The sequence below is a fragment of the Zingiber officinale genome, chromosome 3B, assembly GCF_018446385.1.
Source record: "Zingiber officinale cultivar Zhangliang chromosome 3B, Zo_v1.1, whole genome shotgun sequence".
In the NCBI taxonomy this organism is placed as follows: Eukaryota; Viridiplantae; Streptophyta; class Magnoliopsida; order Zingiberales; family Zingiberaceae; genus Zingiber; species Zingiber officinale.
The window spans coordinates 23589270-23661358 of record NC_055991.1 but is presented as its reverse complement, the minus strand read 5'-3'; the positions used below and the strand labels follow the sequence as shown (position 1 = coordinate 23661358).

General features: G+C 38.8%; 1 protein-coding gene across 1 annotated transcript; it reads right to left on the bottom strand.

Moving 5' to 3' along the window:
- Nucleotides 1-44411: 44411 nt before the first annotated feature.
- LOC122056196 (flavonoid 3'-monooxygenase CYP75B137-like) lies at nucleotides 44412-46394 on the bottom strand. The gene is made up of 2 exons (XM_042618031.1): nucleotides 45430-46394; nucleotides 44412-45271 (listed from the first exon to the last, which is right to left on the bottom strand). The coding sequence occupies exons 1-2, from the start codon at nucleotides 46333-46335 to the stop codon at nucleotides 44618-44620; spliced, it is 1560 nt and encodes a 519-aa protein (XP_042473965.1). The 5' UTR covers nucleotides 46336-46394; the 3' UTR covers nucleotides 44412-44617.
- Between the last annotated feature and the right edge of the window lie 25695 nt (nucleotides 46395-72089).

Genomic DNA, 72089 nt, shown 5'->3' with positions numbered 1-72089 from the left:
AAGGTGGGTATAGGTGGGTATAGTACTCTATAAATAAGAGGCTACGATAGGGACCGAGAGGAGGAATTGGTTTTGGTCTCCCGATAAAATTAAGCATCCCGTGTTCGCCCCGAACACACAACTTAATTTTATCAATAATAATTCATTCCACTAGAGAACTATTATTGAACTACCGCACCAATCCCAAATAACATTTTTGGGCTCCTTCTTATTATGAGTGTGTTAGTCTCCCTATTTTTAAGATATCGAATGTCCACTAATTAAGTGAGTTGCTGACAACTCATTTAATTAATATCTTAATCCAAGAGTATTACCATTCAACCTTATCATCATGTCGGACTAAGTCCACCTGCAGGGTTTAACATGACAATCCTTATGAGCTCCTCTTGAGGACATTATCAACCTAGTATCTCTAGGACACAGTTTCCTTCTATAATCAACAACACACACTATAAGTGATACCATTTCTCAACTTATCGGGTTTATTGATTCATCGAGCTAAATCTCACCCATTGATAAATTAAAGAAATAAATATCAAATATATATGCTTGTTATTATATTAGGATTAAGAGCACACACTTCCATAATAACTGAGGTATTTGTTCCTTTATAAAGTCAGTATAAAAGAAACAACCTCAAATGGTCCTACTCAATACACTCTAAGTGTACTAGTGTAATTATATAGTCAAGATAAACTAATTCCTAGTTACACTACGACCTTCCAATGGTTTGTTCCTTTCCATTTTGGTCATGAGCTACTGTTTATAATTTATAAGGTACTGATAACATCATCTTCTATATGTGACACCACATACTATGTTATCTACAATATAAATTAATTGAACAACTACAATCAAATGTAGATAAATTGACTAAATGTGATTCTTTATTTAACATAAATGTTTACAAAAGCTTAGGCTTTCAGTATATACTCCAATACTAATGACTCGGGGTGCCTCCATTCGAGTTGATCAACTTCGTGAACTTTGGCTTCTATTCACTTGGAGGTGCCTCCATTTGGTTGAGGGTGCCTCCAATGCTGCAACCTATGAAGCCTCCATCACTCGAGGCACCTCCAATGCTGAAGTTTTATCCTCGACACTTATCTACTTGGGGGCACCTCCACTCACCCAATGCGCCTCCAAGCCTTCACTCGAGGCACCTTACATCACTTGAGACACCTTAATTATTGTTCATCTAAAGTTGATTTTTTTTTGCATTTAACTCCTGAAAAAATATGTTAGTCCAAATAACAAAATTTCCTACAAAGTAAAGTTAGCATAGATGTATAAATTAATTTATGAATTAGATCTTATCTTACCAAGTCTAGGATCTAGTCTTGATCTCAACTTAGATTTTCAAAATGGATCTAAGTTGAACCAGTGCCTGCATTCCCATTGGGACTCGTCCTTACTGAATCTCTCTCCTCCAATGACTTACCTTACTTACCATTTATAGAATCACTTGACTTGTTATCTGACTCACCAGGTCTTCCTACCAAATGCTCTATCTGAACTTCAGCTAGTTGTTAGATCCTACATATCCAATTGAATTTTCTACTAGATATCAGACCCTCTCTTGACCTATCTAGACTTTTTGCTAGTTATCAGGTCCTTTTGACCTGATTGAACTTCAGCCTAGTTTGTGGTCCTCTAGACCTATCAAGTATTTCAGTCTTCATACTTGGTAAATACATTATATAACATATAATCTAATTTTAACCTTTTATCATGCATCAAAACCTGAGTTTGATTATTAGTGCTGACTACACCAACATAAAGTATACCTCCATTTTTATTTCTTTCAAAGTATGAATTCCCCTTCGAACTTAATTTGGTGGATAGATGCTTAATCTAACCATTTTTTTATTTACTTTAGTTGGCAGTTAGTCCTTCTAAGATGGTTGGGCTCTGATACCACTTATTAAATTGGGTAGACCTACTAGAGAGGGTGATCAATATCAAAGAGTATGAATTCTTAAGTCTCTGCACACTCAGACATAAAGCATCAAATATACATGATCTAACTTAACTCAGTCGATCAATATCAAAACTAATATGGAGTACTTGCAACTATAATGACCTTTACAATGGTGTCAACATCTTTCATCAAACCTTCCACAAGGAAGATGACATGAGGAGGTAAGGGGAAGAGAAGAAAAGTGATCCCTGCCACCGCTATTGCCATCGTTGATGCTTTTAATTGTTGTGGCAAAAAGATGAATACGCTCACCCCCGCCAACCCGTCCCAGGGCTAACACGGAGGAGGTAAATCACGAGCGACTACTAGCCTTTGGAATAGTAACTAGCACATAAGGGATGCATTTACCTCAGTTTTGCCGAGATTCAAACCCCAGACCTCATTGTGACAACACCTCATGCGCTAGCCACGAGACCCATCGTTGATGCTTTTAATTGTGTAGTAGCAACTAGTGGTAGAGATTTCAGAGAAGGTCTAGATCTCGGGTATCACAGGATTGGTAAAGATCGAGCATGTTGTTGTTAGATCGAGAGGTTTCTAGGAACATGGTTTCATAAGAGGCGACGAGTCGATGGTTGCGCTAAGACTGACAATAACCCCTCCTCTACACTACCTGTGTCGACTGGTAGGCCTAATATTGGCCATCTTGCTGGTGGATTTCAACATATAAGAGTGTTAATGACAACAATAGCTTCCAAATTGAGAGTTTTCAGATGCAAGGAGGTTGATTTGGAAATTGACAATTTCTAATGGCAAGGAGGTGGTGGAGGAGTCCATGGCACTACACTTTTTGTTGGGGATATCCATTAGTGGACTGCTGATGCAGATCTCGAGGCTGAGCTGTGCAAGTATGGGTAGGTAAAAGAAGTAAAAAATTTTAATGAGAGGGCAACTAGAAAATCAAAAGGATATTATCATGTTTCATATTTAGCTCTTGATGAAGCAGAGGGAATGTTGGATATGGGTTATGAGTCACAAATTCAAAAAAACATGAAAGAAGTATCAAATATCGCCAAACACTCATGCTCACTAATAGCTTGTCCAAAGAAGTCTGCAAAATTACTAGTAAATTTTATTGAGTTGATATCAAATGATCTTCCTCTTGGTGACCACATGACACTACTTTAAATTCGAAGACGAATTATTTTCAACTTGGGGTGACTAAAGCAGGAGGATTCAAAGATTTTTATTATTATTATTTTTTAGTAATTTTCATTTTTTTTGTCATTTTTGGGCTTTTTTTTATTTAGAGTATTTTTAATATTTTTTATCCTTTTATATTTTTTTTTAATTTTAAGTCCATTTAGGAATTTTAGAATTCTAAGTCTGTTAAGATTTTTTTTTTCATTTCCGTTAGGATTTCTTTTTTTCTTTATAAGTTCAGAATTGTGATTTATATATTAAAATTTCTTTTCTTTCTTTGTGTCTTAAAATTTAGAGTCTATATAAATACCTATTTAATTATTTGAGGAATTATCTTCTATTATAAAATAAAATTTTTCTTCTTGAAAATTCTTGAGGAGCATGGTTTCGCTTTGTATTTGTCGGTTTCTCTTCTTGCTTATTCCTCAAGAAGAAGGGATTTCCCCCTTCTCGCCAGTCCCAAGAATAATCGCTATTCTGGCTGATGTCAGTGTCAATTGACACAAAGTCATATTCGAAACTTAGAGCCTGAAAACCACCTTTGCACAACAACACTACCTTTCCCACACTTATCTCTATTGGTGCAGTTGGCTTAAATAGTCAAACCTAAGTTTTAATAAATGATAAGTGAATTAAAGTTAAATGTGTTGTGATCTAACCTTTCTACCAAGTATGTAGGACTTGATTGGTCTGACACCATGTTGAAATCCAGTTAGGTCTAAAGAACCTGATAGTTGTCGTAGAAGTCTAGATAGGTCAAGAAATGACCCAATATATGGCAAGAAGTTCGGTTGGGTCCACGGGACCTGATAGTTAGCCGAAATCCAGTTGAGTCTATGGACTTAACAACTGGCGGGAAGATCTGGTGGACCGAAGTAGAGTCAAGTGATTCTTCTTGCTAAGTAAGGTAAGTCATTGGAGGAGAATGATCAAGTGAGGACAAATCCTTTTTAGGGACTTTAGGTGCAAGTCCAATTTGAAAACCTAAATTGAGACTGCGACTAGATCTTGGTCTCGGAAAGACAGAGTCTAATTAATACTGTTATTTTATAAAGTGTGCTAACCTTGTTTTGGTTTGCAGGTTAGATATATTTCTATTAGCCTAACATATTTTGAAGGAGAAAAAATGGATAAAAAGTTTCCAGTGAACAATACTCGAGGTGCCTCTTGTGCTTGTGGAGGCACCTCGGAGGCTTGGTCGAAGGCCCGTGTAGAAGGGTCCGGAGGCACCTTCTATGAGAAGGAAGGCGCCTTGAAGCTAGACACTGAAGGCACCTCGAAGAGCTTTAAAGGCGCCTTTAGTCGGATAACGCAGAAGACCTCAGCGACGGTAGGATGCGGAGTTCTCAGGATTAAACTTTTGAGGTTGAAGGCGCCTCTAGTGGCATTGGAGGCGCCTCCAGTCTTATTTAAAAGTGTTGTACAACCACTTCCTTAAACACAACTCTTCTATAAGCTTCTACTCATTCGTTTGATGCTCCGACTGCTCTGACTTAGTGTTGTTGTTCTGCAATGACGCTACTATGCCCGACTACTGCTGAGGCATCATCTAACACCAAGCTCGATCCGATCATCTGCAAAAGTGTTGGACAACGAAAATTTATTTTTGTACTTAATTACTTCATAAAAGAAAGTGTAGTGTGTTATGTTGGGACCTTGTGATAGATCGGATGCGAGCGATAGAGGGGGGGGGGGGGGGGGGGGAATATCGCTTCTTTTAAAACTTTACTTTTCTTTTTAAAACACAAAGTTAAGCAGCGGAAATTAGAAAGAGACACGTTTGTTTACTTCGTTCGGAGCCTAGCTCGACTCCTACTCGAAGGTCCTCGGTCCTTGACCGCACTGATGGACAAAGCACTATAACTCTTCTTTCCGAAATCCTTCGGAAAGAAGTAGATCGTACAATGGAGCAAGATAGTAACACCCTACTATCTTGCTTAAATGAAATTACAATGCAAGCTTAATTTAAATTATACCAACAAGTAAATTGCAGATGAGGCTTAGGTTGACACTTCCGGATGATGTAGCTTGTTGGGCTGATGAAGACGAGTCGTTTGCAGAACAGGATTTTTTGATCAGAAAAATTGTTTTTTTTGGCCACAGACTTCGAGCTCCATTTTATAGGCCTTGGGCATTCGGTCGACCGATCCCACTGTTCGGTCAATTGATCCCACTGTTCGGTCGACCGAACCCGCTCCTTCCTTCCTTCCTGGCTGGAGTCTGACGCTGGCTAGATTTCTGACATTAACTGACCTTTAATGGTTTGGTCGACCGATCATGCCTTCCGGTCGACCGAACAAGCTTTTTCCTTGTTCGTTGTAATCTGCTGAGATCTTTATTTATTGCACCATTAATGTTGATTGAATCGGTCGACCGATCCTCTGGTTCGGTTGACCGATTAGCCTTTTTCCTTTTTCTGCTGATCGATGCTGATGATCTGTTCTATGCTGAGTCACCATGGTTCGGTCGATGGATCTTACTGTTCGGTCGACCGATCAAGCTTTGATCGGCTCGGACTCTGTTTTGGCTCGATCTGAATACTGAACTTGGCTGGTTTGGTCGACCGATCAGGTTGTTCGGTCGACCGATCGGGCTGCAAAACAATGTTAAGCAAAACACCCTGCAAAATCGAGATTAGCACAGTAATAAAATGCATGAGTAATATGAAAGACAGTAAAACTGTCTTGATCTCAACTTGGAAACCTTTCCGGTTTCTTCAGTTGGATCATCGACCTAAGGTTGTTCCCTTCAGGAACCCGACCTCACAGTCGCTCCTCCAGTTGTATACCTCAACTTGCCTGCCAAACATTTGTCCTCTAGACATGTTTGGACTTTTGCCTACTCAGTGTCTGATCACCTGATCCACTAAGTCTTTTCCTACAATATTATATTAGCAACAACAATAATAATAATACAGAATACAATGGTAAACCTAAACCTAGATTTACCGAGATCCACTGGTCCGATCGACCGCGCGCGGTCGACCGGAAACCATCCGATCAACCTTGCTTGGAGTTCACTCCTCCAAGACTTCTCGTTACCTAAGGTTACCACCCCCTAGGGTTTTCTCAACCTAGCTTCACTCACCAGGACTCAGTATTTGGCAACTCAGGGATTAGGTCCTCCAGACCTATCGACCTGGCTTCCACGATATACCGAGATTTTGTTGGACCCCGTGGTAGTTTTGATGTGATCAACCAAGTTAGTTAGGTCCTGCTTTGTGTTTTATCCCTGTGTCTAAGTGTGAAGGAGCTTAGGAGCGTAGGAAGTCGAGCAGAAGACGCAGCTAGCGAGAAGGACGGCACGGGAAGGGAGCCGACGGGCTCAGTGCGTCCGAAGGACGAGAGAGCTGCGGAAGAGTACTCCGGTGGGCGTGAAGAGCATGCGCGGCATTCGAGGGATGTTAAGCCGGGACGGAAGGCTGCTCGAGGAGTAGGCCGAGAATTGGGTTCGGGTGAGCCCTATTCCGGTTGGCTGGAATCACCCAAAAGAACAGAGCATTGGAAGCCCACGCAAAGAAGCTGGAAAAAGGAGCTGTGCTGGAAAATCCAGCTCAAGGCTTGTTCAAGGCGCCTTCAATAGTCAAAGTTGATCGTTTGCGCAGCGGATAAAATTTTATCCGCTGACCGAGCTGGAGGCGCCTTGAACCCAGTTGGAGGCGCCTTGGACTCTCGGGATAAGATTTCTAGGACCTATATAAAGGCCCCTAGAGCTATGAAAGAAACTACAACTCAAGCAATCAAATGTGTACTCTTTCCTAGCAATAGTTCTAAGCTTCCAAAGTGTAAAAAGCTTCTCCGCCTTCAGCAAAGGAGATTTTTCTACTGAGTTTTTTCTACTGCCCTGGATTAACAACCTCCTTGGTTGTAACCAGGTTAAATCCTGTCTACTACTTAATTTATATATCCTTGCTTGTTTTAATTTTACTATTGCTTTTCTGAGTTGAAATCCGAGGAGGGTATAGTTAATTTTTGTTTGCAGCAATTCACCCCCCCTCTTGCCGGCCTCCGCTGCACCTACAATTGGTATCAGAGCCAGACCCCCTCAGAAGGACAAACAGCCAACTGAAGCACAACGATCAAGACGATGGCCGGAGCGAACATTGATCCCCCGAAGTTTGACGGAGACTTCGAGTTCTGGAAACACAAAATGGAGGTCTTCTTCAAGACAAACTTCGACATCATTTTGAGTATGAAGAGGGGTTTCAAAGTACCTAAAACAACAGACGGAAATGTACTTGAGGAATACCAATGGAACGAACAACAAAGGATCGAATTCATGGCAAATTGTAAGGCTGAATTTCATTTACTTACCATTCTACCTGTGCAGGAACTTGAAAAGATCGGTGACTATACATGCGCGAAAGAACTTTGGGAAAAGTTCTTAGAACATCACGAAACGTCAAGAAAAGAAGAATATGACTCTTCCATGGACGTCGCTTCATCATCAGAGGAATCTGAGATCGAGGAGATCCACCAGATAGCACTAATAGTCGAACACCGACCTAAAGATGACGATGAAAGCTGCTCCGAGATGAGCATCAATGAAGGGGGAGGAACATCAGAAGAGGAAAGCTGCAGTGAAGGGGGAGCGTCACCGAGTCAGGTAAGTAAGGTACGCAATCTAACCCCAACTCAGTCTTTTCGCTTTATTAAAGCACTTTCTAAAGAGTTAGATCAATTAGAAAAAGAAAATAAGCATTTAAAATTAGAAAATGCAAAGTTGAAAAATGAAATTGAAAGTTTGAAACATGATGCATGCTTAAATAAATTTCCAAACTCAAAATTAAGAACTTATGAAAAATTGAACTGCTACATTAGAAACCATCAGGGTCAACTTAGAAAAGTGCCAAAAATTTATGTGCCTCCTAAATATCTGATTAATCCAGTATGAAGGAACCTCTATTGGGTTCCAAAATCTGTGCTAAATTAATTTCTTTTAAGTTAAAAGCTTTAAAGTGAGAAAAGTAAACATTGAAATTCTTTATAGAAGCTTTGTCTAAGGAAGTGGTTGTTGCTCCAATAACCAAGAAGGCCTAGTGCCTCGCCACGACCTGGAAGCTGAAATATTGAAATAAAATGTTTAATTAACTTTTTGAAAAAGCATTAAAATCAAGAATTAAATAATGCTTTGAAAATTTGTCAAACATTTTTTTAAAATAAACAAAAATTTCTTTTACTTAGATATTCTTCTTGAAAATTCTAACTTAAAAATTTCTTTTTCATTTTAGTTAGAATTTTTTTTTTTACTGGAGAAATTCTAAACTTAATTTGACTTAGAAATTTTTTTTTGGAACATTCAAAAATTTAGTTTACTTAGAATTTTGGAAAATTCAGTTTAACTAAGAAAATTTTTTTTTGCTTCGAATATTTTTTCTGAAAATTCAATTTAACTTAGAAATTTTTTCTAAAATTCATTATTGCTCAGAATTTCTTTTACCTTAATAATTGATTTAATATTCTATTATTTGTACCCCATTTTTTCTGTGATCAAAGGAGGAGAAAAAGGTACAAGTTTAGGGGGAGTTAGGAAAATTAGAAAATTAAATTTTTTATTTTTCATAAAATTAAATTTTTCACTAAAGTGTGTTGCAATTTTATTTATTGCAAATTTATGCTTAATTATGTTAGTTTAGTAATTTCCTTTAAAATTACTATTTATGTCTATTTTAACCCTAACTTGAACTTGGGTTGATGCACATCGAAAAGGGGGAGATTGTTGGACCCCGTGGTAGTTTTGATGTGATCAACCAAGTTGGTTAGGTCATGCTTTGTGTTTTATCCCTGTGTCTGAGTGTGCAGGAGCTTAGGAGCGCAGGAAGTCGAGCGGAAGACGCAGCTAGCGAGAAGGACGGCACGGGAAGGGAGCCGACGGGTTCGGTGCGTCCGAAGGACGAGAGAGCTGCGGAAGAGTACTCCGGTGGGCGTGAAGAGCGTGCGCGGCGTTTGAGGGACGTTAAGCTAAGACGGAAGGCTGCTCGAGGAGTAGGCCGGGAATTGGATTCGGGTGATCCCTATTCCGATTGGCCGGAATCACCCAAAAGAACGAAGCATCGGAAGCCCACGCAAAGAAGCTGGAAAAAGGAGTTGTGTTGGAAAATCCAGCTCAAGGCGCCTTCAACAGTCTTGAAGGCTCCTTCAACTTGAAGGCGCCTTCAAGGCTTGTTCAAGGCGCCTTCAACAGTCAAAGTTGACCGTTTGCGCAGCGGATAAAGTTTTATCCGCTGACCGAGCTGGAGGCTCCTTGAACCCAGTTGGAGGCGCCTTGGACTCTCAGGATAAGATTTCCAGGACCTATATAAAGGCCCCTGGAGCTAGGAAAGAAACTACAACTCAAGCAATCAACTGTGTACTCTTTCCTAGCAATAGTTCTAAGCTTCCAAAGTGTAAAAGGCTTCTCCGCCTTCAGCAAAGGAGATTTTTCTACTGAGCTTTTTCTACTGCCCTGGATTAACAACCTCCTTAGTTGTAACCAGGTTAAATCCTGTCTACTATTTAATTTCTATTTCCTTGCTTGTTTTAATTTTACTATTACTTTTCTGAGTTGAAATCCGAGGAGGGTATAGTTAATTTTTGTTTGCAGCAATTCACCCCCCCTCTTGTCGGCCTCCGCTGCACCTACAGATTTCCCTTACCTAGCCTACAACTAGGACTCAGTATGCGGCTACCCAAGGATCAGGTCCTCCAGACCTATCCACCTGGCTTCCACGATATACCGAGATTTCTCTCCTTGCCTAGCCTCCAACTAGGACTTCCCTTGCCTAGCTTACAACTAGGACTTTCCTTGCCTAGCCTACAACTAGGACTTCCCTAGATCAAGCTCCACACTTAAGCATACTTAAACATATTTGTCTGACATTAAAACCTTGGAGGTCAATTGCACCAACACCTTGATGTCCGCTAGGGGGGGGGGGGGGGTGAATAGCGTCTCGTTGTGCTCCTTGCGTTGGTTTGCTTTGTCTTGATAATGTGCAGCGGAATACAGAGACACAAACACTCACAACGCTAACAACAAGGACTTACTTTGTATCCACCTCAAGATGAGGTGACTAATCCAAGGATCCACACGACACACCTATCTCCACTATGAAAACCTCCTTCTCGATCGCAGCCGGAGGCAGAGAAGCCTCGAACAACACTCACACACAACACGACACAGATACAACAAGAAGAAACAAAAATACAACTCAATACACTCTTCTTCTTGCTTACTTGTTGCTTGTCGTGTCCTCTTGAACCTTGGAGATGCACCCCAAGAACCTTTAAGAACTAGCGGAGAAGATTGGAGAAAATCGCTGGTGAATCGCAGAAAACTGTAGGAAGCAAGCTCGCAAAGAACTCGCGAAGAAAACACTCCTCCCAGGCTATATACAGTGCTCCCAATCGATCCAAATCAACCTCAATCGATTGCCACGTCAGCACCTAGCAATCCCAGCCGTCCATTGCCTGCAACCTGCGCAACGATCACTTCCCAATCGATCGACCGATCGATTGGGACTGCCTGAATCGATCGACTAATCGATTCAGAGCCTTTCTGTGCTCTCGCGTCCGCGCGAGAGCTTCTGTTGTCCAATCGATCGACCGATCGATTGGCAACTCCCAATCGATTGCCCAATCAATTGGGAGAGCTTCTGTGCTCGTGATTTCCTGACCCCAATCGATCGGTCGATCGATTAGGCCATCACAAAAATCGCAGCACACTCTAATCGATCGGCTGATCGATTGGAGCCTGTTCAATCGATCACCCGATCGATTGAACACCCTGGACTTGACTCAAACTCAAGTCCAGCTCCCCAAACCCAACTCTCGGTCAACTGTGACCTGTTGGGTTTGCATGCCTAGCATTTGGCTACTCCCGACCAACCTCGAACTAGCCTTCTAGCCTCCTCCATCAGCCTTGTGTCCCTCAGATATCTCCCCATCCTTCATGCCTTGCCTTCTGGAGCTTCCATCGACCTTATCCTAGTTGTCGGGTTCTCCTAGCCAAATCACCCTAGGACTTGCTTTGCCAAGATCACACTTGGACTTTCCAATTGCTTGGCTCCTCACTAGGACTTTCACTTTGCCAAGATCACACTTGGACTTTCCAATTGCTTGATCTCACTTATCAGGACTTTCACCACCAAGTCTAGTTAACACTGACCTACTTGGATTTTCTCTCTTGCCAACCTTTCCATTGGAGCTACCTTTTCCTAATATCCAATTAGGTCTTTCTCAGTCAAACCTCCTGTCAACCTTGACCTACTTGACTTCTCTCTTGCCTAACCTCCAGTTAGGACTTTTCCATTGCCTAAACTCTAGTTAGGACTTTCCCATTGCCTAAACTTCAGTTAGGACTTCTCCATTACCTAACCTTCAGTTAGGACTTCACCACTGTCTAACCTCCAGTTAGGACTTCACCACTGTCTAACCTCCAGTTAGGACTTCTCCACTACCTAACTTCCAGTTAGGACTTACCCAGTTAAGTCTCCTGTCATCCCTGACCTACTTGACTTGTCTTCTTCTCAACCTGGTCAACCCTTTAACCATCTCCATAATTGGACGATTGCTCCAGCAATCTCCATATATTGTCAAACGGATGATTGCCCTAGCAATCTCCATATATTGTCAAATGGACGATTTCCCTAGCAATCTCCATATATTGTCAAACATCAAAACTCAAATCTCGACTCAAGCTTGACTTAACTCAAGCTTAGTCAAACTGGTCAACCTTGACCTAGGGAAATTACCCCAACAATCTCCCTCTTTTTGATGTTTGACAATTCCTCTAAGTTAGGCTAAATCCCATAGCCTTAACTCCTTATTTATCACAAGGCTAAATCCCATAGCCTTAACCTCTTCTTCATACCAAGGCTAAATCCCATAGCCTTAACTCCATGACAAAGCATGAATGAAGGTTTCCTTCATTCTCTCCCTTTCCTAGAGGGCAAACTCCCCTTGCTTGGGATGAAGGCCTAACTTAACCTTCCATTCTCCCCCTTTATCATACATCAAAAACTGAAAACAAACTCTTCTCCATAAGACTTAACTCTTCGTTGTTTACAACCTCATATGTTGTTAACAACCCCACAATGAAGATATCATACTCTTCATTTCCACCAAAGCTCCCCCTTGAGCTCTACTTCACTTTACCATGCTCATCCTAGAGCATGTATCAACTTCCCAATGAAACTCCCATCATTGTATTCAATGCTCCCTCTTGAGCAGTAATCTTCTTCTTAATACTCATCCAAGAGCATGTATCACTTTACCCATGAAGGTCCGATCCCCTTCATTAATCCAATGTTCCCTCTTGAGCAGTAATTTACTCCAAAATGCTCATCCGAGAGCATTTATCATCCTAGCAATGAAGATAACCAATCTTTCATGGCTTCCCAATACTCGACCCTGAGTATTAATTCATCATGAAGGTTTAACCCATCTTCCAAGGTCTTTGAAAAGATTTGTTTTATGTTTTCAAAGAGTAACTCCCCCTAAAAACATGGTCAAACTTCTATCATTGCACCAACAATGACTTGGGATTCCTAAATAATTAGGAAAACCAAAACTCAAAGTTTTGAGGTTCAAAATTCAATAAAGAAGCTAAACCTCAACCTAAACTTCACATAAGTCTACCTTAACCAATCCATACTTGCTTTCAACATGAAAACTCTCCCTAAATGGATACAAGTGTATGCCAAAGGGTTAGGAATGGTTAATAACCCTTTAAAACCAACACATGAAGTTTTAAGATTCTAAAATTCAGAATTGAAACTAAACCTTATCCTAACCTTCACTTTGGTTTCTCTTAACCAATCCATACTTATTTTCATCAAGAAAACTCCCTCTAAATGTCTATAAATGTATTCCAAGGGGTTTGGAAAGGTTATTTGGACTCGAAGTGATTCAAGGTGTTGAAATCAGGCTTTTCAGGCCAAAATCAAACTTCCCAATCGATTGAAGTTGGGACTCAATTGATTGAAATCACTTCAATCGATCCATTGATCGATTCTGCAAGCTACTGCTCGCAGAAATGCCCTCTGAATCAATCCACTGATCGATCCAGATAGGGTCAATCGATCGGCTGATCGATTTAATACCCTTCTATTCATGGGACATGGCTTCCCAATCGATCAGCTGATCAATCGAACCCATCCCAATCGATCGGCTGATCGATTGAGTTTCTGATTTCCTGAAATTTAATTTCAGTGAAGTTCAGAAACTCCCCTAAAATTCTACAAAAATCTAAAATTCATAAAAACTTATGTAGACATTATTTAGGGTATACTTTATCAAGGAAAAATAGTTTTCTATGAAAATACTTCTTATTTTCAAAGATTGACACAAATTCGAAAACTTGTAAAAACTTTAGTGTTTTCTCCAAGTTTGTGTCTAACTATTCAATGATGATCACTATCAAAAATGGTCTTCACCAAGATTTTCCAAAAGCATTTTTAAAATCTTTTTCAAAACTAATATCCAACCATGTTCTTTGAGCACAATGTACATGACTTGTACATTAGCTTTCCCAATGATTGGAAGACACATAACTATGTATTTTGATGAACCTAAAACTCAACAAGATGCACTAAATCAACATCTTGAGTTTTGTTCACCATCCTTACTGTAATACCCGAAAATTCTCAAATTAATTTTAGAAATATTCTATGATTTTTCTGGAATTTTAGGATATTTTTATGAAATTTTTAGAGTAGCAGAAGTAGCAAAAACAAATAGAAACGTAAAATGGTCTAGGCGGGAATTGAACCCGAGACCTATGGGCCCTATGCCTTATAGAGGACTCTAGTAACCAAGTGAACCCAGCAGGGCCGTGCTGAAAAAAGAGGGAATCAATTATATTTATACTTAAGTTGGGCGAATTAACCACTTAATATAAATAGGGAAAATAATTTAGCGAAGAGTTATTTTGGTCGTGACTTTTCCTCTCCTCAACCTAATTCCGCCGAACCCTCTTCTCTCCCTCATCCTCTCGGCGCCCAAGCCAAGGAAGACTAGGGTTCCGTCCCAAGGGTTCCAAGAACACCTTCTGGCAACGACTCCGATACGAGGGCATTCCTCTCAGTGAGAAGAGCACATAGACGCAAGAGGATCGTCGAGGGAATCGTCTCCACCGGAAAACGAGCGACTAGAATCGTAAGAAATCTAGCACAGGAGGTAAGAAACCCCTCACCTGTAGTATAAGTAGTTCTCGTATGATTTCATGCTTTAGTTTAGTAGTATATGGATTCTTGGCACCTAGGGTGAGCAATAGCACACACCAAGTGCTCGATAGTATGTGCAGCCCATTTAAAATGCAACTTAGGCATTTAATAGCTTAGTTAAATGCAAGAGAAGCATTTATTTAGTGCAGTCAGTGTTATTATAGTTTATATGGGACTACAGTCCAATGGGTGTGCTCCCACAGTCGCCTCTAGGTTCAGACAACCTAGCTCTAGGTTCAGATAACCTAGAAATAGCAAGATAAGAAAAATTCAGCTATAACCAGTATTTTATTTTCAACAGTGGCACTGTACTGGACTAGATGTCCATTGGGTTGGGCTCCCATAGTCGTCCCTAGGTTTAGATAACCTAGTAAACCCTACTAGATTTGGAATTTGTAACCCTGGGTTTAGTTAGGGATACGCGCATAGCAAGTACGGTTGTCGGGCCCATCAGCAGCATGATTAGTATTTTGATCTATTATTATAAATAATTTTTCAAAATCTCACAGTCGGTTATGTGAACATGATTTAAATTCAGTATTAGCTTAGTTCAGTTCAGCTCAGTGTTATATCAGTTTAGTTTCTTTCCATTGATACATGTGATAGTTTCATGCTTAGCTCTTGATATTCCATGACTAGTTTGGATGCCATGTTTTTGTATACATGATTAATAACTTTAGTATTTATATTTCAGCATGTCAGCATGTATTTCAAATAGCATATTTTAAAAGCAAGATTCCATCGTATGCATATTTTGTGAGGTAGATGGTTTCTTACTAAACGAAAGCTTACAGATACTTCTTTTCCTTGTACTGCAGATAAGGGTAAAAGAAAGATGGACTAGCGGAGGCTGGAGGGCAATGCAATGAAGATGTGTGTGGAATAAGGAACTTGGAATAAAGATGCTTGGAAACTAGCGAACTTGAAACTTAGCATTTCTAATTTTAGTTACTTCTCTACCTTTTAGACTGTTTGAGTAGTATGAATTGTGTAGTATGCATTCAGTTTGATATTAGATAGCACTCCATGAGTAATGTCATGCCTAGTAGTTTTATCTCATGCTTATAGAGTTGATGTATGTGATTTAGGCACAAATCAGTGCTGAAATCAGAGCCCAGCTGCGAAATCAGAAACCCCCAATCGATCAGCCGATCGATTGGAGGCTTTCCAATCGATCGGTTGATCGATTGGGTAGCTGTTATTCACAAACAGAAGGTCTCAGGATCGATTAGCCGATCGATTGATTCAGTTCAATCGATCAACCGATCGACCGGGCCTGATTCAAGTGAACAGAACCTTGCTGAATCGATCCTCCGATCGATTGGTAAGTCTGGATCGATCAGCCGATCGATCCAGAAATTCCTTCGTGCACAGTAGCATGCTGAATCGATCACTGGATTGATCAATAAGCCTGGATCGATCAATTGATCGATCCAAACAAAGTTTTCATATACAGTAACCATCTGAATTGATCAGTGGATCGATCCGGCCATTCCAATCGATCAGCCGATCGATTGGGAGGCCTGATATCAGCCGCAAACCCCTATTTAGATTCCTTGACCATAGGGGATGTAATAGATGACGTGTATATCTCAGATTACACCCCTTAGCATATGTCTGATAATTAAATTCCGAATTTAGTAGCAGTTAGCAAAGATTTTAATTGGTACAGCTTTCCGCACCTAGGCTTAGTGATGGTCATGGATATAGCTTAGCACAACATAATGTAACCCCGACCTTACAGCCTAGCCAGTAGAAGGCGGGTCATCACAGAGTGGTATCAGAGCAGAAAGTTCCATACTTCCTACACACACATCAGCATTGAACCTGCAGCTTCCAAGTAAGAATCTCTCTCACTTCATTTATGTTGCTTTCATGTTTATAGATAATTAAAGCATGCTTATGTATGATAGCCTCTAGTGTGATTATGGTAGCTAATTAAACATGATGACAATAGTTATGTAATATGATTCTGTTAGTTATGTATGTCCTCTATTCTTTAGAAAATGGCACGAGGACGCCCAGCTAGAAGGGCACCAGCTACTGAGCCCCAACATGAGGCAGGCAGTTCAGTGCCTCCCCCAGACCTTATGGCAGTAGTGGCTCAGTTACAGAAGCAACTAGCCGAACAGCAACAGGAGATAGCCACCCTCAGGGCTAATTAGCATAACACTCCCACTGTCACCCCAGAACCCAATTTAGCGACCCCAGTGGTGATAGAGGTTCCACCAGTCCAACCTGCAGCACCAGTAGCCCCAGCAGTGGGGGCAAGGGGAGAAGCCTATCTGATCCAGTGGCAAGAGTTAAGCCAGAGAACTTCTCAGGCACCAGTGAACCATGGGATGCTCAGGCCTGGTTCAAAACACTGGAGAGTACGATGGAGCTTCTGGACTGGCCGAAACATGAGAAGGTGAAGTGTGCCTCCTTCTGCGCATGTGGTGGGAGAAAATTAAGCGGCGCCCAGGAACCGATGACATGGGCCAACTTGAGAAGGAATTCTTGAGGAGTTCTTTCTGGGTCACAAACCTCCCTCGACGAGTTCATGAATTTCATCAGGCAACCTTTCAGAGGAGGCCGTGAGGAAATTCAACAGGTTGGCTCGCCTGCTAGTCAGCACTGAAAGAGAACGAGTCCGGCTGATGCTCAAGATGTTAAAGCCGAAAATAGCAATGAATGTGGCCAGCGGTGTCCGTAGGCCGCAAACTACAGAAGAACTAGTGAGCAGTGCCCTGACCACTGAGCATTATCAGAACAGTATCAAGCAGCAGAAGCAAGTTCTCTCAGAGTCGAAGGGTCAAGGAGGCTCGGGTACTCAGAAGCACCAGGGCCACAGCTCCCATGACTCTAACTGGAAAGGGAACTCCAGCAACAAATGCAAACCAGGGAGTTACCCAAAAGGAGGACCAGCTATCCCAAGTGTTCCACTTGTGGAAAATTTCACCCAGGAGTTTGTCGCAAGGGTACTCGAGGATGTTTCGAATGTGGCCAGGAAGGGCATATGGATAAACAATGCCCAAACAAGACCAGCTTTCCTCCACCACAGCCGATTCAGTACGAAGTCAAACTAGCACAGTTGCACCAGATGCAGGCTGCTTTGGATGGTCCACACATCAGCAAAGGCAGACTGGAAGCCCCCTCAGTCACGACAAATGCAAGGATCTACTCCCTGACCAGAGAAGACGTAGCGAATGCCTCGACAGTTGTTACAAGTCAGATTAGTATTTTACAGCAAAGTACAACTGTCTTATTCGATACTGGGGCAACCCATTCATATATATCCAGGACGTTTTCCGAAAAGTTAGCGATACCCCCAGAGGTACTCAGTAGTCAGTTTCTGACGACATTGCCTTCGGGAGAAATTATGGCATCCACGCACTGGCTTCGGGCAGTGCCAGTCATTATATCAGACAGAGAACTCTTTTGTGATCTGATAGTGCTAGATATGACTGATTATGATATCATCCTTGGAATGAACTTCCTGATCAGATACGGTGCCTCTATAGAGTGTCGTAAACAGAAAGTCATATTCCAACCTGAAGCAGAAGTACAGTTTGATTACATCGGAGAACCAAAGAGAAAGGCCAAGAAGTTTCTCTCAGCTCTAAAAGCACAGAAATTAATGGATTCAGGATGTACGAGATTCCTAGCACATGTAGTCAATAGGAGTCAGAACAAGGACCAACAGCTAGAAGGGGTCCGAGTTGTATGTGACTACCCAGCAGTCTTCCCTGAAGAGTTACCAGGCCTAGCACCAGACAGGGAGATTGAATTCAAGATAGAACTTATTCCCGGTACAAATCCTATCTCCAAAGCGCCTTACCGCATGGCTCCAGCAGAACTGAAGGAACTTCATGAGCAACTATAGGAGCTGCTTGACAAAGGTTTCATACGCCCTAGTCACTCACCATGGGGACCGCCTGTATTGTCCGTGAAGAAGAAGGACGGGAGCATGCGCCTGTGCATAGACTACCGGGCACTGAACCAAGTCACCATCAAGAACAGGTATCCTCTTCCCAGGATAGATGACCTGTTCGATCAGCTAAAGGGAGCAGCAGTGTTCTGTAAGATAGACCTCAGATCAGGTTATCATCAGGTGAAAGTTAAAGAAGGGGATATACCCAAGACAGCATTCAAGACTAGATACGGACACTACGAGTTCGTAGTCATGCCCTTTGGCGTGACAAATGCTCCAGCTACTTTCATGGACCTCATGAACAGAGTATTCAGGGACTACTTAGATAGATTTGTTATTGTGTTTATCGATGACATTCTTATCTATTCAGGAACTCAGGAAGAACACGTAGAGCACCTGAGAATAGTATTGCAGACCCTTCAGTAGAACCAGCTGTACGCCAAGTTCACGAAATGTGAATTTTGGTTAGATCAAGTGTCCTTCCTGGGTCACATCATCTCAAAGGATGGTATCATGGTAGACCCCAGTAAAATAGAAGCTGTGAGTAACTGGAAAAGACCTAAGAATGTCAGTGAAATTAGAAGCTTCTTGGGACTAGCATGTTATTACAGAAAATTTGTAGAGGACTTCTCCAGAATAGCCTCCCCACTGACAGCTCTTACTAGAAAGAACAGAAAATTTCAGTGGACAGAGGACTGTGAGAATAACTTCAGTGAATTAAAAAGGAGATTGACCAGTGCACCTATTCTGACTCTACCAGAAAATACAGACAGTTTTGACATTTATAGTGATGCCTCTAAATTGGGACTAGGAGCAGTACTGATGCAAGAAGGTAAGGTGATCGCTTATGCCTCCAGACAACTCAAAGACTATGAGAGGAACTATCCTACTCATGATCTTGAGCTTGCAGCAGTCGTATTTGCTCTCAAAATTTGGAGACATTACCTGTATGGAGCTCAGTGTAGAGTGTATACAGATCACCAGAGTCTGAAGTACTTCTTTACTCAGAAGGATCTGAATATGCGACAGCATAGATGGCTCGAACTGGTCAAAGATTATGATGTAGACATCCTCTATCATCCAGGAAAAGCCAATAAGGTGGCAAACGCACTTAGCAGGAAGTCCAGCGCCACCTTACTATCCCTAGCAGCCATGTTACCGCCCCTACAGAAAGATATCACAGATTTTGGTCTCGAACTTATAGTGAGGCAGCTCTCTACTATGACATTAGCATCTACCCTGCTTGGTGACATCCAGACAGCTCAGGAACAGGATCCTGAAATTCAGAAAATCAAGCAAGGGATAGCAGAACTAGAAAGTGGAGAGTTCAGAATAGCTTATAGTGGGGCAGTATATTTCGGTGACAGACTATGTGTTCCAGATCAGAAGGAACTACAAAGGAAGATTTTAGATGAGGCTCACAGGACTCCCTATGCGATGCATCCTGGCTCCACCAAGATGTACCAGGACTTGAAGAGATATTTTTGGTGGCCTGGAATGAAAAGAGACATCGCTAGATATGTCAGCACCTGTCTAACCTGTCAGAGGGTCAAGGCAGAACACCAAAGACCAGGAGGAGCTCTGCAGCCTATCCAGATTCTAGAATGGAAGTGGGAAGATATTTCCATGGACTTCATAGTGGGACTACCCAGAACCACGAATGGTTTTGACGCCATCTGGGTAATAGTCGACAGATTGACTAAATCAGCCCACTTCTTAGCTATCAGGATATCCTACTCCATGGAGCAGCTAACTCAGTTGTATCTCAAGGAGATTGTCAGACTACATGGATTCCCACGGACCATCATTTCAGACAGAGACAGTAGGTTCACCTCACACTTTTGGGAGTGTGTACAGTTAGCATTGGGCACCAAGTTAAAATTTAGCACAGCCTTCCATCCTCAGACAGATGGTCAGACGGAGCGAGTAAATCAAGTACTCGAAGATATGCTCCGAGCATGTGCCCTAGACTTCAAAGGAAGTTGGTACAAATATCTGATTTTAGCAGAATTTGCATACAACAACAGTTATCAGGCCACTATCGGCATGGCACCATACAAGGCTCTCTATGGGCGGAGGTGTAGATCTCCAATCTGTTGGTATGAAAGTGGTGAATAGAAAGAACTAGAACTTCAGACAGATCTAGTAGCAGATACCACAGCAGCTATACAGCAGATTCGCTAGAGGATAGAGACAGCTCAGAGCCGCCAGAAAAGCTATGCTGATACACGGCGCAGACCCCTAGAGTTTTCAGTTGGAGATATAGTATTTCTCAGAGTAGCTCCCATGAAGGGAGTAATGCGTTTTGGGAAAAGGGGCAAGTTAAGTCCCAGATATGTGGGACCGTACCTTATCACTAGAAGAGTTGGCAAGGTAGCATATGAGCTAGAGCTACCTCAGGAGATGTCAGCTATCCACAATGTATTTCATGTCTCTATGCTGAAGAAGCATATCCCAGATGTCACCCAGGTGATTGAGCCCCAGTCGGTACAAGTCCGCGAGGACCTCAGCTATGATAGCCGGCCTATTCAGATAATAGACCGAGCAGTTAAGAAGTTGCGGAACAAGGAAGTACCCTTAGTAAAAGTTATTTGGCAAAGTCACACAGCAGAAGAGGCAACTTGGGAGACAGAAGCCAGTATGAGACAGAAGTACCCAGAGTTATTCTAAGTTCGAGGACAAACTTTTTATAAGGTATGGGGGATTGTAATGCCCGAAAATTCTCAAATTAATTTTATAAATATTGTATGATTTTTCTGGAATTTTAGGATATTTTTATGGAATTTTTAGAGTAGCGGAAGTAGCAAAAATAAATAGAAACGTAAAATGGTCTAGGCGGGAATTGAACCCGAGACCTATGGGCCCTATGCCTTATAGAGGACTCTAGTAACCAAGTGAACCCAGCAGGGCCGTGCTGAAAAAAGAGGGAATCAATTATATTTATACTTAAGTTGGGCGAATTAACCACTTAATATAAATAGGGAAAATAATTTAGCGAAGAGTTATTTTGGTCGTGACTTTTCCTCTCCTCAACCTAATTCCGCCGAACCCTCTTCTCTCCCTCATCCTCTCGGCGCCCAAGCCAAGGAAGACTAGGGTTCCGTCCCAAGGGTTCCAAGAACACCTTCCGGCAACGACTCCGATACGAGGGTGTTCCTCTCCGCGAGAAGAGCACATAGACGCAAGAGGATCGTCGAGGGAATCGTCTCCACCGGAAAACGAGCGACTAGAATCGTAAGAAATCTAGCATAGGAGGTAAGAAACCCCTCACCTGCAGTATAAGTAGTTCTCGTATGATTTCATGCTTTAGTTTAGTAGTATATGGATTCTTGGCACCTAGGGTGAGCAATAGCGCACACCAAGTGCTCGATAGTAGGTGCAGCCCATTTAAAATGCAACTTAGGCATTTAATAGCTTAGTTAAATGCAAGAGAAGCATTTATTTAGTGCAGTCAGTGTTATTACAGCTTATATAGGACTACGGTCCAATGGGTGGGCTCTCACAGTCGCCTCTAGGTACAGACAACCAAGCTCTAGGTTCAGATAACCTAGAAATAGCAAGATAAGAAAAATTCAGCTATAACCAGTATTTTATTTTCAGTAGTGGCACTGTACTGGACTAGATGTCCATTGGGTTGGGCTCCCATAGTCGTCCCTAGGTTTAGATAACCTAGTAAACGCTACTAGATTCGGAATTTACAACCCCGGGTTTAGTTAGGGATGCGCGCATAACAAGTACGATTGTCGGGCCCATCAGCAGCATGATTAGTATTTTGATATATTATTATAAATAGTTTTTCAAAATCTCACAATCAGTTATGTGAACATGATTTAAATTCAGTATTAGCTTAGTTCAGTTAAGCTCAGTGTTATATCAGTTTAGTTTCTTTCCATTGATACATGTGATAGTTTCATGCTTAGCTCTTGATATTCCATGACTAGTTTGGATGCCATGTTTTTGTATACATGATTAATAACTTCAGTATTTATATTTCAGCATGTCAGCATGTATTTCAAATAGCATGTTTTAAAAGCAAGATTCTATCGTATGCATGTTTTGTGAGGTAGATGGTTTCTTACTAAGCGAAAGCTTACAGATACTTCTTTTCCTTGTACTGCAGATAAGGGTAAAGGAAAGATGGACTAGCGGAGGCTGGAGGGCAATGCAATGAAGATGTGTGTGGAATAAGGAACTTGGAATAAAGATTCTTGGAAACTAGCGAACTTGAAACTTAGCATTTCTAATTTTAGTTACTTCTCTACCTTTTAGACTGTTTGAGTAGTATGAATTGTGTAGTATGCATTCAGTTTGATATTAGATAGCACTCCATGAGTAATGTCATGCCTAGTAGTTTTATCTCATGCTTATAGAGTTGATGTATGTGATTTAGGCACGAATCAGTGCTGAAATCAGAGCCCAGCTACGAAATCAGAAACCCCCAATCGATCAGCCGATCGATTGGAGGCTTCCCAATCGATCGGTTGATCGATTAGGTAGCTGTTATTTGTAAACAGAAGGTCTTAGGATCGATTAGCCGATCGATTGATTCAGTTCAATCGATCAGCCGATCGACCGGGCCTGATTCCAGTGAACAGAACCTTGCTGAATCGATCCTCCGATCGATTGGTAAGTCTGGATTGATCAGCCGATCGATCCAGAAATTCCTTCGTGCACAGTAGCGTGCTGAATCGATCACTAGATTGATCAATAAGCCTGGATCGATCAACTGATCGATCCAAACAAAGTTTTCGTATACAGTAACCATCTGAATCGATCAGTGGATCGATCCGGCCATTCCAATCGATCAGTCGATTGATTGGGAGGCCTGATATCAGCCGCAAACCCCTATTTAGATTCCTTGACCATAGGGGATGTAATAGATGACGTGTATATCTCAGATTACACCCCTTAGCATATGTCTGATAACTAAATTCTGAATTTAGTAGCAGTTAGCAAAGATTTTAATTGGTACAGCTTTCCGCACCTAGGCTTAGTGATGGTCATGGATATAGCTTAGCACAACATAATGTAACCCCGGCCTTATAGCTTAGCCAGTAGAAGGCGGGGCGTTACACTAACATCTCACTTGTATCTAATGTGTATTCAAACACATTCAAGTCACCTTATAGTTCTTGTGAGATGTATATTTGGTTTTGCCCTAAACTAAGGGATCATGCATATCTATCTAGGCATTAGGAAACTTGTGATCATCCACCTAGGATGTCACTTGATATAATCCCACTTGTTAGGATATTTCCATTCTTAATAAATTCCTTTTTTCCTTAATTATAAGGAAATTAACATAATGCATTATGCTACATGGCATACATCAAGATAAACATTTTTCAAACGAAAATTTCCTATAGCTACATGATGTATGTATGACATGACATGGTATTTTTGTATTTTTCATAATAATCATGAATACAAAAATAAATATGATGTCATGACATATGATGGACAAACAATCATGACATTTTAGCATAAATAAAATATACTTAGATAATCTATCTAAGTATCCTTAAACCCTAGCTAAAACTTTAGAATTAAATCCTAGATTGCCCAATTTCATCAAGAAAGTGTCAAACTCAATTTTGACATTTCTTATCCCTTTCTAAATTTGTGCCATTTTAAATTAAACAAATTCCTCAAAGTATGACACATTTTACTCTTCCAAAGAATAAATGAAATCAAATTAAGGCTTAGATTCACCTTTAACCTTCTAAGAAAATGCCAAAACCCCAACTTGACATTTCTTATCCTTTTCTAAACGTGTCAATTTAAATTAAGTTCAAATCCTCAAAGTTTAACATATTTTACTCTTCCAAAGAGTAAACATCTTACATTGGGACCTAGATTACCCTAAGAAAATACCAAAACCCCAATTTGGTATTTCTTAAGTTTTCCCAATTGTGCCAAGTTAAATTAAATCCAATTTTCTTAGATTTTGGCACATGTATTACTCTTTCAAAGAGTAATCCTATAATCCTCTTCATTTTCAAAGGTTAACACCAACCTTGAAAATGCTCTCAAGTGCCAACTTTTAATAAGGTTGGGTTAACTACCCTTCCAATTTTAGTTGACACTCTCTAAACCCATCTAGGGTGTAGAGAATATGCTCCTAGGAACCCAAAACCTATTGGTGCTCCTTGGATGCTCTAGGTTCTCACTAGGGATGACTTCCCTAGATACCTTCCTAAGGACCTTTCTAGGCTTCTTAGAAGTCTTGGTCACTTCCAATAGGTCACTTCTAGGAATTGCTTCTCTTGTAACCTTCTTTGTGACTTTATTGAGTCTTTTTGGGGTCTTAGTCACCTTTACTAAGTCAACTTTAGGGATGACCTCCCTTATGACCTTCTTTGTGACATTATTAGACTTCTTAGAAGTTTTAGTCACATTGGTCTTGCCAAAAGTACCTTTAGAGATTCCTTCCCTAGTATCTTTGACTTGACCTCTAATCCTAGGATTGGTTCCATAACTATATGAAACCCTATTAAAGGAAGTCACATCCTTCTTGGCTTTAGGTTTGTATCCCAAACCTCTATAGCCATTGGATGACTCTTGTCTAGTTCTCCCTATAGTTTGCTCATTTTATTTAACAACCCAAATTTCCTCATTACGAGTCCTAATAGTGCTTAAAAATATGTAGAAATGATTTAGAAATATTCTAGGTATTTTTAGGAATTTTTAGAGTATTTTTATGTAATTTTTGGAGTTCGTTTGGTATTTTTACCAAAAGAAAGAAGTTTCAAAAAATAAAGAGGTTCGGCCGAGGTTCGAACCCACGACCTCCGACCCAGTCCAAGACTTAAGCGAACCGCGATAGCCAAGCGTTCAAAAGGTGTTTTGTGAACAAATAAAAGCTAGAAATAATTTAAGCTGTGGTGGTTAACAGAAATACCTAGTTATAAAGAGAGAACTTAGGTATTTGCCGTGACCTAATTTCTTTCCCTTCTCCTCTTCGGCGTGTGACGGCTGTGCTCGGGTGGAAAGCAAGGAAAGTTAGGGCTCTTCTCCAGTGGTCGGCCAAGGGTCCAATCCGAAGGGTTTCTTCACCATCACGATCTCCTCGTCGGAGAGAGTTCGTGGGCAAGAGGAGGAGCCGGAATCTTGAGCTAGCCGAAACCCTAGGAGCCTTCTTCTTCGGTAGTGAGTCCAAGAACGCAAAGTAAGTTGCTTCTCACCTGCGATAGGAGTAGTTTCGGATCCTGTTCTCCTTGAATTCGAAGCATGTAGTAACATTTTTAGTTTTGAAATTTCTGCCGTGAGTTTCAAAGGAAGAACATGAAAAGGATAAGTATGTGGAGTATTTTGCTTCTTTTGGTTTTCTGCCGTGGCACTGAACAGGAGAAATTATTTGTGGTTTTGGTTTGTATGGAAGCTAGGAATTTTTGGTTTTTTTCTTTTGTTGCCGTGGCACATAGCATGAAGAAGAAATGATGTTTTAGTTCTCAGTAGTAAATCTTTGTAGCATTGAGCATGAAGAATTGATACTTTCTCGTTAGTTCCTAGTAGCAAATTCTTCCTCTAGTTGCATTTTGTATAACTGCTGTATACATATGATGATATGCATGTGTACAGGTTTAATGTATTTTTTTTAGCGTGAAGAATTGATATGCATGTGTACAGAATTGAGCATGAGGAATTGATATGCATTTTGGTTCGGTTTGGTTATGCTTCCTTGCTACTTTCTTTCAAGTATACAGATTTGAGTTTCTTTATTCTACCATGAGGTTTAGATATGCTTTCTTGTTACATTCATTCTAGGATACAAATTTGAGTTTCTTTATTCTAGCATGAGGTTTAGATATGCTTCCTTGCTACCATTCAAATAAGCATACAGATTTAAGTTCCTTGTTATCTCAATATGCATGAATGATTTTATTTATAAGCATGCAGCGTTTGATATCTCAGTTGTAGGCTTTAGTTTTATATTTTTATATCTGGAGTCAATTGTTGTAAGAATAGCTTCTTATCTTGCTCCAGATTTTTGTACATATACCTTTATGAATAATTATAAGTAAATGAAGACCAAGGTCTTTATTTTGTTCCCAAATTCCATCATTTGAGGATCAGAAGCACGTCTAGTGCTTGAAGAAATGCCGAGGCATTATATACTAGAAGTACTAAAAGATAAAAGTTATTTTATTTGAAAAGGCTAGTATCCGACTTCCGAGGTTGTCGTTAAACAAATCCAGGTGACCGTTTCCGAGGTCTCGACCCTGGTAAGACCGAGGTCTTTACCCTTATAGGACTGGTGGCTCGCTACCTCAGTCTCTATTAGGGAGCGCGCTTTGGTACTACGCCTGGGCCCAAGAAAGAATTGATTATTATTTTGAAGTATTAAAGTATAAATTTTAAACAAGTGAAATAAGCTTCACATAAGTTTAAAATTTAGCAAGTTTAGTTTTCTTATATGCTGACATGTTGTTTAGATTTGCTTACATGTTTAGTATTTCAGTATGCTATGTTTCTTTTGCGATTAGATGAGCATGAGTAGTATCTTCTTTTGAGCATTCAGTTTCTAGATTTCTTCCAGTCACATGCATATTCGAGTTTTATGAATTAGATAACACTTACTAGGCAATTTTGCTTATAGTTATATTTCCTCTTACTGCAGATAAAGGAAAGGAAAAGCTATAGCAAAGGAAGGCGACAAGGAGGTGCGGATGGATGTGTGATGCCTGGACTATAGAAGCCTTGGGATTTAGTTAAAGATTTTATTAAGATATTTTGTATTTAGACTATTGGGATTGTTTATTCATGTAGATGATTTAATTCATAAGATGACTTTATGTATTTAGAATTTTCTCATTAGAATTGCTATGCATATTAGTCTCACTATTGAGTTGTGTTAATGTTGCATGCATGTTTAGATTAATACATATATTACAGCATGTTCAGATTGATGTATAGTTTTAGTTGTGTATACATGCTGAAGTAGAATGTAGAGATAAGTTATTCATGTTTCCGCTGTCACTAATTGCATGTTTAGAGAGTTTTATGTAATGATATTTATATGTGAACAATCCTAAATAAGTATAGTTAGTAGTCCCGTAGCGCTCCACCCTCACAGGCTAGTAGAGAAGAGGGTGGGGTGTTACATTTTGACCTCTAAGCATATTTTCCATTCTTGCTAGGGTCCTTTCTAAGTTATCAAGTCTTGACCTCAATACTTGATTTTCCATCATTAAATCCATAGATTTAGATTTTTCTTGACCCCTATGAGCATTTCTATTATTAGGCATATATCTAAAGTCCTTGGTGTTATTGCCTAAGTTGTTATTTACCTTCCTAACCTTAGGTGTGATAAATCTAGCATGAGGAGGAATATATTTACCCTTAGTGTAATCATGCTTCCTACTTTCATGATAATTGTCATTAAAATGATAAGAATTATTTCTAGCATGCTTCTTATCATGTGTCAAAGGAATAGGTTCATTAAATGATACCTTAGTTTTTACCTTGGAAGCTCCCCCTAGACTTGTGCTTCCTCCTTTGACCTTGACTGACTTCTTCCCCTTTGGACATTGACTTCAATAGTGTCCATTTTGATTACACAAGAAAGACACAATGTGTTCCTTACTCTTCTTTGTTGTGGGGGCAGTCTCCTTGGATTTCCCCTTGCCCTTGGGTGCTACTTGACCCTTCTTCTTCGCCAATTTGGGACACTTACTCTTGTAGTGCCCATGCTCCCTACACTCAAAACAAATGATATGATTTTTATTATTTACAATGCAAATTTCTATACCTTTGCTTGTAGGGGTATCACTCAATCCTCCATTTGATTTATCTTGTGTTGTGGAGGTGGCATCATCCTCTTCTTTATCTTCTTCTCTTGAGGATATGGATGCTTCCATCTCTTCCTCTCTTGAGGATGTAGAAGATCTCTCATCTTCTTCCTTCTTCTCCTCTTCCTTCTTCTCCTCGAATGTTGACCTTGTGTCAACATCGGATTGGTCCTTCTCTTCTTGGACCAACGAGCCCTTCTCCTTGGGCTCCTCAACTCCTTGAAGTTGTGTAGGATTCTCATGATAGGCAATGATCTTTTTCCAAAGATCACATGCACTTGTGCATTCACCTACACTTAACAGGATATTAGAAGGTAATAAATTTAACAACACTTTTGTTACCTCCTTATCCGCCTCCGCTTGCTCCTTTTGTTCCTCGGTCCAATGTCGAGGTCGGAGGCGCTTCCCTTTCTTATCCATTGGAGCTTCAAATGGGTCCTCCAAGATGACCCATTGGATCCAATCCATTTGGAACCAAGTCTCCAACCGATTTCTCCATGAATTAAAATCTTCCTTGTCGTACGGAGGTGGAATCCGGATGTCCCATCCGAGTGGTCCTTCCAAATCCATCTTCTACTTCCTCTGGCTTTTTGCTCTCTTGGCGGTTAGTCCGTAGAAGAACGACCTCGCTCTGATACCAATTGTTGGGACCTTGATGTCCGCTAGAGGGGGGTGAATAGCGTCTCGTTGCGCTCCTTGAGTTGGTTTGCTTTGTCTTGATAATGTGCAGCGGAATACAGAGACACAAACACTCACAACACTAACAACAAGGACTTACTTGGTATCCACCTCAAGATGAGGTGACTAATCTAAGGATCCACATGACACGCCTATCTCCACTATGAAAACCTCCTTCTCGGTCGCAGCCGGAGGCGGAGAAGTCTCGAACAACACTCACACACAACACAACACAGATACAACAAGAAGAAACAAAAATACAACTCAATACACTCTTCTTCTTGCTTACTTATTGCTTGTCGTGGCCTCTTGAACCTTGGAGATGCACCCCAAGAGCCTTCAAGAACAGGCAGAGAACCTTGGAGAAAATCGCCGGTGAATCACAGAAAACTATAGGAAGCAAGCTCGCGAAGAAAACACTCCACCCAGGCTATATACAGTGCTCTCAATCGATCCAAATCAACCTCAATCGATTGCCACGTCAGCACCACGAAATCCCAGCCGTCCATCGCCTGCAACCTGCGTAACGGTCAATTCCCAATCGATCGACCGATCGATTGGGACTGCCTGAATCGATCGGCTGATCAATTCAGAGCCTTTCTGTGCTCTCGCGTCCGCGCGAGAGCTTCTGCTGTCCAATCGATCGACCGATCGATTGGCAGCTCCCAATCAATCGCCCGATCAATTGGGAGAGCTTCTGTGCTCGCGATTTCCTGACCCCAATCGATCGGCCGATCGATTGGGCCATCACAAAAATTGCAGCACACTCCAATCGATCGGTTGATCGATTGGAGCCTGTTCAATCGATCACCCGATCGATTGAACACCCTGGACTTGACTCAAACTCAAGTCCAGCTCCCCAAACCCAACTCTCGGTCAACCGTGACCTGTTGGGTTTGCACGCCTAGCATTTGGCTACTCCCGACCAACCTCAATCTAGCCTTCTAGCCTCCTCCATTAGCCTTGCACCCCTTGGATATCTCCCCATCCTTCACGCCTTGCCTTCTAGAGCTTCTGTCGACCTCATCCTAGTTGTCTGGTTCTCCTAGCCAAATCACCCTAGGACTTGCTTTGCCAAGATCACACTTGGACTTTCCAATTGTCTGGCTCCTCACCAGGACTTTCACTTTGCCAAGATCACACTTGGACTTTCCAATTGCCTGATCTCACTTATTAGGACTTTCACCACCAAGTCTAGTTAACACTGACCTACTTGGATTTTCACTCTTGCCAACCTTCCCGTTGGACTTACCTTTGCCTAATATCCAATTAGGACTTTCCGAGTCAAATCTCCTATCAACCTTGACCTACTTGACTTCTCTCTTGCCTAACCTCCAGTTAGGACTTTCCCATTGCCTAAACTCTAGTTAGGACTTTCTCATTGCCTAAACTCTAGTTAGGACTTCACCACTGCCTAACCTCCAGTTAGGACTTCTCCACTACCTAACCTCCAGTTAGGACTTACCCAGTCAAGTCTCCTGTCATTCCTGACCTACTTGACTTGTCTTCTTCTCAACCTGGTCAACCCTTTGACCATCTCCACAATCGGACGATTGCTCCAACAATCTCCATATATTGTCAAACGGACGATTGCCCTAGAAATCTCCATATATTGTCAAACGGACGATTGCCCTAGAAATCTCCATATATTGTCAAACGGACGATTGCTCTAGCAATCTCCATATATTGTCAAACATCAAAACTCAAATCCCGACTCAAGCTTGACTTAACTCAAGCTTAGTCAAATTGGTCAACCTTGACCTAGGGAAATTGCCCCAACATATTACACTTATCCTCATTATTTTAATATGTACTCAACTCCCTCTTTCGGCGGTCTTAGAAGAGGATTATAGTGGATTGCCCAATGATATGATATGAGGGATTGTGGGTCTTGGAGTAGGAGTCGCTGAAAGCTCCGAACCAAGTAACTCCTCGAGTTATTATTTTTTGTTTCTATTTTTTTTAATTCCGTTGCACATTTTGCTTTATAAAACTAAAAAATAGAGTTTTTAAAATACACGTGATTCACCCCTCCCTCTCATGTGTGTAACGATCTAACAAGTGGTATCAGAGCAAGGTTTGCTTTGAATTAGTGCAATCACCAATCAAGTCGAGGGGCTTTTTCTTATTCATTTTCGGTTTTGAGATTTTTGATTATATTTGAATTGGTACAATAACCCTTTCAGATAAAATTCTCTTTCCCTCAGTTTTTGCTCGAAGTTAGTGCAACACCACTCAAGCTCTATATTTTTTTTTATTTCTTTTCCAACACTACTAATCCAAGACCAAATCTTGGTACCTCTTTTTTTTGTTTATGCAAGAATCCTTCTCAATGACACAAAGCAAGGGCTACAATACTGTTCGTCCATCGCTATACAATAGAGACGACTTGTCCTACTGGAAGAAAAGGATGGAGGTTTATCTTAAAACTGACATCGACCAGTGGTTCTATATTCTACAAGGGTACAAGAAGCCAATCAATAAAGCAACGAAAATACCTCTCAACCTGGAGGACTGGAACAAATAAATGAAGAAAAAAAATTCAAATTGACAACAAGGTAGTAAACACTCTTCAATGCAGGCTAGCAAGGGAAGAACTCAACTAGGTCGGACCATTCAAGTATGTTAGGAATAGGACAAACTGATCGAGCTGCACAAAGGAATAAGCGATGCAAAGATAACAAATCTTGATTTACTATTAAATAATTTGTTTAATATCAAAATGCAGGATGGAGAGACAACAACTCAGTTGCATGTAAGAATCAGGGACATTCTGAATGGCCTCGACCTAATCGACCACCAACTGGAGAATAAAGATGTAATAAGGTATGCCCTGAATTCTTTTCCCCAAAATGCACTATGGGCATTTGTAGTAGATTCTTATAAAATTTAAGAAATTTAAATAAACTTAAATTAAATGAACTATTTTATGAACTAGAGCTGCATGAATAAGCTAACTCCCAAAAGACCGAAAATGCATGGTATAGCGTTCCTTGCAGGTTCTACAAAACATAGAACTTAAAGAAAAACTTAAATCAAACCCAACAACTAAACTAAGTCAATATGAAAATTCAACTCAAGTTGCTAAACTTGAAGAAGAAAACTCAACCTTAAAATCTGAAGTTGTAAACCTTAAAAGCTTACTTAAAAAATTTACAACAAGATCTAAAAACCTAGATCTTATACTTGGATCATAAAGAGCTGTCTATAATAAATTTGGACTCGGATATAAAAATAGATCAAATAAAACATTTACATCATTCTTCAGTCAAAATAAAAAACAAATCAAAGTTTGAGTTCCAAAAACTTATCTAACCAAGCAAATATGACTCAATCAATACTATGTACCTAAAAATGAAATTCACTACCTAAAAACAAATCATAATAAACCCAATAAATCAACCTTAATCCTAAAAATAAAAATTAAACCTACTAATTTAAATTCAAATCTAAAATGTAAAATGAAATCAAATAAATCAAATTCAAAAACTAAACTTAAATCAAATAACTACAATTCAACTTAAACTCAAGTTATAATCAAGTATATTACAACTATAAAATAAATCGACATAAACCTAAAACTTAAACCCAAGTTCAACATTCAGGGGGAGACACCAAATTAGTTGACACATTCAAAATAATAGTGTGCTTGACTGGATAATTAGGACTAAATAAATTAGGGACTAATTTAACTTGGCAAACGGTACTAGAGAAGTTTAGGATGATAATAGATTAGGAAAACTCTATCTATGCATATCTAGAAAGAATCATATGTGTTCGACCTAGTGGATTTGGCTTAGTGGAACTAACTGAAGCTACTCCTTACCAATCGAAACTGGTTAGACCAAAGTTTTGTATTAAGTTTTTTGGACAAGACTATTTGAAAAATCTCGAAGCACGCGGTTACTCTAATAATGTCCATGTGACTCACCACAACTTAGAAATTTATTCAAATAATGTCTGCTTGATTAATCCAAAGCAAAACTTGAATCTAACATAAATTAAATCAGCTCCTACAAATCTAACTTAATTAATCTCACAAAATGATAAAATAACTTTGTTTGAAAACTTAAACTGGGTAAGATGATTAGATCAATTAAAATTAAACTTAAAATTAAAATTAAAATTACAATTAAACTTAAAAATTAAAATTAAAGCTTAAAACTTAAACTTAAAAATTAAAATTAAACTTAAAAATTAAAATTAAAATTAAAATTAAAATTAAAATTAAAATTAAAATTAAACTTAAATTTAAAATTAAAATTAAACTTAAAATTAAACTTAAACTAAAAATTAAAATTCACCTTAAAATAAAACTTTAATTAGTCATTCTAAAAACTTTAATCAAACTTTAAATTAATTAAACATAAATAACTTAATCAAGATTAAAATTTAAACATAATTAAAATTTAAATTTAAACTTAAAATTAAAATTAAATACTTAATTAAAATAGACTAAATTTAAGCAAAGATTTAGTTAAACATTAATTAAAACTTTAACAAATCGAACCTAACCTTAATTAACAACTTAACTAAAACTTAATTAAAGTTAAATATAAGCCTAAAACTTTAAATTAAAATTAATTCACCAAAAATTCAAAATATAAATCTAACTAATACCCAAAAAAAGGGAAGAAGACGCTTCTAACAGAGTTGGAGGCGCCCTACAATACGACGGGAAAACTCTCGCCCAACCAATTGAAGGCGCTTTCATAAACCTTGAAGGCACCCTCTATAATACATAGAAGGTGCCTTCCGTTAGCCTGAAGGCATCTCCAACCCAAGTTTTAACAACGAATAGAAACTTTCTATGTTTGTGAAATTTGATTTGGGATGGCGCCCTCCAACCATTTTTACACCTCTTTCTCCTCTATTCACCTCCCAAACTACAAACATGCCTCCTAGGTGCCCTCTAACTCGATCTATATAGTTATTTCCTTATATTTGTGTGTTTTTCTTGAATATTTGCATGTAAATATTACTTTAGGAAATGACAAAATATTAATCCATCCCAAGCTAGTTCTAGTAGTAACCCCTCTATCGATGCCAGATTCCCTACTGAGCGTCTTAGGCTAGATTTTTTGAATCATACATATGTTGTATTAAAATCTAGATACCTAAATAGGATTTTTTTTTTTTCCGATTATTATACCCCTATTATAGAAGTTATAGACTATTATAAGTTAGATAGATTAGTTTACTGTAGTCATTCAGTCAACTTAAACTTATGTGCCCATTTTATAACAACTTAGTTAAGAGAGATAACTTTACATACTCCACCAGAGTAGGTGGTAAGGACTTTAGGTTCTCGCCCACTCTACTGTATGATAGTTTCGGATTTAAGCAGTTTGTATGCTTTTTTTTTTTTGTTACCCTAATAGGGACTTGTCATTTGGTGAACCCTACTCCCATATTACATTGGATATTATCTATATGTATTTTTTAGGGAGGAGAGAGTACCTAGTGTGACTAACTTCAGATCTCTCTCTCTTAGGCTTCAACATTATGTCTTGTATAGAGTCCTTACCACATGCATTTTGCCAATCACACCTTGAGATGTTGCGATAATGTGACCCTCACAATCTTTCTTCCTTTATGCACTATGCTAGCAACTAGATATCAACATTGTATTATATATATTTCAGAATGTCGTTCATACATCCAGTCTCATCACTAGGGGATATGCCCATATGCTCTACTGCCATATTTTTGTTGGTTCCTTGGTGGCTGGCAAGAGGGGAGGGGTGAATTATCTTGCACAAATAAACTCAACCCTTTCTCGACTTATAACTTAATTAAGAACACTTGTAATAATAGTTAAGAGACTAATTAAACAGACAAAGACACAAAGAGAATTACTTGGTTTATAATCAGAAGATTGCTAATCCAAGAAAAATGAAACACACTTTATGAAGATCTCCTTCGGGCGGAGTAGCCTCTTACAACGTTGACAGCTCACAATTAATAGTAGAACAGAAAGAAAGGAATTATATGTTGTTATATGAACTACTGAAATCAGGGCTATATTTATAACTTTGTTCCGGGCGCTTGGAAGGGTTTCGGGCACCTAGATTGGGATAGAATTCTATCCCCGACGCGTTGGTCAACGTACACGTCGATCTTGATAAAAGTTGAGTTCCGGGCGCCCGGACCACCAAAGTCAACATGGTTGACTTTTTTTGGTCCGGGCCCTCTATTCTGGTTCTGCTCGCCTCGGTCCAGGTCTTCCCCTCCAGCTCCGCTCGCTTGGGTGATTTCGGCCACCGGAATAGGGCTCACCCGAACCCAATTTTCGGCTTTCTCCTCGAGCAGGTTTCCGCTCTGACTTCTCATCCCTCGAATGTCACGTACATTCTTCTCATCCACCGTTGTACTCTTCCATGGTACCTCGTCCCTCGGATGCACCGAACCCATCGGCTCTCTCCCGTGTCGTCCTTCTTGCTAGTCGCGTCTTTCGCTCGACTTCCTGTGCTCCTAAGCTCCTGCACACTTAGACACAGGTATCAAACCAAAACAGAACCTAACCTAACTTGGTTGATCACTCTAAAAATAACCTTTGGGGTTCCAACAATCTCCCCCTTTTTTTATGTGAGCAACCCAAGTTAAGTTAGGGTAAAACAATCATAAAATAAAGATAATAAAATTGCGATACCAAGTAAGTAAAGTTGCAATTAAGCAATAAAAAAATTTCAAAATTTAAATTTGAGCTACCTCCCCTAGACTTAATCTTCCCTTCCCTTCTCCCCCTTTGATCACATAAAAAAAAATTGGGGTACTCAATAAAATCAAAGGGTAAACAAAATAAGTTTTAAATGAAACTTGCAAAAAAAAAATTTCTAAGTGAAATTTGCAAGTCAAGTAAATATATTTTGATAAATATTAAACCATTGACAAAAATTGAAAGCATTTAAATATTTCATGCTTATCAGTTCATCAATTAAATATTCAATTCAGAAATTGACTTCCAGGCTGTGGCGAGGCACTAGGCCTTCTTGGTTATTGGATTATCAACTACTTCTAGACAAAACCTTTTAATGAATTCAAATATTTAATCTTTTATTTGAAAGCCCTAAGTCTAATTTCACTTTTAATTTATACAAGTTTTTGGAATTCAATATAGGTTCCTTCCTACAGGGTTATTCAGGTATTTTCTAGAGATATAAGATTTTACTACTTTTCTGATTTGACCTTGTGAAATCTATAATACCAGTTTAATCCTTTATAGTTTCTAATATTTAAAGAAGAAATATTTGAATATGCAAAATTTTTTAAGTTTTCTATTTGTTCCTTTAATTTAGCATTTTCAAGTCTTACTTTTTCAAAATCTTCTATTAGACATAATTTTGCCAAAATTCTTTTTATTTCTAAGTTTTCATTTTTTTCATTTATCATTTTTCCTTTTTAACTTGCACATTGATTTTGCCATAGATTTAATACCAAAATAGAGTTGATCGGGAGGTAAGAGACATACCTCACTTACCATATCAGACTTAAAGCCTAATTATCCCCCTGTTTAGCTGCATTCATATGAAGTCGCTCCCCCTTCATCGATGTTGACTTCTGAGGTGCTTTCCTCTTCATGGCTTGCTATCAGTGCTAGTCCGACATATTCTTTTATTTCTGACTTAGATGATGAGCTGTCGTCCCAAGTAGCCTTTAAAGTCTTGTACTTGTTTTGCTTGGGCATCTTGTCTTTTTCCTTTTTGAGTTCTGGGAAGTCCTCTTTTATATGTCCTTCCTTTTGACACTGGTAGCATCAAACCCTTCTTCTATTTCTTAGATTTTTCCTGTTCTGTATTTCTTTAAATTTGTTAGATCTAAAATTTTTTCTGAATTTTCTTACCATATAAGCTTCTTGATCTTCTTCTAAGTCTGACTTGGGTTCATCTTTCTTGGTTGCATTTAGTGCCAGAATCTGGCTTGACTACCTGCACATTTGGGTTCATGTAATTCTAAAGTAGAAAAGAGTTCCTCTAGGGTAATTACCTCCAGGTCCTTTGAGATGTAGTAGGTGCCGATTATCGAGGTCCATTATGGAGTCCTAGGAAAGACATTGAGTGTGTAGCATATCGAGTCCCGGTTGGTTACCGTTTCACTGAGGTTTTCGAGTCCGATGATTAGTTCTTTGACCTTCGCGTGTATATCGACTACCTTCTCACCTCTTTTCAAATGGATATTCATCAGTTTGTTTTGAAGTATGTCTCGTCTTGTGAGCTTGGCTTCGGATGTGCCTTCGAGGAGTTCCAGGAATTTTTCCCAGAGTTCTTTGGTCGACGAGTAGCTCCCGATACGATTGACTTCTTGAGGCGGCAGTACACTTAGTAAGTGATATTCTGCTCTATTATTTGCTATGAAATTATTTTGTTCTTTCTTCGTCCAAAGACTCTCCTCCTTCTCCTCTCCATTTTGATTCATAGGAACTACAAAACCATACTTGATTATTAAACAAATCTCAAAGTCAGTTTTTAGAAATACCTCCATTCGATGTTTCCCGTGTGTGAATTCTCCCTCGAAATTTGGTGGAACGATGCTTGATCCGGCCATTGGTTTCTTTGCTTCGGTCGACGGTTAGTCCTTCTGAAGCGTCCTCACTCTGATGTATACCACTTGTTGGTCCCTTGATGGCCGACAAGAGGGGAGGGGTGAATTGTCCTACGCAAACAAACTCAACCATTTCTTAAGTATAACTTAATTAAGAATACTTGTAATAAAAGTTAAGAGACTAATTAAACAGACAAAGACACAAAGAGAATTACTTGGGTTGCAATCAACAGATTGCTAATCCAAGGAAAATGAAGTGCACTTTATGAAGATCTCCTTCGGGAGAAGTAACCTCTTACAACATTAACAACTCACAATTAATAGTAGAACAGAAAGAAAGGAATTATAAGTTGTTATATGAACTACTGAAATTAGGGTTATATTCATAGCTCTGTTCTGGGCGCTTGGAAGAGTTTCGGGCGCCTGGAGTGGGATAGAATTCTATTCCTGATGCGTTGGTCAACGTACACATCGATCTTGATAAAAGTTGAGTTCTAGGCGCTCGGACCACCAAAATCAACATAGTTGACTTTTTTCGATCCGGACCCTCTGCTTTGATTCTGCTCGCCTCGGTCGGGGTTTTCCGCTCCGGCTCCGCTCACTTGGGTGATTTTGGCCACCGAAATAGGGCTCACCCGAACTCAATTTTCGGCTTTCTCCTTGAGCAGGCTTACGCTTCAGCTTCTCGCCCCTCGAATGTCGCGTACGTTCTTCTCATCCACCGGTGTACTCTTCCGCGGCACCTCGTTCCTCGGACGCACCGAGCCCATCGGCTCTCTCCCGTGCCGTCCTTCTCGCTAGCTGCGTCTTCTGCTCGACTTCCTGTGCTTCTAAGCTCCTGCATACTTAGACACAAAGATCAAACCAAAACAACACCTAACCTAACTTGGTTGATCACACCAAAAATAACCTTGGGGGTTCCAACAATTTTAACTTTCATATTTTCGACCATTGGGGTAGACATGACCCAAGGTACACTTACTTTCCTTAGCGTGTATGATGAGATTGGTTAGCGTCAGCTTGCATTAGTGTATATAGAGGTTACCGCTCAGGGGGGATTGACTTAGAGAGTGGGTCCTTAGCCAGTCGTTCCGAATGAGGCTAATGAGGGTATCCCTCGAGTCATTCCAGCCGAGGTTCACGAGGCAACCACAACTGCGGAGGAAGAGATGCTAGAGTTTACATTTGATGAGTACTTTGCACCTCCTCCGACTACGACCCAGCCTTCTACCTCACTTTCCACTGACAAGCGCCTTGCTAGACTTGAGGAGTCTTCTTCACAGATTCGATAGTCAGTCTCAGAGGGATTCACCTTTCATCGTGGTGACATGAACACTGGGTTTAGGCGGCTAAACCTACAAATGTAGGTCATACTTTAGGCTTTGCACGTCACTAATCACCCATCACCTCCACCTGCTGATGATGATTAGACCTTATTTAGTGCCCCTGTATATATTGTTCACTTAACTTGGCTTGTCTACTTGACTTATTCACTTTATATATCGGGTAGTTACGTATTATTTATCTTAGTTTGATAACCTAGTACATTCATTTTGAAAATCCAATTAAAGGATAGGATGTCTTTTTCCTTAAATAATTTTCAAATTCTAAGAAATTTTAGTTTTTTTTTTTATCAAAATCCCAATTTTTCTAGTCTTTCAAAATTGTTTTGGCTGTAATCTAGGATGAACCCCTAGAAAATATGATCCTATAGATCTAGGCAATGAACATCTCACAAACACACTAGATTTACCTTGATTGTGTATTCAAAAACTTAGAATGACGTTAGATGCGTAGGCCTTTTGCCTAATCTTCATATGCTTATATTAGTGTATCAACATAAGTCTAGGCGAAAAATATAAAAATACAATGATCAAGTTAAGTGATCATTCTTAGAAGATAACTAGTTAGATATAATTACTTAACTTGACTAACCAAGTGAACGCTGCTATTTTCTGGTAGCTGGTTAGTAACTAAAGGTTAGACATTTAAGGACACGTTATAGATGAATATTATATTTTAAAAATAATATTAGGTTAAACGGGAGAATATATAAAAATTACTTTTAAAGAATTTTTTTTGCAAGTTGTTTTAAACTTTTGATTTGCAAATTCTTTTGAAACTTTATTGAAACTTATTTTGCAAATGTTTCTAAAATTATTTTGAAATTTCTTTGAAGATGTTTTGAAACATGTTTTGAAAATTACTTTATTTTTTAAAAAATACTTTAATAATAACTTGCAAAAAAGTCCTTAAACATATTTGTAAAGCTTCTTAAAAAACTTGCTTTAAATTTTCTTTGAAAAACCCTTGAAAGATGTTTTTTTTCATAATTTATAACTTCGTCAAATTTCATTTTGAAAAATATTTTGAAAATATTTCCAAACCTAATTTGCTTAATTTCGTTGAAAATTATTTTGCAAAATATTAGTCTTCAAACTTAAAAATGTTTTGCAAAATTATTTTTGAAAAAAATTAACAATGCATTTTGCAAATTACTTTGAAAACTTGAAAAATCTCTTAATTACCTTCAAAATTATTTTGAAAAAATACTATCAGAATTGTCATGAAGTCTTTTCGCCCTTCCCTGAAATAGACCTATAAAACTTTATTATTTTATAAATTTACTTATTTTTTTCCTTTTGGTATACTTATATACATATTTATTTTGATGAATGTCAAAGGAGAGAGTAAGAGTTTAAGTAAGAAAAAGTAAGAAAATTCAAAAATTCAAAAGCAAAACTTAATCCTGAACAGTGATTAAGAGATTAAACACAACCAAAATCATTTTGGTTTCTCTTAAATAATTTTTTTATTATTTCTTGTTGCATTATTTTTTCTAACTTTATCCCAAGTTATCATTACATCAAAAAATGAGAGATTGTTGGTGCAAATAGTACAAATGGTCAAACCTAAATTTCGATGAATGACAAGTGGATTAAAGTTAGATATATATATTATGATCTAACCTTTTTACCAAGTGTGTAGGAGTTAACTGGTTCAATACCAAGCTGAAATTCAGTTAGGTCTGGAGGACTTGATAGTTGGTATAGAAGTCTAGATAGGTCAAGAAATGACCTGATATCTGGTAGGAAGTCTGGCTGGGTCCGTGGGACTTGATAGCTGGCAAAAGTCTAGTTGGGTCTACGGACCTAGCAACTGGTGGGATGACCTAGTGAACTAAAGTAGAGTCAAGCAATTCTACATGGTAAGGTAAGTCACTGGAGGAGAGTGATCCAGTGAGTACAAGTCCTTTTTAGAGGCTTTCAAATTTAGATCCATTTTGAAAACCTAAATTGAGACCGTGTCTATATCTTGGTCTCGGGAAGATAGGGTCTAATTAATACTTTTATTTTATAAAGTGTTCTAACTTTGTTTTGGTTTGCAGGTTAGATATTTTTCTATTAGCCTAACATATTTTCCAATAGCAAAAATGGAGAAAAAGTTTCGGGTGAACAGTACTCGATGAGCCTCCTGTGCTTGTGGAGGTGCCTCGGAGGCTTGGTCAAAGGCCCGCGTAGAAGGGCGTAGAGGCACTTTCATGCGAAGGAAGGTACCTTGAAACTGGGCGTTGAAGGCGCCTTGGAGAGCTTTGAAGGTGCCTTCGGTCGGATAACATAGAAAACATCGGCGATGATAAGAAGCAGAGTTCTCGGGATAAAACTTTGAGGTTGAAGGCGTCTCTAGTGGCATTGGAGGGGTCTCCAGTCTTCTTTAAAAGGGATGTTCGATCTCTTCTTCAAACACAACTCTTCTATAAGCTTTTACGCAATCGTTCGACGCTTCGACTTCGTGCTACTGTTATGCTACGAGACTACTATGCCCGACTACTGCTGAGGAGTCGTCCAACACCAAGATCGATCCAATCATATTCAAAAGTGTTGGGTAATAAAAATTTATTTTTGTACTTAATTACTGCATAAAGGAAAGTGTAACGTGTTACACTTATCCTTGTTTTTTTATCCGTACTCGATTCCCTCTTCCGACTATTCTAGAAGAGGATTATAGTGGATTGTTCATTAATATGTTCCCAGAGATCATGAGTCTTGGAGTAGGAGTCGCTGAAGGCTCTGAACTAAATAACTCCTCGAGTTATTATTTTTGGCTTCTATTTTTTTTAAAAAATTTTGTTGCACTCTTTGCTTTATAAAATTGAAAAATAGAGTTTTTAAAATACACGTGATTCACGCCCTCTCACGTGCATAATGATCCAATAATCTCTTCTTCTTCATGACTTTGTTTTAGAATTTATATACTTCTAGGTGCCCCCACGAGCGTAGCCAAGTTGGTACTGTTGGATCGAAAGCGCTAGAGGGGGGTGGTGATCGTGGTTTTCACTTTCATTTCGGAAAACTATTGAGTAAATGTAGCAGAAATTAAAAGAAGGCAACGTAAGAAAGACACACCAAGTATGTAGGTTGGTTTTACTTGGTTCGGAGCCTAGGGCGACTCCTACTCTAAGGACCACGCTCGTTGAGTGTTTACTTTGGGTAATTCACTATCAGTTCAGAAATCTTACAATATAATACTACAATTTAGAGTGCTATAAAGAAATTATACCGAGTACAAAGGAATCGTAAAATAGAAGCTTCAGGTCGTCGGAATGTTGTTACAGCTTCGCCGGATCGTCTTGTTAGCAGTGTGCTGAAGAAGGATTGCTAAAACTGTGATGTACTAAGCCTCTGCTCAAGACAGGCTTATATAAGCCGTTGAGGTCGCCTCCATTATTGCCGGATTCGCAGCGTGGATGAGCTTTGACTCCTTCGCAGCCTATCCACCTGAGGGCGCCTTCGATGCTCTTGAGGGCGCCTCCAAGGTCATCCGAGGTGCCTCAACACTCCATGAGGGGGCCTCAAGCTCCGCCGCGAAGACTCCTCATTCTTTTCACCCGAGGCACCTCCAAGCTCCATGGAGGGCGCCTCGGGTACTGTTCATCCGAGGCAAAACTTGCTCTTTTGTCCCTACAAGATATGTTAGTCCTAAACTACCAAGCATATCCTGTAACACAAAGTTAGCACATAATAATAACATAAATGTAAATGTCTGACAGTCACAGGGCTGTCCGGTTCTGACTTCGGATTTTCGACCGGAAACCCTAGGTCGAACCGACGCCTACTGTTCCCTCAGCGGGGAACATGTCCTCACCTACTCCACTCAGGAGAGTATACCTGTTGCCAGTTCGATCCTCCAGATCGACTGGACTTTTGCTCAGCGCCCGAGTCTTCAGGTCTTTCCGCTGGACGTCCGCTCCACGACCCGCCCAGACTTTCCAACCGATCCCGCGACACCGGGATTTTCACTTAGAGTTTTCGACTCTAGGACTTTTGCCCGAAGACCTCGACCCGCCAAGACTTTCCGACTAGTGTTACTACCCCCTAGGACCTAGGGTTACCACCCTCTAGGGTTTTTTGCCTGTTTAACCGCAGCTAGGACTTTTACCTAAGATACCTTAGGACTTTCCTACAAACTCATTCAAATACATTAGATCACAAATAACCTTAACTTTGAATCCTTTCCCATTATCAAAACTCAGGTTCGATCGTCGGATGCTTCCCGCACAAACAGATACTTGAGAGGTAGAGTTGTTTCATTGTGTGAGGGTCGATTTCTGAGAGGTTCATTCTCCTGAGGATTAAATGTTCTCCCACCTAGCACGCTGGTCCGTACCGTGATTTATCTCCCTTAATCTTGCCTTGGGGATGGTGATGAGGAGCGATTGGGGTGAGAAAAATTATCTTTTTTCTTTATATGTATTTCTAGGTCTCTTAATGAGTTTATGCTAAAATTCATTGATGACCCTAGTCATTTCTGGATTCAATCCAAGAACATTAGGTGGTTCTTAGCTTAACATTCAATGTCACAATACCTTAAAGTCTCAGCGTCATGTCCAAGTTGTAAACCACCTTTTTTTTAAAAAAAAAAAAAATAGCCTTTGTGTGAATTTGCACAAAGTCATATCCTTAACTTGAACCCTGAAACTCGTCTTGTACAACAACACTACCTTCCCTACACTTTTCTATTACTCCCCATGCTCTAATGTTTAGAATTTTTGTACTTCTAAGTCCATCAAATGAGTCTTAGGTGCAACCTTAATGGCCATAACTATCTCTGATTAGACCTAATACAAGTGTTTTAGGTTCCTAACTTGACACTGAGTATCACCGTGCCCTAAAGTCATAACTTATTCTATGTTTACACTATTTTAAAATTTTAAAAAAATCAGCTTACACCATTAACATATTTTAACATATTTTGAATTTTGGCCAAAATCTATTAATTGCCCTAGGCCATTCTAATTGGACCCAATTTACGTGTATTAGATTTCTAATTAACTTGATATTAACTGTCACCATGTCCTAAAGCCACAATCTCATGACCTTTCTAAGTTGTAGATCATCTGTATATAAAAACATCAACCTTTATGCCAATTGACACAAAGATATATCGTCAACTGCCTGATAATCATTCTTGCATAATAATACTATCTTCTCTATACTTTTCTCTTCCTCTCCATACTCTAATTTTACAATTTTTATACTTGTGAGTCCATCAGTTCATTGATGGTCCTAAGCAACTTTAATTGGACTCAATCCAAATGCATTAGTCCCTAGATTGACACTAAATGTCACCATGCCCGAAAGTCTCAGTCTCATAACCTTCTAAGTTACGTCATAGACCACCTATTTACAAAAAATCAACTTTTGTACCAATTGACACAAACACATTGTTGAGCCGCAACAATTATAAAGATATCAAAAAGAAAATGAAAAAAAAAAGAGAAGAAGAAATCTTACTCAACGAAACGACTAAGACTTCTTCACTAGAATCATTATGTTAAGATTACAAGGTTCTTATTTATACAACCCTAGCATATATGGTATTTTATACTAAAATACCACGTATTACTCAAAAATCTTGAACTAATCGGTGCCTCCAGAATGAAGCACTACCAAGCATGCCCATGTCGACAGCGTACCAGAACCCTTAGAAAGGATCATGGCCTAGCCATGTTCGGAAGTACGACCGTGCTATAAGACACGGCCTGCCCATGCTATAAGAACACGGTCATATGACGTACAGATGCCTTAGTAACTGACATGGACTTGGCCGTGCTTCTTAGCACTGCCGTATCGTGATGACCATATAAGCCATACTCCACACACATCTTCAACTCTAGCTTATAACCAATATAATCTTCCACAATAACATTACTTTCCTTGCACTCCCTTCGCCTTCTCCCTGACTTAAATAAAAAAGGAATGCTTTTCTTAGATGATATAAAACAGAGTTTTTATTCTATACTATGCGAGGCAATCGGATTGAAGTATCAACGTCGAGCTCTCACTCCACTCCAATTTCCAAAGCATTGCCTACGAGTATAGATCTTCACTCGCAAGCGTTGGCGTAGGCACCAGCACCAGCGGCCGGGCCTTCTTCATCACGATCCCAAACTTCTCCTCCATGTCCTCCTCCGCCGCTTCCTTATTCCCCTCCGCCGCCGCCTGCCACTCGAACGAGTGCACCAGCGTCGCCACCATGTACGCCACCATCCGCTCCGCCATCACCATCCCCGCGCATATCCTCCGCCCCGACCCGAACGGCAGGTACCTGAAGTCGTTGCCGCTGAAGTCCCAGCTCTGATTCCCCCCCTCGCCGTCGCCGACGAACCTCTCCGGCCTGAACTCCAGAGGATCCTGCCAAATTTCTGGGTCCCGGTGGATGGCCCACACGTTGACAAAGACCCTGGAGCCGGCGGGAACGGTGTAGCCGCCGATGACGCAGGTGGCGCTGGGGCAGTGGGGGACCATCAGCGGGAGGGCTGGGTGAAGACGGAGCACCTCCTTGATGACCGCAGAGAGGTAGGGGAGCCGGAAAATGTGGGACTCTTCGACGACGGCGTCGCGACCAACCACAGAGTTAAGCTCCGCCTGGACTCGCCGGAGAATCTCGGGCTTACGGACTATCTCAGCCATGGCCCACTCTACCGTGTTAGATGCGGTCTCTGTTCCACCCACCACCATGTCCTGCCAAATTGTTGTTTTTTAAAAAAAAAAAAACATAGTGAGATAAAAATTAATTTTACAAGTATTTTTAAAATAACTAAAAATGTAATTGATTAATATTTTATCCCTCTTGTATTCTTCTGTCTTGACGAATCAGAACGGTTACACGTAGAACGCACCATGAGCAGAGCTTTGACGTTAGTCATGGTGAATGGTGTCTTCCCGTCGCCGCCCTCCTTCTCCAGCCTCAGCATCAACTCCAAAAAGTCTTCTCCGCTGCCGCCGCGTTGCTTCTTCCTTTTCTTCATCTCGATGATCTCCTCGAAGATTTGGTCGAACCGGTGCTGGAGCATGCGCATCTGGCGCTGGATCCCCTGCAGATCCATCCACGCCACCGCCGGGAAGAAGTCCGATACGTTGGGGCGCCCCAGGAGCTCCGTGATCTCCGCTACCAGCATCCGGAACTCCCTTCCCACCTCGATGCTCCTCTCGTCGCCCTCCTCCAGCGTTCTGCCCCACAGCGTCCTCGTCACCGCGTTCATCGTCGCCAGGAACATCTCCACGCCGACATCCACCGCGCTCCCGGCCCGCGACCGGATCCTTTCCACCGAAGCCCGCACCTCACGACGACGGAGCGCGTAGACGGCGTCGAGCCCCGCGGGGCCTAGCATCTCCCGGACGCAGACGCGGCGCAACATCCGCCACGTGGGTCCGTTGGGGTTCCAGACGATTTCGGCGTCGCCACCGTAGGAGAGGATGCGGGCGGCGGCGGGGACGTCACGGTTGGCAAAGACGGCGTCGTGGTCGCGCAGCACCTCGCGGGTGATGGCGGGCGAGGAGACGACGATGGCGAGCTTGCTTCCGAGGCGGAGGCTGAAGAGGGGGCCGTGGTCTCGCGCGAGGCGAGCGAAGTGGGCGTGCAGGTCGGGGCGGAGGAAAGGGAGGCTGCCGAGGAGGGGGAGGCCGCGAGGGCCGGGGGGCAGAGGAGGATCATAGCGGCGGCGTCGGGAGAGGGCGGCGTGGGTGAGGGCGGCGAGGAGTAAGGCGAAGGCGTAGAAGAGGACACCGTTCCCAATGGCCTCCATGGAAATGGCCACTTCCGCTGGTCATTTTTATGTGGCTGTGGTGGATCTGTCAGGCGAGTTGCTATGAAGATTTTCCTAGATATTTATTACCTTCTATAAATAAAAAAATCGGCACGAGGAAAGTTTCAGTATTATATAATTGATTTACCCACTTTCTAAAAATACTTATCATATTTCCATTATATATACATATATATTTTAATATAATTTTTTTTTATCTATTTATTAAAAAATTCATGATGCATGGCACTGTCGGATTGAAATATACGAACATAGAAGACTTTTAAAAACATATTAATTTTACTTTAAAATAATTCAAAATTCTATAAATCTATCAATTTGTCATTCAAGTCTTTCTAATTTTTCTACCCATTCATATTTGATTTCAATAACGTAAATTGATAGAATTTTTATATCCGAAGGGGTTTTAAAAAAAAAATTTTATCATAAATTCATTATATAGCCTAACCAATAATAATCACTAATCAACGTCAATTTCTAACCAGCTAAAATAGATTTTATTATATTTTTTTAAAAAAATAATAAATATTGTTAGTGTTATTAACTAATTATAAGATTATAGGTTTGGCTCCACACAATTTTTTCGCCATCAAAATAAATTTAGAAGTACGCGCGATGAGTAATCTAGAAGTCCAACATCTATTGATGGTACAATCTCATTTGAAAATTTTTTTATAAATAAATCATAATTAAAAATTTGAATGTCTTTAATTTTTCAATTGGCTGGATTCTACTAATAAGATTTATCAATTCAAAAAATATCAATTTTTTAAATTTTTAAACGGTATATATTCATCAGTAGTTTCAAATAAAATGAGGGATAGACTTAAAAAAAAAAAAAAATTAATTTAATTAAATACTAATGCACTCTGACCGAGTTTTTAATGTACCAAATGCACTTAATTCGATAGCGTTGAGAACAGTAATTTTGAATGAATAAAAAAAAAATTAGAGAAGCAGCGCATAGATCCATGCATTTATTTCGAAAAAAGAGAGACCTAATGGACATGTGAAAATAACGAAAGCTAAATACGTGAAATATGTAATACGCATGTATAAGAAAAAAGATATTGCTTATCAACGAGTAGGGGTGAGCAGTCAACTCGTCAAATTAATCAACTCGTTTATATCGACTCGAACCGAACCGAAAAAAAATAATTCGCCGGATATAGGGTCGGATGTAGGGTCCTGATATTGTATTATCTAATCTAGTAGGGTCGGATAGTTTTTTATCTTAATAACCGAACCAACCCGATCCGCGATCATCCCTACTTGTAGCAACTACTGTTGATAAGCTTCTACATGTAATAGCAGCTACTGCCGATAAACTGCTACATGTTATACTAGCTATTTCCGATTAACTGCTACAACGTCTAATGAGTAATGTCTATTATTATTTTAAAATATTTTATTTTTTATTGTACTTATATTTATATTTTATATTTCATTGGATATAAGGTCGGATATCCAAATAACTGACAACCCGTCAGATATCTGATACATAAGAACCGCCGGATATAGGGTCGGTTGTAGGTTCTGATATTACATTATCTGATCTAGTAGGGCTGAATAGTTTTTCACCCTAATAACCAAACCAATCCAATCCATGATCATCCCTATCCACGAGATACGATGGCAATTGATTTTTATAATAATAAATATTACATGAAATAATATTTAATATTTTAATAAATGTATTTTCATACGAACTACAATATTTATAAATCGTGTTAATAATTATTCTTTTCTTTAGTTTCTATTTTTATATTAAACATAATTCCTTTCTTTTATTGTCCTAAGATTCTAGATTAAAATTTTATCAACATATTTTAAGATAAGTTTAGACAGGTCAACTCGTGGCTTATGTGAGTTAGTCCATGATAAACTTGAGTTGGCATGCACATTGAGATTTTTTTTTTCTAAAATTTAAAATTAAAGTGAAAAACTTAATGGATTCATGAGTTTTGACCCACCTAAACTGCAACTTAAATTTAAAATTTTCAATCTTTTCTATATTTTTTTGAGAAACTCATGGGCTTTGCCAGTCTAAACCGCAACCCAAATTTAAAATTTTCAATTTTTTCTCTATATATATATACACACAAGCTCGTGGATTGACCCGCCTAACCCACAACTCGCATTAGGTTAGGAATTTCCTTGCCCACAAGGATGGTGGGTCGACTCGCCCTGCCATATGACAGGTTTCTGGTGGGCCAGTCCAGCTTGCCACGAATTGGCTCGTTTGACCGCACTAACAATGGTAGGACACTCATGTAGTCTTCTAAGTATTCCGGTTCGATTCTCAACTGCAATGCACTGTAGATGACAAACTTGCAATATTAGGTTGTTGGGTCGTCCACTACGAATACTTTTAGATTGATCTCGATAGTTAGTGAAAAAATTTCGTGAAACTAAATTAGTCATTATTGGAATTAATCGGTCCAAACGACTGATCCGAGCACCCCGCCTTATATATAGTGGAGGAGGAGAGATTAGTAATGGAAGGAGCGTTGGAAAGGGTATCACCACTCTTATGCACGATGAAAGGATAATCAGAAACAATAGGAGAGATGACAGGGATAGACAGGAAAAGAGCATAATCTTTCGTAAATAAGAGAGCTCGGTCGAGAGTGATAAGCAAATTTAGACCAAGAATTAAGTGGATATTTTTTATGTAATAGGGGCTTGATCCAAATCTTGGAAAGCAAAAGAGAGGTGTTAAAAGTGTCACGGTTATTGTAAAACCTTAAGTGAATATCAGGTCGCCCTATGGTAACTGTACTTGGGTTGAACTGAGTGAACATGAGGTTCAAATCGTTGAGAGAGAACAAATCCTCCTATTGATTTGATAGCTCATCCATTTCTTGATGAAAATGGTCATATGGATCTGGTGCTCTTGATAGATTGTTTAGGAATGAATTTATCATGGTGTAGTTTGAAAAAGATTGTATGCCCTCAATCTCTTCTACGGATACTATTGAATAGATAGAGAAAGTATAAGAAACATTTGATTATATTTCTACTAAGTCTAAATTAGTATAAATTGTTGGTGCAAGTTGTACCAGAATCAAATCTAAGTTTTGATGTTGTTAAAGGTTCAAGTTAAGTCTTGTTGTGATCTAACAAGTTGACTAAGTGTGCAGACTATTTACTCAACTGAGAAAGACCTAGTTGGAGGCTAGGCAGGAAAAGTCTTAGCAGATCGTGGAATCTAGGTGGAAAGACCAAGTGGGTTGAGAGGACCCGACACTTGGCAGTGAAATCGAGAGGTCTGGAGGACCGAAGATCGAGAGAAAGTCCTGGCAAGCCGATCAAGGCTAAGTCAAAATTCCAAACATATCTGGAAGATCAAAGTTTGGTAGGTAGGTTGAGGTAAACAACTGGAGGAGCGACAGTGAGGTCGTGTTCATGAAGGGAACAACCTAAGGTGACTGATCCAACTGAAGAAATCGGGAAGGTTTCCAAGTTGAGATCAAGACAGTTAAACTGTCTATTATTTTTACTCATGCATTTTATATATTACTGTGATAATCTATGTTTTGCAAGAATATACTGTTTAACTCTGTTTTATAGGTTTGACTTGATCGGTTGACTAAATAGGAGGATCGGTCGACCGAACCAGACTAACTCAAAACAGACACAAGTTCAGACCAAACCAGAGTGAAATCCGATCAGAGGTTGATTGGTCGACAAAACCAAAGGATCGGTCGACCGAACCTTAACGACGTGGCACAGATCAGTTTGGTCAAAAGAAGAGAAAGAAGCTAAGATGATCGATCGACCGAACCAGCAAATTGGTCGACTGAACAATACCTCATCAATGCAGCATTAAGTGAGAATCTCGACGAACAGGAAAACTCTATGTTTGATCGACCGAAAAAGGTGATCAGTCGATCGAACACTTTAATGACAATAAAGTCAAAGATCGAATCAGCCTCAGATCTCAACGAAGATGGAAGGGAGCTGGTTCGGTCACCAAACCTGGGGATCGGTCGATCGAACGTCGATGACTCTTATAAAAGAGAGCTCGAGGTTCGAGGCCGAGATACAGATTCTGGTTGATTGGAAGATCATCTCTGTGAAAGCTGCTCGTGTTACTGCTACTACAACTTGCAAGCAACTACATCATTCAAGTGTCAACCGAGCTTCAACTTTAACATACCGTCAGTATATTTGTATTTTATTGCTTGCATTGTACTTAACTCAAGTAAGATAGTAGGTTGTTACTATCTTTCTCATTTTCTTGTACGCACTGCTTCTTTCCAAGGTTTTCAGAAAGAAGAGTTTTAGTGATTTGCTCATCGGTGCGATCAAGGATCGCGGGCCTTGGAGTAAGAGTCAACCTACGCTCTGAACCAAGTAACCAAACATGTTCTCTACTTTTCCGCTGCATAACTTTGTTTTAAACGAGTAAAAAAAAGTTTTTAAAAGTGCGATATTCATCCCTCCTTCTATCGCACTCGTTCGATCTTACAATTGGTATCAGACCCCTATAGCTCTGAAAGTACTTAATCATTTTTCGAGCACCTTTAAAAAAATTTCTTTTCCTTTGTTTTTTATTTTTTTTTATCAGCACTACTAATCCCAAGATGAGACTCTTGGAAATTTGCTTGTTTTATTTTTTTTGATACAAGGATGTCGAACTCTTACCAAGAAGGGTACATCACCGTCCAACCTCCACTATTTAAAGGAGAGAACTTCAGCTATTGGATGAATAGAATGGAGTGTTATCTGAAGTCCAACATCGAGCTTTGGTTCACAATACTGAAAGGTTACACACCTTCAACGAAAGATGGAGTGCCACTAGAACTAGAAGATTGGACTCCCCCAATGATCAAGAAGGCATAACTAAACTACACGGCGATCAACACCATTTAGTGTAGACTCACAATGGAGGAGTTGAACTGAATCAACCCCTACAACAATGCAAAAGAACTGTGAGACTGTCTGGTAAGGCTACACGAAGGTACCGATGAGTCAAAGGTAAATAAAAGAGACTTACTTTTAAATAACTTATTTAATATTAAAATGCTTCTCGGAGAAATGGCTTCGCAACTACACGTTCGACTAAAGGACATCCTCAATGGCCTCCATCTAATCGGATACAACCTGGAGAATCGTGATACAATAAGGTACGCACTAAATACCTTTCCACGGAATACTTTGTGGGCATCAATAGTAGATGCTTACAAAGTTTCTAAAGATTTTTCAATTCTTAAACTAGATGAGTTATTCTGTGAATTAGAATTACACGAATAATCCAACGTGAGCCAAGTCGAGAAAGGAGTTGCTTTGTATGCAGGTCCAAGCAAGAAAATCAAATCAAGAACAAAGATCGAATCAGAAAGTGAGTCAAATTTTGATTCAACAAATGAAGGAGAATTGGTCAATATGGTCCGGAGACTGCTAACAAAGAAGAAATTCAAAAGAAGCTAAAAAAGGATACCAATGAACCAAATGCAAAATAAATCAGAAATGATTTGTTACGGATGCAACAAGAAGGGACACTTCAAAAATGAATGCCCAAACCGAAAGGAAGAAAGCCCCAAGTTGACAAGAAAGAAGAAAGCCCTCCAAGCGATGTGGGACTAGACATCCTCTGATGAATCCAATACTGAAAAACCAAAGTACTCGAGTCATCTTGCATTTATGGCAAGAAACGAAGACTCTAAACCCGAGGAAGAATATAAGTCTGAAGCCGACACTGAATCCGAGATTGACGTCGAGTCCGAGAGAGGCCACGGATCTGCATTCGTCTCAGAAGGTCCAAATATGGTAACAATTTATTCAAAGTCAAATTTATTTAAAGTACTTAAATGTTTATTTAAAAAATTATCAAAATTTGAAAAATAAAATAACTTGCTACTTAAGGAAATATACCACCTTAAGAAGCAAGTTAACTTGAATGACTCGACTAACCAAGTTCAAGTCAGAACTTCAACTCAAGTTGCACAATTTGAGGAAGAAAATTCCAACTTGAAAGGTCAAGTCGAGTGATTCAAGAAAACGTTGAAAAAGTTCGAACTAGGATCCAAGTGTCTAAACATGGTACTTGGGTCGTAACGAGCTATGTACAATAAATCAGGACTTGGCTATAAACCTAATCAAACAAACAAACCATATTTGTCATTATTTAGTCAAAATGTTAAAAGTCAAGTCTAAGCATGAGTTCCAATAAAATATTTAACCAAATCAATCAAACTAAATCTATACTTGATCCCTAAGAGTCAAATTCACTACTTAGATAGACCATATCTAAGCTATGATTCAAGGTGAGTAATTAGAAAAATGGTTCAATCAACTTGATCAATCTACTATGCATGATTAGAAATAGGTTTAGTTTTTCTACCTAGTTTAGAACGGTTAGTTTAAAAGGTTTACCAAACTCTATAACATAGCACCGGAATGGATTGAGATGATAGTACGTCAAGGAGGCTTTGTCGAAGGCATGTCTAGGCTAAATCTTGTGTATTCTACCTAGTACACTAGACTTAGTGGATCTGACCGAAGCTACCCTAGTTAAACATGGGCTAGTTAGACCAAAACCTAGTATTAAGTTTTTGGGTAGGACTATTTTGGAAAGTATTCAGCAAGTGGTCCACCATTGATACACAAGAAGGTCATATGATTCGCCACTGAACTGAAAACTTATCCTTAGAAAGCCTGCTTGATTAACTCAAAGCAAAGTTTGAATCTAATATGGATTCAATAACCTTTTTTCAAAAATTTAATTCAAAATTCAATTTAAAACTTAAATTGAAATTTAAATTTAATTCAAACTTAACTTTAATTAAATTTAATTTTAAAAATAATAATAATTAAATTATTAATTTAAAATTTAAAATTATTTTAAAAAAAACTTAATTACTTTTTTTTTAAAAAAACTTAATTATTTTTTTAAAAACTTAATTATTTTAAAAACTTGATTATTTTAAAAACTTAATTATTTTTTTAAAAAAAACTTAATTATTTTTAAAAAACTTAATTATTTAAAAAACTTAATTATTTAAAAAAACTTAATTATTTAAAAAAACTTAATTATTTTAAAAACTTGATTATTTTAAAACTTAATTATTTAAAAAAAAAACTTGATTATTTTAAAAACTTAATTATTAAAAAAAACTTAATTATTTTTTTATAAAACTTAATTATTTTAAAATTTTTAATTATTTTAAAAAACTTAATTATTTTTAAAAAAATATTTATTTAAAAAAACTTAATTATTTAAAAAAACTTAATTATTTTAAAAACTTGATTATTTTAAAAACTTAATTATTTTTAAAAAAACTTAATTATTTTTAAAAAAACTTAATTATTATAAAAACTTAATTATTTAAAAAAAACCTAATTATTTTAAAAATTTAATCATTTTAAAAACTTAATTATTTTTTTTTTAAAAAATAATTATTTAAAAACTTAATTAAAATTATTTTAAAACTTAATTAAATTATTTTAAAACTATTTTAAAACTTAATTAAAATTTAATTAAAAAGTACATAATTTTTTTTTAACTTAATTAACATTACCTTAAATACTACCTGACACCAAACTCATAAATTTGAACATTCTTTAACCAAACTTTGGTTCAAATCCTACGTTATGTGTAGAAATCCAAAACTCTGGATAAATGGATCTTGGACAACAGCTGCTCCAGACATATGACTAGGGATCAACACAAATTCACAAATATCAAGTTCAAAAACCTAGGATCAGTTGTCTTTGGAAACAATGACAAGCTAAAGGTAATTAGTACAGGTGAAATTCAATTACAATCAAATATATTAATTAAAAAAGTTTTGCTTGTTGAATATTTTAATTATAACTTGCTCAGTATAAGTCAACTATGCGATTTTGGATTCAAAGTAAAGTTCTTATCTTTTGAATGTCTAATAAGTTACATTGAATCAACTAATATATTACTAATAGGGTTTAGGGATAAAAATATTTATTCAATTAATCTACCAAAAACATTACCCAAGTGTTTTCTAACTCATCATGAAGAAACTTGGTTGTGACATAGAAGACTAGCTCACACCCATATTAGGAATTTACTAAAATTAAACAAAAATGGATTAGTTAAAGGACTACCGAAATTAAGAAATTCTGAAAATAAAATATGTAATCCTTGTCAACAAGGAAAACAAATTAAATCAACCCATAAACTAACTAATCAAAATAAAACTAATAAAATACTTGAATTATTATATTTAGACTTATTCGACTCTCATGGAATAAAATCACTAAATGGAAATCTTTATTGCTTAGTAATAATAGATGACTATTCTAAATATACTTGGGTTAAATTCTTAACTCATAAATATAAAACTTTAGAAATATTTACTAATTTCTAGAAACAAATAGAAAATGAAAAAGAAATAAAAATTAAGAAAATTAGAAGTGATAATGGAGAAGAATTCAAGAATCAAAATTTTACAAACTTTTGTTTAGAAAACGGTTATCATCATGAATTTTCATGCCCAAAGACTCCACAACAAAATGGTCTAGTAGAACATAAAAATAGAATTTTACAAGAAGCTGCAAAAACAATGTTAAATGAATATGATTTACCTAAATATTTTTGGGCTGAAGCTATTAATACAGCTTGTTATGTCCAAAATAGAACAATAATTAATAAATTTCTTAATAAAACTGTTAGGATCCTTCGACGTATGGCTAGAGGGGGGGTGTGAATAGCCGACCCCAATCTTTCGCATTTCTTCCTACGATTGGGTTAGTGCAGCGGAAATACAACGTAGAAAGAAAACAGGAGAAGAAAGACAAACCGTATAACGAGGTTCGGAGATGAACTCCTACTCCTCGGCGTGTCCGTAAGGTGGACGAAGCCTACCAATCCGTCGGTGGATGAGTCCCCGGAAACCCGGCTAATAGATACTCCTTGTGGGTGGAGAAACCTCACCACAATCTTTGCAACAGCAATAGGAGTACAAATAGGAACAAGAAAACAAGAACAGAAATGTAAACAACACTTGCTTGCCTTCTTGAAGTCAGCAGGAACCCTGGTGAAGCAGCAGCTTCTCGGATCCAAGCCTAGCTAGAAAACCAGCAAACGCGAAGCTTCAGCACCCAACGAGCTCAACAAAGCTCAGCAAGAAGAAGAAGCAGAAGCTTCAGGCAGGAGAGAACTTCCGGAAGGAAGAAGAAGTAGCTAAAGAAAAAGCATTCACCGAAGTCCTGTAGCCCTCTTTTATACCTGCGAAGAAGAAGAGCAGAGAACTAGCCGTTGCTACGCAACGGCTAGGACGTGGACTGATCAGGCTGAGATCCTGATCGGTCTTGGGGACCGATCAGGGACTGTCTGATCGGTCCCCGGACCGATCGGCTTCCCTAGCCTTCCGTTCTGATGCGTCTCTGATCGGTGCATGGACCGATCGAGTGTATGGATCGGTCCACGGGCCGATCCCTCCTTTCTCTTTGCCTTGCTTTCGATCGGTGCGCACCGATCAAGAACCTCGATAAGCCAGCGATCGTTATCGATCGGTCACGGACCGATCGGATACCAACAGATCGGATCGATCCACTGATCGATCCAGAGCTTGGGTTTTGCCCAAACCAAGTTCCAAGTCTTCCAAACCAATATCCGGTCAACCTTGACCTATTGGTATCTCATGCTTAGCATCTGGTCACTCTCTTGACCTGCTAAGACTCCCTACCAAGTGTCCGGTCAATCCCTTTGACCCACTTGGACTTTTCTCTTCGTGTCAAGTATCCGGTCACTCCCTTGACCTACTTGACCTTCTCAACACCAGATGTCCGATCACCCTTGATCCATCTGGATTTTTCCTTGCCCGGCTTCACTCACCAGGACTTTCACCTAGCTTCACTCACTAGGGTTTTTACCTGGCTTCACTCACCAGGATTTCCAATCTGCCCGGCTTCACTCACCAGGACTTTCCAACTGCCTGGCTTCACTCATCAGGACTTTCCAACTGCCTGGCTTCACTCACCAGGACTTTCCCACTGCCTGGCTTCACTCACCAGGACTTCCACTTTCACCTAGCTTCACTCACTAGGATTTTCACCTGGCTTCACTCACCAGGACTTTCCACACTGCCTAACATCCCAGTTAGGACTTTCCCACTGCCTGGCTTCACTCACCAGGACTTTCCACACTGCCTAACATTCCACACTGCCTAACATCCCAGTTAGGACTTTCCCACTTGCCAAGCTCCCTGCTTGGACTTTTCCCGTGCCAAGCTCCCTGCTTGGACTTTCCCAGTGCCAAGTCTCCATACTTGGACTTTTCAGGTCAACCAGGTCAATCCTTGACCTAGGGTTGGACCAATAAACTCCCAACCATCTATTCTTGTCTCACATCAAGAATAGAACTCTCTCACGAGTGTCAAACATCAACATGCAACTCAACTAGGTCAACCTTGACCTAAGGTTGCACCGACAATCTTCCCAAGTCAAACATCAAAATACAACTCGAGTCAAGTCACCTCGAGTCGGGTCAACCAGGTCAACCTTGACCTAAGGTTGCACCAACAAAAACATCTTATGAGATCTATTTTAATAAAATTCCAAACATAAAATATTTTAAAGTATTTGGATGTAATGTACATATTTTAAACCTTAAAGACTACTTAGGGAAATTCACCTCAAAAACTCAACAAGTTATTTTTATTGGTTATTCATCTACAAGTAGAGCCTATAGAGTTTATAATAAATCTACCTTAACAATTGAAGAAACCATAAATGTAACCCTTAATGAAAATATAGATAATATCACAACTAATAAACAACATAGTTTTATAAATCAAGAAGAAGAAGAAATAACACAAACTAAACCATCTGAAAAATCTAACTCGCGTACAATGAAATCAAACCCTAATCATCCAATTGAACAAATCATAGGTAATCCTGAATTAAGGGTTCAAACTAGATTAGCCTTTAGGAATTTAAGTCAAATAGCACTAATATCTAAGATTGAACCTAAAACTATAATTAATGCATTGTCAGAGCCCGATTGGATAATTGCAATGCAAGAAGAGTTAAGTCAGTTTGAAAGAAATCAGGTTTGGGATCTAGTACCTCCACCAAAAGAAAAAACAATTATTGACACCTAATGGATATTTAGAAATAAGTTAGACGATTAATGAGAAATCATAAGGAATAAATCCCGACTAGTTGCCAAAGGGGTTAGTCAAGTCGAAGGACTAGATTACGATGAGACTTATGCCCCGGTAGCTAGACTTGAATCAATTAGGATGTTGCTAGCCTTTGCAGCATATAAAGGATTCAAATTATTTCAAATGGATGTTAAATTCGCATTCCTAAATGGATAAATTAAAGAAGACGTCTATGTAAGTCAACCACCAGATTTTGAAGATCTAGAAAACCCTAACTATGTCTTTAAGCTCAAAAAGGCACTTTATAGATTAAAACAAGTACCTAGGGCTTGGTATGAAAGGTTGTCTAGATTTCTAAATTTAAAAAAATTTAAGGAGGGTCAAATTGACCCTACACTTTTTATAAAACCCTTAATTCTGATATTTTCATAGCCCAGGTTTATGTCAATGACATAGTGTTTGGATCAACAAATTCAAAATTCTTAAAAGAATTTTTAAGACAAATACTAAGTAGAGATTAAGGGCCACGTTGGGTCTGATATGATCTCATATCAGGCCCACGTTAGGCCTGATATGATATCATATCAGGTCCAACAGAGGCTAAAATTTTTTCCAAACCACGCTACCACCACCAAAGAGCTGTACATCAGGTTTTGACAGTACCATTTGAGGCTTACAAAATTGAATTTTTTCACTCATAGTGTATCGATTAATTTTATTCTATATATTACTCCTTTATTTTAGGGTATTTGATTTCCTCAAATTCTCGTTCAATAAGAAGGTTTGAGAGGGGAGGAGCTATAAATTCTAAACAACACCTTTTAAGTTAGGAGAACCATCAACCAACATTTTATTTTTAAGACAAATACTAAGTAGAGATTAAGGGCCACGTTGGGCCTAATATGGTCTTATATCAGGCCTACATTGGGCCTAATATGGTATTATATCAGGCCCATGTTGGGCTGATATGGTATTATATCAGGCCTAACAGAGGTTGATTTTTTTTTTCAAAACTTGCTACCACCCCTAGATAGCTGTAAATCAAGTTTTGCTAGCACCGTTGGAGTCCTTGAAACTCCAGAATCTCACTCGAACTGAAATGGGTCCAATCATAGGTGTCTAGATCCATCAGTGAGTTTTGACCAAAATCCACTGATTGCCCTACCTTACTTGGATTTACTTGAAATCACGTTCCCTGTGAAAGTTAGAGAGGGGAGGAGCTATATATGGTCTCAAAACTTATTTATACACCCTGGATTAGAAGTTCTTGCTCCATGCCAGTTGACACAGAACATGTGAAGCTTGGAGTTACCAGGATAACAATTTTTTTTTTTTACTCAAACCATATTTACTTTGGATTTGCATATTTACATGCCTAATTTAAATTTCGATGCAAACATTGTACACTTTAAACCGAGTGTTGTACCTATCCTACCGGGATTTATGAAAAATCACAATTGTTACCAATTTTTTAGTTTTCAGAAGATAGATATGTTGTGCAATATAATTTATATAAATTATGTCTCTTTTAACTGATAAGCATCGGTATGACAATTTGGATATTGTGATTTTTAGTTCATTAATCACTATGCAATAGTATTATTATTCTTGTGACAGTTTAGTATACCCTTCTCATATCATACATACCACTGTATTAAACCATATAGACTACATACACAGATATAAAACTACAGACACTAAGTAATTGTACATTTACATTGCCCACCAACTTTTTGGCTTACAACACTATGACTATTTAATCCAATGTTTTACAAAACTTATCCCTCAAAATTGTTACAATTACATTAATTCTAATTTTTTTCATGTCTCGTTGCTTGAAATCCATCTTCATTTTGTACAGAAGATATCAAATGTATTGGATCACAAAGAAGTCACAGTCAAGGCTGTAATATAACATCACCAATTTAATGTTCAATATTTTTAATCAATATTTTCTATTCACACTATTTGCTCGACTTACCTGGCTTCTTGTTGTGAACATTCTATTGTATTTGACATCCATTGATCGAAGGGATGATGCCTTTCAAATTTTGGATCAATAGCAGCAAGATGCACACGACTATAGAGTTTTAAATCTGATACCTGTAAGATTGAGGAGGAAATTTAAATTTGACATTAACTAGCATTTATACTACAATGCAAACATACACATGAATATTGGATGCTCACCACTGCATCAAATTCATAGCTGTATTTTCTTTCACTTGCTAGAGAATTGTAATGATTAAACGTCAATGAATAGGTGTCGACCAGCAACAAGTGGAAGTGTGCATTATCACTGCACAATGGTATAAAAATATACCTAATCTCTTCATCTTCTGTATCTGTCTTTATCAGTTGTTAGAAGGCAACCTTGCTTGAGAATTTTTTTAATGACTACAAAAATACAAATTCATACATACTTAACCATAATATATTGTATTCAAATTTTAACTATTCTCAAATAAATTCCTTACTGTGAAGAAGGTTGAACAATAAATAGACTTGTTGTATATCCTACCAGACGAGGATGCCCCCTAAATAGAATCTTACAATACGTGTCAATTACCTCCCCATTTGTCAACATCTCTCCATTCACACCAGATAAGAGGGAATACAAATTTAAAGCAAAGGGTGGCTCCTCCCAAACGAATTCATTTGTAAACCTACAAAATAAAGCAATGATTATAATTCACAAAATTTAATTAGAGAACCATATAATCATCTAAATTAGAAAAGCATATAATTGTCTTGACTTATAAATTAATTACATCAACTATGTAATTCACATACTTTAGTTTCTCCAACAATTTTAACAAGTATGTCACATCTTGATCTTATTTTTTTTCTTCGAAGTCTTAAATTGTTTCTTCACAAACTATGTCAATCAACATAAAAGAATTTTAATTAGTGAATTAAATCAAACAAATTACTATAAATTTTGCAAATATCTACTTACATCAATGGCTTGTTTCCTTATTTGATTATGTGAAGCAATCCTATCTGCATCATTCACTGCCTCTTCTTCAGATTCATCTTCCTTCAACTCTACAATATCTCTTTCTTCTTCCATATCATCCGCATTAATTTTTCCTTTCCCCTTCTCCAGCACATCATGTTCCTTTAAACTTTTTTCCCCCTCTCCTTGTCTTGAAACGTTCTCCACAGGCTCACATATTTGAATATTTCTCTACTGCCTCTTAGATAAAATTTGGAGCCACAATAGACTATCAATTGGAGTATCCCTATAATCATAGCGACTTCCGTCATGTTCTCTCCTACTTCTAGTTGCAAAAGCTACTGGTTCGCATTGAGAATCGTCTACAGGCTCGCTATATTGAGATTGCATGCCTTTATTTTCTAATATTTTAAGTAAGTCTTTCACCCTATCATTCAAATGCATGTTCTCCATTGTTAGCTCCTTAATTCTGTTTGATTGAATAATGCAATTACAACATTCCTTATTACTTTGCCTTCCTTCTTGCTTTACTTCAAACTGTGATGTGACCACTCCACGTGTAATGTCATCAACGCCAACAAGGTTCTCAACCAATGATTTCTCATATTGGATAGGGATTAGGTCAATCAGAACCTGTCAAAATATTAAAACACATGTTTAAAAAAATTCCTTTTAACCAAACTAAGGTCACAGTAATTAAAATTTACCTCTTCAGATGAGACTCGATCAAACAAATCCCTCACCTTACTAATATGTGAAGGAATATTCCTCCACTTATTTATTCTTGCTCCTTCTATTTTGTATGATTTTTGAATTGGAACATGCTCCAAAAACCATGCCGGATTCACCATCACAAGTGTTAACTATTCATACATGTCTGCAAATTATTGTTAAATTTACCATCATTTTTAAATTTACTGCCAAAAGACCAACAAAGCCCTTTAGGTAAGGGAGGTTGGTGTTAGAATGTGTTGTCCGAGTTGAAAAAAATATGTCCCTAATCTTAGGTAATTATGGAGCCATAAATTCATGAATAGCTTCAACCCAGTTGAATCTAGCAAGATTCTCAAAATCATCTACTATATCTATAAGACATAATAGGACCTTATATGTACTAGAAGAAAATAAGACATAAACAAATATATACAAAATATAAAATTTACAAAATAATAAAACATCATCTTCTCCTTCAACATGATTGTCATAAAATTTAAGCAACTCTTCAATTCTTGAACTAGTAGCTTCTTTTTTGTTTGAGCAGTATGTTAGAAAGAGGTCACCGCATGCTTTATTTGAATTGATCGGAATCGAAGCTCCTCGGTCTGCAATACCAAGCAACAATGAAATGTCTCTTCTTGTGAAGGCAACTGGAACGTCTGACCAAGTTAAATGATTAGTTGGCATCTACCAACATATACATAAGTATTCGTCACACGGTGGGTCTAATACGATATCGTATCAGGCCCACGTTAGGTGTAACGACCACCCTTCTTACTACTACTACACTCTAAGGATGACCGTTACTTAACTGCTAACTCTACTTAACCGGTGTGATCGAAACCACGAGGAATCTCTATCGAAAAATTTCGACAGAGTCTCCCATGTACCGGTGACCATATCCGTAAATACATACAGAGTATACTCAGCCACAGGCGGCTGGAACATATATTTTCACAACCATGCAGTTTAATAAATCAAATCATGTAAGTAATGAAAAGTGGAAACATAACTTCTTACTACAAAATTTTCTTATCAACTTAATAAGAAATTAAACTAAACAAATTCTTAAACTAAGTGAGTTCTTTAGCTAAGTCTCAAGGATCTCCATAGTCCACACATCACACACCGTCACAGCATCTCCTTGTCGCCTTCTTCCTTATACTTTAGCTTTTCCTTTATCTGCAGTAGGAGGAAAATAGTATCTATAAGCTAAAAGCTTAGTGAGTGTTATCCTACTCACAAAAACTCGATATGCATGTATATAAATAAAAACATGCTAAAACTGAATGCTAACATGTAAAGCTACTCATGCTCATAAATAGCAAAGAAATCAACTAACTGAAAAGCTAACATGTATAGCTACTCATGCTCATAAATAGCAAAGGAATCATGCTAACTGAAATACTAAACATGTATAGCTAATCATGCTCATAAATAGCAAAGGAATCATGCTAACTGAAATACTAAACATGTACAGCTAATCATGCTCATAAATAGCAAAGGAATCATGCTAACTGAAATACTAAACATGTACAGCTAATCATGCTCATAAATAGCAAAGGAATCATGCTAACTGAAATACTAAACATGTACAGCTAATCATGCTCATAAATAGCAAAGGAATCATGTTAACTGAAATACTAAACATGTACAGCTAATCATAGAACTATCATGTGTATCAATAGGAAACTGAACTGATACATAAGCTGAACTAATTAATGCTAAACTGAGTTTAACTTGTATTCACATAACTAATTTGTGAAGTTTTGAAAACTATTTACATAATAGATCAAAATAGTAATCATGCTGCTGATGGGCCCGGCAACTGTACTTGCTGTGCGCGTATCCCTAAATAAACCCAGGATTGCAAGTTCCGAGTCTAGTAGGGTTTACTAGGTTATCTAAACCTAGGAACGACTGTAAGAGCCCAACCCAATGGATATCTAATCCAGTACAGTGCCACTGCTAAAAGTAAAATACTGAATCTTAAACTAATTAACTTATCTTGCTTTTACTAGGTTATCTGAACCTAGAGGCGACTGTGGGAGCCCACCCATTGGACCGTAGTCCCATATAAGCTGAAGCAAGACTAAATAAGTTATTTTAAATGCTTCTACTGCATTAACTGAGCTATTAAAATGCCTACTGTAGCATTATATTGAGCTAAGCATTTTGTCAAGCACTTGGTGTGCACTAGAACACACCCTACGTACTGAAAATCTGTATACAAAGCTTAACATAAATCTACATGCCATACTAAACTGAAGTGCCTAAAAATAACATGGTACAACATTTAAAACCTCATACTAAAACTGAAAACACATATAACAGAACTTAATGGATCTACTCATGTTGATTTGTTTCTAACCGAGCATAGCCTAAAGGAAAATTACTACTGCTATCAAAGTTAACACAAGTTACACTAAAGCATGCTCTCAACAGGTTTGCAAATTCTGACTCGTTTCCAGTTAATTGCATATAAACTAAAATCTGTAAAGCTTTCATAAAATGAACCACTTAAACACATGCTGTTCATGTCATTCTAATGGTAAAGAGGATTGGTCATGCTTATTAAATGGCACAGAAAAATCTAGAACTACATGCTCAAGATGAAGAGTTGTTTAGGTTCATGAAAGCAGCCTAAATTCAGAAATTGCATGCTCTAAAATAAAACTGCTCATACACATTGGATAGCATGGAATTAATTAAGTCTGCATACTAAGCTTGACACTATAAAAATAATCTGCACTTAATAAAAAAACTGTGTAAAACCTGTTCAAAGCTATACTTTTACATAGCAATTGGGATCTTTAAGCATGCTACAGCACAAACAAACTAAGGAACGAGTAATTTGGATTCCTTAAACATGCTTCAACAGAAATAAGTCAAAGAAACAAGAAATCTGGATTACTTAAACATGCTTCAACAGAAATAAGGCAGAGGGAACCATTCTTGGGAATTACTCTTAATCTTCCAGTCATCAATTCCTAAAGCATGCTACTGCCACATTAAAAAGAAATAAGCGAATCTCATATAGAACTCTCTAAGCATGCTATAGAATGCTACGGCAGAAATAACAGGAAGAAAACAATCTCGGAAGTTTCCCTTAATCCCTAAAATTCTGCACACATGATCCAAACAAAAGAAACTATATCCCTAGCACAATAAATTCGGCACAACACAATCCGAAACAAAAAGACATGCTGTGGATGATAAGGAATGAAATCAAATTCCGAAATCAAAAGGAAAAGAAGATCAATGTCACGGAACTACTCCTACTGCAGGTGAGAAGCAACTCACTTGATTCTTGAATTCAAACCGAAGGAGAAAACCTCTAGGGTTCGCGGAGAAACTTCAAATTTCAACCCTTCCTTGTGGCCACGAGCTCTCTTCAACGAGGAGAACTCGAATCTGTGAAGAACCGACGGAGAGAAGTGCTCGCCGGCCGCCAGAGACGAAGCCCTAGCTTCGTTTTCGCCCGAGAAGAATCGCCGACGCCGCGTGAGGAGAAGAGGTGAGAAAGAAATTAGGTTTCGGGAAACCTAAATCCTCTCTTTATAACTAGGGTTTTTTTTTTTTATTATCAACTATAGCTTATATATTTGTCGCTGCCTATTTAATTAGCAACGATCGCTAGCCCAGTTGGTCCGTTGGGCTTTGCTTGAAGCCATAGGTTTGGGCTTCGATTCTTGGTCGCGCCCCTTTTTCTCCGATTTATTTTAAACGTTCCATCTACTGCATATATATATTTCGCTCCATATAAAATTAACAAAAATCGTGTAGCTCAGCTGATTTGATTAGTTTTGCTCGAAGTCACAGATTGCAGGTTCAAATCCTGGCTTCAACATATTCCTTTTTTTTTTTTTTTTGTTTTTTTTTTTAACTTCTTCTTCTTGGTAAAAATACCAAACGAACTTCAAAATTGCATAAAAATATTCTAAAAATTTCTAAAACTCTCTAGAATATTTTAAAAGTATTTCCAAATATTTTTATGGACTTTTAGAACTCTAAATAGGGAAAATTGGGTCGTTACATTAGGGCTGATACAATATCGTATCAAGCCCACGTTAGTCTTGATACCATATTGTATCAGGCCCAGGTTATACCTGATACGATATCGTATCAAGCCTAAAGCCCCTCATTTGCAATAAGAACCCACTATTAGTGTCATTAGCTGACAAAAATATTTACCTTTACAAAATATTAGATTTTACTATACAACTATTTCGTAATAAAATTACATTGTACCTGAGAATCTAAAGGTTTGAGTACTTGAATCCCAATTTTAAAATATATTGGCCAAAATTGTAAGATATTGAAAAATTAAATTAATAAGGTTATTTGGGAAATAGCCTTATAGAATTTTTTCAGAATTTTTAGAAATTTTATGAGAATTTTTCGAAGCTCGTACGACGGGTTTTATGGGGACGAATTTATGGGTTCGGATAAAACCTGTTTGGGATATCCCGCTTAAGTGAGGAATTGTTGGATTTATTTATATTTCCTTTTCATTTTTCTTTTCCCAAACGCCGATCCCTAACCCCTTTCCTTCCTCCCCCGACGCCGATACTCTCTTCTCCTTCCCCAAAATTCACCGAAGACCGGCGATAATCCTCTCCTCCCCTCTCGGCGTCGCCGGCGCAAGGCATTCACTAGAGCAGCTTCTCGAGGAGGGAAGCTAAGACCCATTCCTCTCTCTCGATTTCTCTCTTGTGCGCGGATGACCCGATGCCCCCGTGATTTCTGTCCTCGTCGAGTCGCCAGAGGAAGAGCCGCCGGACTTCGATGGTACCAGCGTTGTCCAGATCATCTCCGGCAGAGCGATTGCATCCTCAACGGTTTCTTGCTCGCGATCGGCTGTTCCTCAGCGGCTAGGGCACGGCGAGGCTAGGGCACGGCTAGGCTAGGGCTCGGTGAGGGAGGGGAGATTCGAGCCCTAGTTGCCTCTGGTAGATGTCCAGCGTCTCCTTGTCGTCGGAGTTTGGATCAGGGAGGTCCACTTCACTGGATTTTGGTTCCTCTTTCTCATTGGCATTGCTCAGCTACTGATCTTTAGTGTGGACGGATTGCCGATGCAGGAATTGGAGTAAGGTAAGGCTTGTATCAGTTTTTCTAGCGACCTAATCTCCATTTCCTTTCCATCATTGGGGCAGACTGGGTGTAGCCATGCCCTAGCTCCGGCCAACATTTCCGGCAGCACTCTTCTCCAACGGCGAATCATTGGTTGGTGGCATCTGGATTGAGGTGAGATTCTGTTGAGGTGAGTTAGTGCTGTGAATTAGGGTTTCAACAAAGCTTTTGCTATGTGATTGGATTTATGGATTGATTCTTGGAAGAATTGGTGTGTGTGCATTCTTTTGTAGCTTCCGGACAGAGGCTGGTAGGGCAGTGAGCTCTTGATTTGTAGCCATATCTCAAGGTAAGTGAATTTCTATGGATGTATCTCTGTTATTTCCGTCAGTAGGTTGTTAAATTGGGTTTTCTAAGGAACCTAGGGTTTTATTCTTGTTTAGATTTATTTGTGGTAAGTAGATGTATTGATTTAATTCATATTGATAAGAGATAATGAGATGATTATGGATGATTGGATTTGATTAGTGTGAGGGTCAGTGGTGATTTATTTTGGGTTGGATTAATTGAAGTAGATGGATTATGTAAGATTGATGTTGGATGTTTAGTAGAGATGATACAATTGATTGATTATGGTTTGATGATATGGTTGATAGGTTGATTGGATGATTATCGAAATTGGGAGATATTATTGATGTTGGATAAAAATTGGATTATTGATTTGGGGAGTTTTAGAGATGATTACATGATTGTTAATTGAGTTCATTGGATTGATATTGTGAGGTGTAGGGATGGAATAGAATATATGATGGAATTTGATTAATGGATGAATTTAGGTTGTGTGGTTAAGGATTATTTGGAGGATTAGTCAGGGATCAGATTTGATTGGAGTGATCCTATTGGGTTAGGGATTTTATTTAGCTATTTAATTCATATGGATATAGCTAAATGAAATATATATATATTGATCACAGGACTTGGATTCGGGACGAGCGTCTCGACACGGGATTACTTGGCACGATCTACACTTTAAGGCGGGTATTTCTTCCTTGACCTCTACGTAGTCTTTCGTGATCTTAGTGCATGGCTATTATGTGATGGTTTAGGCTGCTTTATCTTATATCATGATCGGTTGTTGTTTTTCCTGTATGATACTTATGCTTGACCCTTGTGATGATCTATTTAATTCATATACAGTCTCTACTCTTGATATCTACTCTGTTGTGATTACACGTGTAGAGTATGTCTTGTAGGGATTGTCGGGTTGTTGGTATTACCATGTTGATTGGGTATATGAGGTTGACTGTACATAGGTGGAGATGTGTTATAGAGTCATCTTGTTGACCGTGCATTTACATGGGGGTGTACATACGTATTTGTCATGTACTTTTGGAGGAGTTGTGTTGATTGTATGTTTGGGGTATATACACATGTCTGTTGTGTTTTTATTGGAGGATACATGTTGATTGTACTTATACTTTTGTGTACATGTGTCTGGTGGGATTATTGGAGATTTTTGGTTGATTATACATGTGTAGTGTGTACATATGTTTGGTGGGATACGTGGAGGTATCATGACGATTATACTCTTGTCGGAGGTATTTATGAGGTTTGGGGTTGTTGCATGGATGATGATTATATATATATATATCATGTTCATCATTCATTGCATCTGATGACCGTTGTCTCCCTTGTGGTGAGAGAGTCATCAGTTGGTTTGGTTTAGCACCGCACCCTCGGCCACTCATGGGTAGTGGTAGTTGGAGCAGTTGCTGCTAGTCCTGTCATGCCACCCGGTCACGAGGTTTAGTGAGATCCGGCGTTGTGAGCAGTCAGGGACCCTGATGCTATGTAGTTAGATAGCTACTAGCGGACTGTTCGCCTCGACCACTATATAGTGGGCTGGAGGGTAGTACAGTCGTCACAGACCCAAGCCTCTCGGCCATACAGGGTGGTGTCTGGAGAGGTGGCGGGGGTGACCATGGAGCATGCATACGCAGTTATTATTCTTGCATTTGATGCGCGGTGCATCTGCATTTGCATACCTGCCTAGTAGTTACTAGTTGCATGTGATTGTCGTTGTTGCATTTGTTTGCGATATGATTGTTGCATTTGGTTGTTATGCTGCATACATGTCATTTATTTTACATGTATATGCAGTCGTACTTATATTGCACAGGTGTCACGGGTATATCTGTTGCAGATCTAGTGAGTTTATTGATCTTTGTACCTTGCGTCGATTCCGGATTGGGTATGTATCTGTCCTTATGTTAGTTGTGGTTTGTACAGTTTATATGTCAGGTTATTATGTCAGGTATGTTCAGATGCATTGATTATGATAGTATGATCATGTTCTTTATTCCCTACTGAGACTGTATACTTGTGATCTCCATGTTGTTTATGGACCATGCACTATCTTTTCTATTACCCGCTGAGTTACCTATACTCACCACCGCATGTATATATTTATGTTTTCAGGTAGCCTGTAGATGGTTGGTGTCGCTCGGAGTATCCTGTCTGCCGGGTCCTACGTCACATCCGAAGGTCGTTTTTAGTTTTGTATATGTTTTATTTGTATTTGTTGTATTTGGTGGGATTGTTGTATTTGTTGTTGTGGTTGTTGTATAAAGCCTAGCCGGCTAGCAGGGTGTTGATTGTGTTGTATTGGGCTTTCCGTTTCCGTTTTTCCGCTGTGTTGGTTTTTAGTACAGCCGTGTGGGCTGTTTTATATATAACTGCGTGGTTGTGATTGTTTCATTCCAGCCGTGTGGGCTGTTATTATAACTGCGTGGTTGCGTATATAAATATTCCAGCCGCATGTGGCTGATGTATATTTTGTTTGTAGTGACGCTTCATATTGTCACCCGTACAGGGGAGATGCTGCTGGATTTTTGTCTAGCAGAGACTCCTTTGGGGGCGTGACAAATTAGTGGTATCAGAGCGGGTACGATGCCTGCTTTGTTTTTGTTTTTGTTTTTGATTTTCGAGATTTTATCTGATACCAATTTAGTGGTATCAGAGTAGGTACGATGCCTATTATTCGTGTTTTGGATTTCGTGATTCGGTTTTCTTGATGTGACTTTTCGGATTTTGGGACCAGGCAGCAGGACATCTCCAGGCTATAGGAGGTATGTTTACATATTGTTAACATACATTTCTGTTGGTGTATGTATTGTTGCCCATATAGTTATGATGTGTGTTAGTGTTCTCTTGTTAGTACTTGCCTATTTGTTTGTACCATACATTTCATGTGTTGGGTCAATCACTGATCACGGTTGACCTACTGGAGATCAAGGATTACAGTCTCAAGGGATTCATCATATCATACTACCAGTAGTTTAGTGTCTATTACTACTAGTTGGTTGAGAGGTAGAGTCGTATACCAGTCTCGGTTATCATTAGTTGTGTAGTGAATGATATCTGTATACCCATGTTGACTCAGTTAGTAGAGTACCGGTTTACTCCTGTTGAGGATTGATTTACTTGGTTGACTTGTACAGTTGGGGTTTGACTTATCGTAGTTGGTTTTGTGATCCTATTAGTTCGGTCAGTAGAGGATCGATTTACCCTTGTTGACTTGGGTAGTGGTGTATCGATTTACCTTAGTTAGTTTCATCAGTGGATGATTGATTTACTCTTATTGGATCAGTTAGGAGATGATCGATTTATTTTGTTGGTCCGACCAGTAGGGGACTGACTTACTCTACTTTTAGAGATTCCTATCTTTGGGATGTTTCATACTTGGTTAGATATTTTGACTTGTACCGGTGTAGAAAGGACTGAATTGGTCGTATAACATTATCAGCTTAGTCAGTCTATAGAGGATCGATGTATCCTATTCTATGGGGACTTTGACTATGGATTGTCTGTACCTGGTTGGGGGGCTTAGAAGGTACATTCCGATAGGATACCGCATGGTGTGGAGAAGTGTAAAGCTACGTGCTTAACACTTTGAGATACAACCGTTACAAGGGTATAACTTTGAGAGTACATTCGGATATGATGATCTTCAAGGGGTAGAGCGTTGATTGACAGATATTTTGATCAGTTGTTTAGTTGTAGCGTTCCTCTACCTTTGTGTTCATTGCTCGATACTGGAGGTTTCTGAACCTCAGGGTGGAGCAATCACGGTATGATGGGGTACAAGACAATGATTAGACGACTCATCTAATATTGTCTTTATCAGGTGGCTCAAGACCTTGACCACGTGATCATTTTACCAGATATTGTAGTCTATATCTTATATTAGAGGGTTTGACCTTATATCGATATTTGTCGAGGAACATATATGGGATGATTATGAGAGTTGTGGAGATACTTTCTAGATGGGTAGACTCTTAGTCAGAAGGTTGTATGACCCTTTGACTTTGGATTGACAGTCATTTACTACGGATATTTGATTATTAGAAAGGATGAGATGATGAGATTTGGCAGACTTTTGGATACGTTTAGTTTGTTGGTAGTAGGGGTTGAAGGTTGGATACTTTCTTTTGACTCTATCTTTGTTTAGGAGACTATCTGGTATGATTGATTGATGTTGAGGATGATTTTGATTGATGGATATTGGGAGATTAGGTGTGATGATATATTATTTGTTGATGATCTATTGGCGGATATTTGGTTTGGTGATCTACTACTTGGTGTTTGAGGTTGATAGTAACATGGAGTGTGGTCTGTCAGTGATATGTATGGTTTTGTTGATTTATAGTTGGTGATCAGGTCACAGATTTGTCGAGGATCTTACGGTTGAGAATGTCTGTTCTATGGATATCCAGAACCCTTGGTTTTATCAATTAGGTGTACAGTGACCTGGATGTTTTTATGGACTCGAGATACTTGGTATCATTAGGGTGTTTGGATCAGTTTACATTGTCTCCATTGACGATGTTGTGATCTATTCCCGACCTGAGGTGGATCACGTACACTAACTTCATATTGTTCTAGAGATGTTTCGACGGGAACATCTATATGTGAAGTTAGTAGTACGTATTGTGATTGTCTTTTACGACTTTTTGGGATACGTTGTGTTTAGTAGAGGGATATCGGTGGGTCCACAGGAGATAGAGGTTGTTATCAGTTGGGAGTAGTCGTAGTCTATACCGGAGACTTGCTGTTCCTTTGGTCTGGCTGGATATTACCAAAGATTGATTGAGGGTTACTCCAGCATTATTATGTCGTGGACTGAACTATCTAGGAAGGCTATGGAATTTTCCTGGATAGATGTTTGTGAGATCAGTTTAGATATCTGCACCTATCTTAGTATTACTTTCTAGTGTAGATGGATTTGTACTCTACACAGATGTATCGTATCTGAGAGTCATTGCAGTTTCAATGTAGCATGAGCAGAGTAGTCTCGTGCCAGTAGTTAGAATTCTCGTATAACGAGAATTAGATTCTTTATCTCTATGGGAGATCATGTGTGTTCCCGAGTCACTTCTTATTCGAGAGGAGTTACTGCAGGAAACACCTAGATCTGGATTTGCGATACATTCGGGTGACATCTGATGTATGGAGACATTGGAGCACTCTTGTTGGTGGAACGATATGAAGAAAGACATCGCGGATTTTGCAGTTTGATGTCTATTATGTCAGCAAGTGGAGGCTGAACATCAGAGTTTAGTAGGATTGTCTCCGTTGATTTGGATATTAGAACGGAGTTGGGAGCATGTTTTGATAGATTTTGTTGTGGGATTATCCAGGAATATGATGGTTTGGGTAATCATTGTTGGTGGATGAATTTGCTCCCTAGTTAGTGATTTCATAGGATGGATTCTTTGGATCGAGTAGTAGGATTACACTGTAGAGAGATTACTGGATCTTATGGTATATCTATGAGTGTTGTATTGGATGGAGATCAGTGATTACACATCATGATTTTGTTTGTGGATACAGCA

Coding starts and splice junctions, on each gene's coding strand:
- LOC122056196 (XM_042618031.1), bottom strand. CDS start 46,335: ATGGAGGCCATTGGGAACGGTGTCCTCTTCTACGCCTTCGCCTTACTC. Junction 45,272..45,429: donor ACGTCAAAGCTCTGCTCATG/GTGCGTTCTACG, acceptor ACAATTTGGCAG/GACATGGTGGTGGGTGGAAC.